The sequence below is a fragment of the Aptenodytes patagonicus genome, chromosome 3 (assembly GCF_965638725.1).
Source record: "Aptenodytes patagonicus chromosome 3, bAptPat1.pri.cur, whole genome shotgun sequence".
Taxonomy (NCBI): domain Eukaryota; kingdom Metazoa; phylum Chordata; class Aves; order Sphenisciformes; family Spheniscidae; genus Aptenodytes; species Aptenodytes patagonicus.
In genome coordinates, this window is record NC_134951.1 from 66,057,194 (window position 1) to 66,128,294 (window position 71,101).

The 71,101-nt window shown below is 43.6% G+C and overlaps 2 protein-coding genes across 5 annotated transcripts; one reads left to right on the plus strand and one right to left on the minus strand.

Moving 5' to 3' along the window:
- The first annotated feature begins 3,748 nt into the window (after positions 1-3,748).
- Positions 3,749-18,631, plus strand: TBPL1 (TATA-box binding protein like 1). 2 transcript variants are annotated; one of them, XM_076333652.1, is made up of 7 exons: positions 3,749-3,868; positions 10,524-10,710; positions 11,379-11,461; positions 12,387-12,450; positions 14,162-14,265; positions 14,367-14,461; positions 17,379-18,631. In XM_076333652.1, exons 2-7 carry the CDS (start codon positions 10,576-10,578, stop codon positions 17,447-17,449), a joined length of 552 nt encoding a protein of 183 aa, XP_076189767.1. In that variant the 5' UTR covers positions 3,749-3,868; positions 10,524-10,575; the 3' UTR covers positions 17,450-18,631. The 2 variants fall into 2 exon arrangements, with proteins under 2 accessions (XP_076189767.1, XP_076189768.1); XM_076333653.1 differs by lacking the exon at positions 3,749-3,868 and adding an exon at positions 4,331-4,655.
- On the minus strand, positions 14,379-57,462 carry SLC2A12 (solute carrier family 2 member 12). Of its 3 annotated transcripts, XM_076333649.1 has the most exons (7): positions 57,172-57,462; positions 48,120-49,442; positions 32,696-32,779; positions 30,187-30,309; positions 27,845-27,977; positions 22,353-24,888; positions 14,379-15,158 (listed from the first exon to the last, which is right to left on the minus strand). In XM_076333649.1, exons 1-6 carry the CDS (start codon positions 57,302-57,304, stop codon positions 24,792-24,794), a joined length of 1,893 nt encoding a protein of 630 aa, XP_076189764.1. In that variant the 5' UTR covers positions 57,305-57,462; the 3' UTR covers positions 14,379-15,158; positions 22,353-24,791. The 3 variants fall into 3 exon arrangements, with proteins under 3 accessions (XP_076189764.1, XP_076189766.1, XP_076189765.1); XM_076333651.1 differs by lacking the exon at positions 32,696-32,779; XM_076333650.1 differs by lacking the exon at positions 14,379-15,158 and having other exon boundaries at positions 21,790-24,888.
- Positions 57,463-71,101: the final 13,639 nt, after the last annotated feature.

Consider the following 71,101-nt stretch of genomic DNA (forward strand, 5'->3'; position numbering starts at 1 on the left):
CCAAAATTTGACATATGCCCTCAGAGTCTCTCTTTCTTGCCATCGCCAAGCAGCATCATGTTAACCTCATGCCAAGATCTGGAACTGAGATATTCCCCTACTTAAGTCCATGGGAAGGCTTCAGTCAGTCAGTGGGTGCTGTCTGTGCATGCTTAGCAGCTTTCTGCTGGGGTAGGAAGCAAGCTGGCAAGGTGAGCACCCCCAGATTGCTCGGCTACAGCTACACGTAGCGCAGCAGGGAGGCTGCTGAGGAGCCAATGTTACTATTTTCCCGTAAACTTTTCTCCCCGATTTCCCTCACACTCGGTCTTCTGATTCTACTACTTTCACCATGTTTCTCTATTAATGCCAACAAAGGTCGGTATGCATAGTCTGTAAATACCGTTCAGTTGTAGAGGCTGAAACTACAGATACGTATTAAATTATTTTAAAGTTTACTAAAGAAAAGCCTCATCCTGATCATTTGACTTTTATTTTGGGGTACTTCACTACCATTTTCTTCATATGCTTATATTATATTAAAAAGTATATCTAGCTATATGTATTACACAATATATACATACACACACTATGTAATATATACACACTATATAAAAACATGGCATAAATATTTACATACTATATAGTATCTATATTTTTTATATAAATACAAATATATAAAGTAATATATATTACAAAATTAAACAGAATGTTTGCATACTGTGGAGCTGCTTTAAGTGCCACTTACAGCAGGGAGGTAACAGTTTAACAGTGCTGGCATGAGTTATCATCCTGTACACCATCAGAGAAGTGTGAGAAGGCACAGTTGAGTTTACAGCTTCGCCTGATAAACTAAGCCCTGGAGCGAAGGATTCCCTCCCTGGCTGATCTCCTGCCGCAGGTTTAAGCTCGTTCCCTGCTGGCTGCCAGCCTGGGAGATGTCTCATAATTAACCTGCAGTATCATATGCGTGTAGCTGACGACCATTCCACACAATGCCATTTCTATGGAATGAACGTGCGAGATAACGGGTTGCTCCTAAGTACCTCCGCTGCAAACACAAATACTTCAACATAGTCTTCTTCACAGAGCCCATGGTAGTTAAGACGCAGCTGTACAAAACTCTTCATCTAGCCTTCACTGTGGGCTGCCTCAAGGGTCCATCCGGCTTTCTTCTCTCTGCCCTACACTTTCCCACAGTCTACCTTGCACTGGATCTTACCTGATTGAAAATTAATCCTGTAAAAATAGAAAAATCCAAATAACCAAGCATTTGCTTCAGTTTGATGAGTAATTTTTTTACGGAAACCTGCAGTGACAGCTGAATAACAACATAATGAAAGTGCATCTTCGTTCACTCTCACTGCTGTAATTACAGAACAAAAATACGTGCAGTGTCCTGAAGTTTGGTTCTCCTTATTTTTACTGCGCTAGTACTGATGGTCCCAAGCAGCCCACGATTCCACACTGCAGAATGTGCAAGCACAGGAAACAGCCTCCCCACGCCTCCATCTCCTCTTCACTTCCCAAACGAGTGATTGAGAAACAAAGGCATAGGAAAACGAAATCACATAGTAAGGAAGCGACAGTGTCAGAAATGGCCTCTGTGCCTTCCCTGTTTGATGTCAGTACAGCATCTCATAAGTTAGAACAAGCAATAGCAAGAGGCAGATGAGGACACAGTTCCTGCAGGTGGGTAATCCTTAGCATCTCAGTCATACTAGTGGAAGAAGCCACGGAGCCAAGTTAGAGTTGCACGGAGGGATGGAGACCAGAAGGGGGAGAACATAAGGACAGGATAACCAGTTTTGTAACTATTTCAGTGTGGAATAAAGTTGCAGGTACATGCACATCTTCACCCAGATGCGGTGGATCCGTTTCGGTAACAAGCCGCAGGGTGGCAGCGCTGCCGCACGCTGCTGTAAGGCCAGCCTGCTAACAGGGAAACAAAACCGGCATTAACGAGCAATACTGTCACTAATGTACTCGCAGCTGATTTGAAGTGAGAATCTGAAGTAATTATTCCTGACAAGTGAACCTAGTAATGCATTTCAAGGATTAAATTGAATCTAGCAGAGGAAAACATCCCAACTCTGAAGACTTCAAAATTTAAATTTCATACTGCTCCCTCTATCCTAATTAAAGCTATTCTGCTATCACTTCAGATGCGGAAAGTACATAATTACAGAACTTCAATTTAAAAAAATTGTCAATCCAGTGAATACTACACACACATAAATATACATATATACACTTGTCATATAAAGACCGATGTGTCTTTATAAACCTGAAGTCGACCTGACAACTTCATTTCATTTTTCAGTCTGGGTGCTGGGTCCTTAATTGGCCGCACTGCCGCCACACTCATTTGTTCCTGGCTTCCCAAGTGAAGCACAACAAACAGCTCTTCCGAGAGAAAATAGAAGTATAGCTGAAAGGCAGTTCATCACAGGCTCGGCTCCCGACAGACAGCATAGGTGGGACAGTGCCAAATTTGGAGGACCGTCCTGGACAGAGAGAAGCAGTGCCATCCCAGCCACCCCCCCAGTGTCCTCCTGTCCCCTTCCGTCTCTCCTCAAAGCGTGCACCATGCGCTCACTTTGCAAAGATTAAACAAGCTGCATATTGGAAGAGTGCAAAGCAGCAGTCTTACTTTAGTCATTTTAACATGAAAACCACAAAAAAATGCTGAGGGCCACACAGTCCTCAGGGGACTTGGGAATATTTGAGGCTTCCCAGTCACCTGCTCCTGTCTTTGTTTCACTTAGGGTCAGTAGCCTGCTCACACACCAAGGTACCACAGTTTACTGCCGTGGACTATCCCTTCAGTACCAAACAACGTTGCTTTAAATTTAAAAAAAATCTTTAAAGCATTTGTAAGACAAGAGGCAGTGACCAGAACCCTGCTGCAGCACAACATGCGTGTTTGCAGCAGCAATAGCGGCAGCATCTTGTTGCTGTGAGCCCTAACTAACGGTTGCTGGATTGCATCAAGATCAGCGCTGACCACTTGGTTCGGTCCGAGAGTGCACGTGGAGCAGCCAAGCCAGCGATGAAGACGCATGTAGCAAGCTAAAGAGGTCCGAGGTCGAGTAGCCTCACAGAAACACCAGATACGTGCCATGAGCGTTCACACCATCTGACCTGCAAACTGGATCTGATCTCCTGCCCGTTTGCTGGCAAAGGCGCTACCTCAAACGATGTGGTTGGGATCGAGCCTGCATCAGTTGGCCAAAAGCTGCTTACCACGGGCCCACCGGCACCCGGCGTGCAGGCAGGGGCTTCCAGGGCGGCCCACAGCCAGCCCTCCCGCTGCACGGCCGGAAAAGATTCACCAGAGAAACTCCCCGCCTGCTGCGCGGCCTCGGCAGCTCCCTAGGGAGCTCTGAAGCAACGCGGCTGCTCAGGGGGAGTCTGACGACGGGCGCCGTGGCGCAGCTGAGGGTGAAAGCCTCGCTGCGCCCGGCCGGGGGCGCTGAGCCGGCGCTACAACAGGCGGCGGGCACCAGCGGGCCCCAGCGCGGGTGAGCGGGGGCTGGCGCGGTAACTGCCCGATCAGGCCACGGCGGGGCGGCCCGGAGCCGCCCGCCCGCCTTCCCCGCCCCGGGCGGTGCCGCCGCCCTCAGCCCGCCGCGCCTCAGGGGGCGGCAGACGAAAGCGGAAGTGCGCTGCTAGCGCGGCCCCCTTCCTCCCCTCCCGCCGCTGTGACTTCCGGCGGCCGCTCTAGCCGGCGCCGCGTCTATGCCCGCGGCGCTGGGGGATGTTTATTGTCGCGGGGAGTCGGCCCAGGACCCGGAACGCCGCCGGGCGCCAGCGGCGGGGCGCCTAGCAACCGGCACCCCGCTCCGCCCCGCCCCGACCGCCGCCCGCCCAGCCGCCCGCCCGCACGGTAACGGCTGCCGCCCGCCGACGGGCCGCGCTCCTCCTCCTCCTCATCGCCGCTGCCTCGGGGGGCCGCGGCTCGGCGGGCCCGGCCCGGCGGGACCTGCAGCCCCTGCCCGGAGCGACGCGGCCCCGCCGCCCGCGCGCGCCGGGGCGGCCGTTAGGCCCCCGCGTGCCCGCTCCCTCCCCCCCCCCCCCCCCCGCTCCCCCCGTCCTTTCCCGGCTGAGGTGAGGGAGGCGGCGTGGGGCCTCACCCCGCTCCTCGCCGCGGCCCTGCCGGCTCCTCCCGCCGCGGTGCCGTTCCCCCCTGGGGCGGGCGGGCTTGCGGGGGGGGGGGGGGGGGGCGGTGCGTGGCTGGGGCCGCCGTGTCAGGGCGGGGAAGGGAGCAGAGCATCCTCCAGGGGAGGCGGCCCGTTCCCCGGCAACCGGCGAGGCTTCCCCAGGGGGCACCGGCTGCCCCGCGCCCGAGTCCCCGAAATAGCGTGCCCGGCCCCGGGGGCTTTGTAACAGCCCCAGCCCCCGCAGCGGCGGCCGGCGCCGCTCCAGGTAACGAAGCGCAGGCATAACCCAGCGCTGCCGAGCGGCGGAGACCGGCGTGGCTAGGCCGCCGTCTGCCTGCGCTTTGTTTCTGCTGGGCTTGCCGGAGAAGTTTTCGGCTGGGGTTGAAGGAGAAAAAAAATAATCGTTTGTTAACCCGCGTGTTGTGACGCTGGTACGTGGAGGGCTTTGCGTGAGATTCCCAGCTGTGTGAATAGGAAGAGTGCTTCTGTTTCCTCAGTCGAGACATGCAAATGGTAAATGTTTGACTGGGAGGGGGATGAGAGGCTTTCCTGTTGTGTTAAAATGTTTTGTAACAGCAAAACAGAGTTTTATTTTTCTTACAGTGTTTTATCAAATCGGAATGGCCACCTAACCTGTTGGTTCGGACTTTTGTCATACTTAAGACAATTTTCCACATACCATAAAGACCTAAAGGATTGTTCTTAGTGCTTGGCATTTGACTGTTACTGGATGTTATAAGGGAAAGGTGGCACAAAATTGGATGCAAGTGAACCTTGCTTTGAACATGAACGGACCTTTTTGATGAGAAAGATTTGAGGAAAATGGCCTGTTACGAATTATTTAAAAAGACGCTTCCTAGTCTTGTTCTATAAATTGTTTGGCTCTAGTCCTGCAGCTGGATTTGCGTTGGAAGACCCCAGGTCCATGGGGATGCAGTAGGCTTATCCAAGAGATTTGACAGCAGGGTTGGGCATTTGTGTCCTACTTGCTTATGGTATAGCTGCTATCATCATTCTCTGCATTGGTCTAATTGGACAAATCCCTACTTTGACACAGGTTTTAGGCATATTTGGAAGTTTTGTCCTCCAAAATACATTTGTTTCATTCTGTAGGAAATAGTCATGACTGTGCAGATCTTGAAAGGTGAGAGTATTAGCTTCAAGATGGCCTTTTGCTTGAGGGACAATTTAACTTGCCACTAGAGACAACAAAACATAACAGCGTGCCCCACTGTGTTACAGTGGGTAACAGTAGTTACAGTGGCTGTAACTAAGAAAGCTGTTTGGACCAGAGGATTTTCTACAGTAGCTATGTTGCTCTCAGTTCTGGAGAGTGATTCATCTGCCACCGTGACTGTATCGTATCTAAGAATTCAAGCAGATTTCAGAGGTCTGTTGCCTCCAGCGTTTCATATGGACCTGTTTCCTGAGGGGCTGAACACAAATCTTAAAAAATGCACCTTCATTGGAAGGATGTAATTGACTCCTCGTTCATGATGGGCTTTATTTTGTGCGTTCTCTGTTCTCATAAGGAAACCTCATATGGAGGTTCCTCTTAACTTCCAAAATGCTTTTCAAGCATGAGTTTGACGAATGCCTACTGGCGCAGTAGTAGTGACAGCTATCCCTTCAGCTGGGCTGTTGGAACCGTTTGTGGGGTTGGTCAGTTGGTGAACTGCTTTGGGGCAAGGTTAAAAATAACCAGTAGAAGTTGCTTATACTTAGGCTGCTGGTGAAAAAGGTGTTTATTAAACTGTTCTGACATTAATGTAACCATTGTTAGATACCCCCCATCTACCTTTATAGCTCCAAGTTTCTCGGATCAAAGGTAGCCAAAAGCTTAAAATAATACTTTGTTTATATACCCCATCCCAAATGCCTTTCCTCTCTCTTTGATGACGATGGTGTGGTTGGTTTGGAACTTTTTGAAGACGGAGAGCGCTGGCTTTTTTTAGATTGTAAGATTTCAATGCAGGGTGTTTGTCTTCATGTGTGTTTATATAGTATCTAAAATAGTATGGCTGTGGTCCTAACTGGGGGTGTATGGGTAATGCTTTGTTTAAGAACTTGAGTGCTCATTCCTTCCTCCAAAGTATTTCTTATTCTGGGAAGTTTCTCTAGTTTCAGTGTAGAATACATTACTTTACAGTGTCAAATACCCTTGAGTTAGCTTTTGTTGTTGTTTTTATTTTTATGTTCATTATCATGCTTTACCTATCTACTTTCTCTTTTTCCTTCCTCTTTTTTTCTTCTTAGCGTAATATTCCAGAGGTATCCCTGAAATCTATATTGAAAAGAAAGAACAAACTTTTAAAATTTCCTTGATAAAATAAAATAATACAAACTTCTACAGAGATTTATTTAAGCTTTCTTTTTCTCTGTCGGAGTAAATTGTGTTATGTTGGCACAAGAAATTTGAAATCAAAGTTGGCTAGTTTCTTGTGCTGGAGAAAGCCGAATGAAGTACACAATTTAAAAGAAGTGCTGCACATATAGACAAGTAAATGACTTTATTTTCAATTTTAGCCTATTATTAAATTAGCATTAACTGGCAAAACATAATTTTAGAAAAGAGATTTAAGCAGCCAAAATTCTAAGGTTCAGATGAGAGAACCTTTGGGCAAAATTAATCAAAAAAACCTAAGCTGAGCTCAATAAAATCAGCTTAGGCATTTGGAAATCCAGAACTGGAAAGAACCAGATGTTTGGTTTCTCCTCAGTCCCTCTGTCTGCAAGTGTAACTGCATAAATACGGAATAGTAACAGGCTTATATGTAAGGGTGTTGCTTGATCTCAAAATGTCTTTCTACAAGCATGGGAGCATTATTTTCCCCATTTTGCAGTAGGAGACAGAAATGCAGAAATTCAGGTTTTGGAAAATAACATGATGGGTCAGGGCTACGCAGCGGGGATGCAGTAGTGTGTATCAATAGCACAGAAGACAAGAGAAAACTGGGAAAGAGGAGTGTCAGGATGTTGTTCAGGACTCCTGTGTTCCAGCTAGTCATGCTACTGGAGATATGTATAAATAAGAACAACATCTTATTTCTTTCTTTTTTTTTTAAAAGTCCTGAATAAGCATGTGTCTTTTCTCCCCAGATCTGTTTAAGACATTTTAAAGAGAACATATCCTTTTTTATAAACATGTTCTTCAGATTTTTTTTTATATAGAGCATGTATTATTTTTTTAAAAAAACATTTAGCTTGCTTCCGTTCACGTGGTTCCTATGAATTCAGATTTCTTTGAGACTTCCCAAAGAAAGGTAGCAGGATGTCTTTTCTTTGGATTTTTTTCTTTGTTGTCAATACAGTGTGAAACATTAAAATGAACGCTTAAGGCAGAGATTGTAATAGGTTATGCTTGCTCACCGCTTGGACAGAAGTATCTGAGTCTAGAAACATTTTGGTTTACCCAATATTTCTAAACCATGCCTTGGAAGAGGTTAACATTGCATTTGTATACTAAATGGGAATGGGTGTATTCAAAAATTGTTGACACTTAGATTCCGGTTCTCAAAGAACACAGGTAGTATTTAGCAGCAGCAAACAAAGAGTTTTCTCAATACAAATGAGAAAAACTTGGTAATTAATATTTGAAATGTTCAGTGTTTGAATGAAAAGTTTAACAATGAAGTGCTCCTGTTAGATCAAGTAACATTAAAGTAGAATAAAGGCACTTTTCACTACTGTTATGCTGTATTCAGATACTGCTTCTATAACAAATAATGTTGCTTTTTAACTGAATGTCACAAAACATAGTCTAGGATATTAGCTGCAGCTCAAATTAAATTTCAAATTAGAAAGCTCCTCCCCAAATATCTGTTGTCTTGAACTTTCAGAACATGGCTAAAGAAAATGGGGGCACATTACTGTAATGTTGTGTAATTCTTCTCCCATTAAAATTTATGCAAGTAGATTGTATTTCTAACCAAGGTACACCATAATTGCTGAAAACATCCTTACTGACAGCTCCACAGCACATTAATGTTATTTTTTCCTGTAGATCCCCCTTTAATGATAGAGCTTTTCCTTTTAAATTGTAATTTTCCTCTCTTTCAAACACTTTTTCCTTTGTCCTGAATGAGCACGTGTCTTTTCTCCCCGGATCTGTTTAAGACAAGCCATTAAAGTTTTATGGGGACGTTACCGTACAGTATTATGGTTTGCTGAGAGGTTAGCAAACTTTCAAGGGTGTTATGCATGACGGTGTTATTCTTTCAGAATGTAGAGATTGAGGATGCCAGTAGAAACTTGCTGATAATTGGGAGACACTGTTTGGAGGTATCTTGTTTTCTTACACGGCAATCGTTCCTGGGTTCCAGTAAGTGAACTCGGCGAGAGCCAGGAGTTGGAGCCAGGGTGGAAAACAAATGTCGCTCTGAAGATGCCATGGGTTCCAGCTCCTTGCTCTGTGCTGGCCCTGCCTGCATGCCATTCAAAATCTGCACATGTGCTATCTTTGGATCCGGTGCCATAAATTGCTAACCCAATCTGTAGTAGTCCATCAAAACCAGATGGGATAAGTCATTTCTAACTTTGAGGATTCATATAATTTTTGGTTTAAAAAAAAAAAAAAAAGGATCCGGGAATACTAATTAGTTACTGTTTGTTCTCTTCTTCTTTGCCTGCTTCCCCCCCACCCCCACACATAGCCTTTGGTTTTTCTGGTTTTCTCTTGCTGTTTCTTCATCTCTTCTGTGTTATCACCCGTCTTGCCTTTTCTTATATCGGACAAGCCAACAATTACAGAATAATTCTTTCAGCCGGGAACAAGCTGCACAGTAGAAGCAGCAACCATCACAGCAGTTGACCCGGTACATTATGCACGTCTGCCTTGTAGTTTATTACTTCTGTATTGTGAGTGAGTTGTAGTCAAAAGATGCACCTTGAATGAGTTCTTGATTAGAGACTATGACATGACGTTTAGGAAGTCGTAGGCAGATGAAAATACTGATAATAACATTAATTTTGTATCTTGAAGATTTCTGATACAGAACGTAAGGCCAAAACATTTAAAGTGATAGAAATGCATTACAGTCGGTTATGTATATTGTTGTTCTTGATGCATAGTCTCCTGCTTCTTCCATGGCAGTGACCACACAGAGCATTTCATATATCTGACTATTTTTCTTTGATTTTGCTCTTTGCTTTCTGTTGTGTTCATTTTGGATGAAACCCTACTAAAATTTTAGAGGCAATATTATCTTGATCTATTAATCTATCTCTTAGGCTATGCTCTACTTAAGGTACTTCTCCTGGGGTAAAACTTAAGATTTTTACATTCTTCTACAAAGAAGAATTCCTTAATGAACTACAGTATTTTGATATAAGTCCTTTTCAATATATAGCAATGTTCTTGCTCTCTTTCCCTCTCCTTTCTCCAAATACTTCACCTGAGATTTATTTGAGATGTCCACTGTCTTGGCTTTGGTATGCTTAGAGAAGAGATGTCGGGCAGTCTCGGGCTGGACTGAGCGGTAGCCCAACTCCCTGTCTTATGATCCTCCTCCCCCGGTTGAGGTGTGTGTTAGGAGCGTCACCTTCAACGTGCACAGGCAGACTGGACGCTTCCTGGCTGCCTTAGGTTTGCATGCACTGGGCGGCTGTCCTGTGCCTTCACAGTTACTTATGCTTTTCCTCGGAAACACTTGATTTTACTCTGCACGTACAATACGTCCATTCTGTGTGGTTCCTGTGGGCAGTGCAGAACGGAGTAAGAGGCCACTGCAGCTCAGCCCAGGCTGTTGCTGCCACCAGGACATTTTGTATAGTTCGCATTATGCTATTATATTGGGAGAGACAGGCCAAGAGTGCTGGATGAAGATGGGAAAGCTGTGGTAGCAGGCTGTGTACAGGCTACAGTTTGTGCAACCCGTGTTAGTTCAAAGCTATTCAGCAGGCTTATCCATTCCAGCACAAATGTCAAACTGTTCAGAATTATCAACTTCAGCAGTCAGAGAAGTACATTTTCCTGAGGTGTCTAACGACATTCTCAAATCAGCTGAGGAAAGATTATCCACTGGAGCTATGGAAAAAGTTTCAGTAATCTTTACTGTGTCCTAACATAGCTGGTAAGAGTTGTAACATACTTAACCGACAGGTTTAAGTATTTTATATCTATCTATCTATATATATATATATATGTATGTATACACACTTTATTTCTGTAAAGTCTGGCAACATGGCTTCAAACAAGTAACCTCCTATTTTCTAGCATACCGGATGCAGACACACACACCCCCTCCCCACACACAGTTAACTTAAATGAGTCAGAGTGTAGTCACTTCTGCTTCTCGTCTCATTTAAGGGATGGATGTATACAATGGCATTAATAGGCAATTTTCTACTGGTATGTTTAATTTTATCATTTTCCTTTCTCAGGATGTGATCTTCATGGTGAGCTGGTGGGAAAACTGAGTTGTAAATCACCCCAATGGATGCGGACAGTGATGTTGCATTGGACATTTTAATCACAAATGTAGTGTGTGTTTTTAGAACAAGATGTCATTTAAACTTGAGAAAGATCGCATTAGAGGGAGCAAATGTGATATACAAGCGTGATGTTGGGGTAAGAGTTTCAACATACCTCAATTATCTGTTTTTACAAATGTTCCTTAAGCTAAACATTCTCGTGTCTGATATCTGTGTATGGTGGATAGAGAAAAACATAGTTTTATTTCCGTATTTCTGTCTTGATAGGCATTTAGGATAGGCATTTAGTCTGTCATACACTAAATGTACAGTAAGGGGAGGGGGTAAATATTGTCTCGGAAGACTGCAACTAGTGAGGTAAATATTGGGTATAAGGTATGTGAAGAGACCTCTTACACTTCAGGGAATAACATTGATGGTTTTGTCAAGAAAATATATCCTGATATGTCAGGAGTCAGCAATGTGGGAGTCACTGTAATAAGAAAAAAATTAGCACAATGCTTGTGGCTTTCAACTTTTTATTCAGAGGAAAATACCTTCATTTAACCTTTTTTGTGAACACTGAATCACTGGCTGAGATATTCCATGCTTATTTTGCTCTTCTCAGGAGCTGATTTTTTTTTTTAATTACTGAAAGAGATGAAGAAACAGTTCAAGGCTATCAAAAATAAAGGAAGTATTATTAGTGTAACAGTTGATTTGTCTAACAGTTGATTCCCGCCCCCCCCCCCCCCCCCCCCCCCCCCCGTATGAAATTGAACTAATACTAATTCCCAATTCTTCCACTTTTATTTTTCTTTTTAGAAAGTGTTAATGAAGCTTAGGAAACCTAGGATTACGGCCACAATTTGGTCCTCAGGAAAAGTTATTTGCACAGGAGCCACAAGGTGAGTTCATGAAGATTCTTTCTCTAGCTGTAAATTCTTGTGTATTTTAAAATATAATGTTGTAAATTAAGAAGATGGCAAGAGGCAGTACTTGCCACTGTTAAGATTCACTCACACTGCATCACACATTGATCCTTGCCAAGCTACGTATTTGGGAGGAAGTTTTCTATGTGCAGTGTCTGCCTCAGACTGAGTTGAAATCTTAAGCAACACCAGTTCAGCCTTCTGGGAGAGCAGCAGGGAAAACTACTTTATGAAGAAAATCCTAGAGATTTCATTTGAGAACTCTTTAAGAGTTCTATGTTTTTAGCCAGAACTTGAAACTTGGGAAGGGATGACCTTTTTGAGGGATATCTCTTACTATTTCATGAAAACCCACCTGAATTTAATCAAGTTATACAGTGTTGAGGGACTGGAAAGAAGCAAAAGCAAACTCTCGGTTCAGATACATCTGAGACTTGCTAAACTCTTAACAGCTGAATTCCTTTAAGGTATGTCTGCATTGTGGAGTAAGGATAAGGTGCAACAGTAGTTTAATAGTAAATTTGCATACTTTCTGTATATGCTCTCTGTCTCAAAATGGAAGATGATTGTTCAGGATGTTAACTCCAGACTACCCGTGATCATATTTGTCTCTTAAGAGTATGTAGTATCATGTATGATCAAAATACATCTCCAACTTCAGCTGGAGCCGAGTGCCAAGATATTCTTCAAACAGGGCATAAAGAACTCCATTTGAATATCTAGATAGTTAAAATGTAATACGTACAGTCGGATAAAACGAAGGCTGTCCATGTGATCATGGTTCATGCATTACATGATTTAATGGTTCATTTTGTAGTCTGAGTAGCCATTGTGGTATATGTGCACACAAATATATACTCTGTTTCTGTTAATGCTAGATTCTTTTCTTCCCTCTTTACAGTGAAGAAGAAGCTAAATTTGGTGCCAGACGATTAGCTCGTAGTCTACAGAAACTAGGTTTTCAGGTAATTCTAATGAAAAAGGACTTGTGTGACTCAAGCAACGCTGGTAGTCCATTTTTTAGAAAGAAACAAAAATGAGGGAGCATAACAATTTAGCAGTAAGCATGTTTTCACTCAGATGCCCCTTTTGTATCAGCATACTTTTTCGAGATCCTGGCTAAAGAGAAACTGTTTTATTTTGTGGATTTGAGTTTTGTTTGGCAGCTCAGAATAGTGCTGCTTCACTAGCTAATGAACAACAAAATTTGTTTAATAAATGAACCACTCACAGATGTTTCTTGGATAGAATTTACAATATCTTGAAAGGTTTATTTGGAAGAAGTGCTGAAGAGTATAAACCTAACTGTCATTTGAACATAATTTTCCCTCATTTCTGATGGAATATCAGATACGTGTCCATCTTGTTAAGGGCAAGTTTGAGCCTCTGAGTGGGGGGAAAAAAGTGCTTCTGCGCTGTCAGGTTGCACAGCGGGAATTAAGCCAAATAAAATACTTAGGACATGAAACCCCTCTTTTTTCTGGGTTTGGGTTAACGTTACCAGTCAAAAACACCACTTGCCATTTCATAGTAAAGGTTGAAAAACAGCAATGTGAATGACTTTTAAAATGACACGCTTTGGTACTCTAAAACTTCCTGGTAGTCAGTTGTGCTGTTTACCCACAGTTTCAGTTTACGGACAGGCAATTAAATAGACACAGTGTCTGTCCTTTGGCAGGGACAGGCTCCCTTTGATTGTAGTACATAAAAGGCAGCGGTGACAGGCTATCCTGGTAACTGCATCAGACCCAGGCAGAAGTTAGACGCTCTTACTGTTACGAATGCATACGTTAGACCCAGCCTCTTAAAGTTGGAATGGAACATTAAATCAGTGAGGTAAACAGCACTTCCAGGGTGGACGCATCAAGTTTTATAATAAAGTGAGCAGTTTAAGTGAAATATATTTTGAAGATTAAATGGATAGTTGACCTTTTATAAGGATAAGTTGCTTCTACTGGTAGTATACTTCTAAAAAGTTTTGACTGAGGAATGGTCACTTTAAGTTTTCTTCAGTGATATTGCCAACACTGACTTCTCAGCAGTGCATTTGTTTGTTTAGGAATTGTCTGTTGGCTATTTTATTGTCATCTGAAATGGCTGTGGTAAAGAATAACTGAAAGCCAGTAGTTTGAGCTGGGTTTCAGAAGGTAACGGAGTAGAAAAACAGCTTGCCGTACTGGCCACTGGAGACTTGAAACAAAACAATTTTCACCTTTTTTCTTATTCTTAGCTTTAATAAAAATGATGTATAGCAACAAGGCATTAAAGATGTTTTCAAATTGCGTAAGATTGTTGTAACAACAAATTTAAGCTTTTTCTCTGCTTATTTTGATGTTCCATGAGCTATTTAATTGAGTTTATTTTCAGTTTGGAGGTGTTTCATCCAGCAATATGAGTGGTTTCTGTGTCTCATTCTTAAACTGTACTATAACCATGTAATACAACTGTGAAGTATCTAGTTCAACAGTTACTGTACCACAGAAGGATAAAGTAAGCAATTTAAGTCCGTCAAGTATTCCTTAGATTCCTATTAGAAATGCATCAATCGCGAGGTTTTACTTTTGAAATCTCATCAAAATATTCTAATTAGTATTCTTCTAACTTTTTTTGCAACCCATACATCTGCCTCACTGTAAAATGAATTTCTAATGTCTTTTTTTCCTCTCTTTTGAAAAGGTAATTTTCACAGATTTTAAAGTTGTGAATGTTTTAGCAGTGTGCAACATGCCCTTTGAGATCAGATTGCCAGAATTTACGAAGAATAACAGACCTCATGCGAGGTACGGTAGGATTTTAAAGAATTATAGCCTTGGTATATTTCTTAAGCTTTTCTTTTTCAGTTCTAGATCTGTCTTTTTTTACCTTTTATTTTGTTTTCTAGTTATGAACCAGAACTTCATCCTGCCGTGTGTTACAGAATAAAAACTCTCAGAGCTACCTTACAGATTTTTTCCACAGGCAGTATCACAGTTACAGGTATTTTGATGTCAAAAATAAATATTTAACTTGTTGGGAATATTTAACTTTAGGACCAGTAGGTTTAGGAAAGGAAAACGTTTAAAACAGTCAAAAGATATGTGGAAGGGATTTTGTTTCCCAGTGCTAGCACCTAGTTTGTTTTGAGTGAAAGCGCCAGAAGAGTTGTAGAGAAAGTGTTGTTATTGGTAGGCTCAACAATTACTTTGATTGAATGTACATAGTCTGGTTTTTTATAAAAACAAAAGTGAGATAGGACTTGAGAATGCAGGTGTTTGTTGTTTGTTTAAATACTTGAATTTTCTTCCTTTTTTTTCATCTTCATAGTGCTGTAAACTACACTGCATGTAGCATTAACATCCCTTTCCTAGGTGCATGTTTCCAAACTGGAGATTTATGGAAACGTATAGGATACCATAGCATTTTGTCATAACTGAAGTTGACCAATATTTGCAGTTCTTCAGACTTGTGCTCTCTTCTGTTAAAGCTCAGCTGAGAGAGAAGCACCACCTGAATCACAGCCATCAGTGATTTCTCCCATGTGATCAGAGATGTGATTGTCCTGGGTCTTGAAGATGCCATGCCATGTTTTTTCCTCTCTCTTTCTAATTTTCATTTTCCATTCTTCGTTATGTTTGCTTGTGAGGTGTCCACCACAGGCTTCCAGATACAAGAAGTTAGTTTTTGTAGAGAATGCCTGTTAAAATGGTACAGAACCAAAACACATCACTTTACATCACTTCAGCGGGAATTCTGTCTTGCGGTTTTTAGAGCTCAGCTCCTGCTATCAGAAGTTGGGTAGGGATTTTTATTTTCATATCGTAATTCCTTAACGAATACCTGGGCTTTATGGGGAACACTTCTCAGAAGATATCGGGAGAAGTGTTTCTTAAAGAAGACAAACTCCATCAGATCTGGTAATCTGAAAATATAGGGCTAAAAAATATTTCAAGATTGCAGTGTATGTTCTGAACAGAGCAACTGGTCTAGCCAAAACTAGAAACTAAATTTGAAATAAATAAGAAGCTTGAGTATCACTGCAGTAATAAAAGGCTCTCAGCATGTCTTGTCAGCCTCCTAATGAGATTTAGCCTTTCTGTAAGGTTATTTTTACTCCATATATGCGACAAAATCACTTTCATATTTCCAGAATTGGCCTTTCAAATATGAAGGCAAATATGGTAAACATCAAAGTTTTACTTCCTTCTGGTTTACTTGTTACATTGAGTTTGAAATATCAAACCTCTGTTAGTTTTGAAGGCTTCTGTTTTGCCTAGGCCTTTCTTCTAGGGGAAAAAATGTCCGCAGTCTTACGCTTATTGTTCTAAAAATGTGTTAAATTACTTTTCAACCTTACTGTACTCCCTCTCTTCAGATGAGGTTCCTTTTGACCATTCATGTTTCTGTAGTACTAGTACTTGTCATGCCACTAACTCAAAGAATTTTATTTGAGGTACATAATTAGAAATGTTATAAAAAACCCCAGGAAGTTGGTGGGGTTTTTTTAATGGGACAAGTATAAAAAGATTTAGTTACATTGAGAAAAGAAAATAAAAAGAACTGATACGTAATAGGGAGAAGTATTAATTTTTCTTCTTCCAACAAGAGCGATGAGGGGGTTGTTTTGGGGGGTTTTGTTTTGTTTTGTTTTTTCGTCTCTTATACTCCCTGCAATGATGATCCAGTTTTTACATCTCTTCAACCCTACAGGGAGTAGCATTTTTTTACAAAAATTATTTGCCTACTCATACTCTTGCTTTCTGAAGGCTTTCTCTAGAAATTGCATTTCTGTAATAGCAGACAAATTGAAGGAAGGTGCAGTGTCTGCCTGGAAGGCAGGTATCTTTCACCAGGCTTGTTTTAGGTGAGTGCTTAACTCAACTTGACAAGTTTGAAAATACAGGAAGGATCCTATTCCATTCCATTTTCCTTTTGTTTGAGCATGTAAATTAAAACAATATTCCCAGAATTAAGTAAGTAATTTATGACTTAAGTTATTTATGATTTTTGGGAACCATTTTGAACAGTTCTCTATATTTGGAAGAAACTTTTGAAGTCTAAAGTGAGGTAAAAAAACCCTGAGTTCACAGGCATCAAAGCACATGAGAAATTGCTGTTTTCGTTTATCTGCATCACCAAACTTCTATCCAGGATTAATTTCTTCTGGCATGTTACTGCTCACTTATTTGCAATCTTAATTGTTCATTGCATAAAATGGTCTAGTACCATTAGGAAGCATCGTAGTTCATTCTTCCTTTTCTTTCCCCAAATGCACATAGATCGCGTTAGGTAACCTTCAGATGCTTGATCCCGAGACAATAACCGTTCCCTAGCTTGCAGGTTTTGTCCTGAGATCAATGGTGGAGCTATTTGCAAAATCCAGACTGGAAAGTAATAGTCTGTAATTTTCAAACATAAAATAATCTTGCTTGAAACATACTTGGGTTAAATCCAGCATTATTTAGCAGTAGTTTTTGTTGGTAGGTTTTTAAAAGAAGAGATTTGAGTAATGCAAATTCCTAGAAGATTAGCGTAAGTAAAAGTATTTCTTTTACCTCTGCCACTCAGCCTCTGTCTTCTTCTCTGGGCTGACTGTTTAAGGCAGTAAATCGAAGAGCACCCAAGTGGTTATGAAATTAAATGATAGTATTATTTATAGTCTAGCCCTTGACCAGTGTAGAACATCTTGCAGATTTCATGTGAGAGTCTTGTCTTGTAAGTAAAAGTGATCAGAGGAACACTCCTTAAGTTGGGAGACATGGGGAAGAAATTATTTTTGTCTACAGTATAAAGTTCTAGTAGCTAAAAATATTAAGGTTATTTTAAAGATACTATTGTTGTTTTAATTTCCGATTCCCTGATTTTTCTCTTCCTACTGCTTTTTTTTCTTTCTTTTTTTTATTTTAATATGTCTCAGGGCCAAACGTAAAGGCTGTTGCCAGTGCTGTGGAACAGATTTACCCATTCGTGTTTGAAAGCAGGAAATAAATTTTATAATTCACCACTTGATGGTTAGGTTCCCTAACCAAGCACCTTTAAAGACTGCTGCACATTGGACTAAAAGCAAAAAGGAAAACTGGACCAACCATAGCAGAGGAATACAGACTCTTTTACTTGCTCATGGCCACAGTATAAACTCCAGTTCTTTTGGATTTTACTCTTAACAGTGCTGTATTGTAAAAACGGAAGTTTACAAGATATGAAATTGCTGCTTTTAAAAAGACATTCTATTTATTTTTGCAGTAATTTCTGTGTATTCATAAGCAAAGCTGTCACGATGTGCACTACCTTTAAAACATTTTTTTTTTTGTTTGAGCTTGTGTTTTATTTGTGAATAGTCTTTTACATTTTTGTATGCTGAATATTGGGCACCAAAGAAGCTGTAAAAGTTATCTTTTTCACCTTATGAATGTGCACAAATAAAAGTTTGGAAAATATTTCTCTTCATACCTGTTCTGTTATATTCCTTTCCCTTTTTCTATTACAGTTAAAATTGTATAGTTGCAAATTAATTTGAAACAATGTAAGAATAGTCTTTTGCTGATACCTTCTGTTTCTATTTGTAGTACGTGTAAAACTTTGTGCGTGGGTTAGATTGAAATCTATAGTAGTTACGTATGTTTATCCAAGGATGAAATTTGGTTTGTTCCCAGTTCTCTTAACTACATGCCAGACTTCAAGTATTTTCTTGCTGTTACATGAAGAGAAGACATTTCTAAATATAAAGGTCTACAGCAAGTGTTTTCCTATAGATGAGGAGGAAATCTTATCGACTAAAGAAGCTGCTGTAGAAAAACCAACTGCCTTGTCCACCTGCTGGATGCAAAAGGAAAAAAGTTCCTATGTGAGCTTCGGTTTTCAGGAAAGTGGTGGTGTGCTTCAGCTCGGGAAGATGGCATGGTCATGCTAATCCAGCCCCAGCTTATTGCCGAATGATTAACACAGACCTTTTCTACGCTATTCTTACTGTATAATATTTTCATGACAGGAGCAGCCAACAAGCAATGAAGCTTGATTCTGGCATGTATTATTATTGGTATTAATCTTGGACTTGGAAGCCAGTAGATGTTTCTCTCAATAAGTGCACATTTGAAGCAGAAGAGAGGTGAATGCTTAAAAGTAACTGCAAATGCTACTTTTAAAAAGATACAATAAATATGTATAAATGTATGTATGTCTTTTTTCCCTATCTTGCTGAAGAGAAATGTAACTCTGCTATTGTGTGCTGCAGGTAATATACAGTCTTAGTGGGTGCTAAAAATAGTAAACCATGAGTTATTACTGCACGGGAAGTCACAGTTGTGAAAGAAGGGTGGAAGAACATCCTGAAGAAGCAAATGCCTAGCATAATGTATTTAATCTGTCTGAGGGGATGGTATAGAAGTTGGGGCTGTCCATAGTGACTTCACGCAGAAATTATGGAAAGGAAGAAATAGTACGGGAAATGCTCAACCAAACCCTTCAGAACAGAAAGAAAGAAGCAACAATTTGCCACAAGCCTACATGATACACTCATAAAAGCCCTTTTAAGCTCAGTCTGGGTAGGAGAGAGAGGACTTACAACCATGACGTTACTAAGTTTTGTTCAACGGTCACGGAATTCATGATAAAGAGCAGGGAAAGGGGTGCTTGCTGTGTGCAAGCTTTCCAGTTTGTGTAGAAGATAACGTGGACCTCAGCACTCCTGACACTAATGAGGATTTTGTGAAAAGTCATAGGGAGCAATGGACAAACCACCATTGGGGAACACTAGTGTATTATTATTACAATTTAAAAAAGAAAAAGCAGAAGGTACTTGAACAATGAACAAAATAGTAATGGCTTTTCCAGGAACAAAGTGTACTCCTAAACTGATGAATGAGGATTTTGCCGTTATAACTACAATAGCTGTCTTAGATTAGGCTTGCCTCTTTTCCTTTTGGATCAAATTACAAAGCACTTGAGTGCTGCCAGTGAAATTCTGGAGTTTTTATCAAGCATGTGTGTCTCCTAAATTTATGGAGAAAGAAGAATGTTTTGCTTTTTTGTTAGCACTGTCACGTAGTATGAAATCTGCCTGTTAGAACAAAAAAGAAAGGTAATTATAAGCTGCGATGTATTAAAATGGGAACTGTTTCTTTTGAAGTGCTGCTTAGATCCATGCTAGCAGTCTGAGGCCCTCCTAACGATCCATAAGGGAGCCGAAAAGCACACTACTAAACTGGCAGGGTAGTATTGAGAAAGAGAATAATAGCAAATACAAGATTCCTTGAAATGTGTGCTCGCCTATCCTTCTGGCTCCAAGGGAGCTTCAAACTGGTTGTGACAAACACGCTTTAAGACCTCTGATGATGAAGGGCATTTGGCAGTGTACGCTTATACTCGGGGATATCCCTCTATTTCCCATCACTGCTCTAAATCGGTAGGTCCCCGCCTCAGCCTGGAGTAAGCCTTGCTGCTCCTTATTTCTACATGCACGCGTATGCACGCACACCCCTTCCCCATCTTCATGAGTTAGTCTTTGGTTCCTTTGCCGCGTCACAATGTGGACCCTAGGCCAGACAGCATGCCTCTGCGCTAGCTCTCGCCTCCAGTGTGAGGAGCGGTGCTTTGGATTACACTTACCTGTCAATCAGTCAGCTCTTCCTCAATGGTCATGTTTTCTAGAGCACCGTTCATCTGTCCCTGGATCCTCCAGGTGGATCCCATGCAAAACTCCGCACGGTGCTCAGCTGCGGCACTAACAGCCCCATAAAAAGTTTATCTCACATTCCTTAGAGAGAAGGGTCGGTTCTATTTATACAGCCTACTAAGGGCTCCTTTTTGCAGTAGGATGGTAACTGACTCATTGCTAGCTTGTGAGTTGTCATAGCCACTAGATCTTTTCCTGCAGTTTCTAGCTCCATTTTATCATTCTCCGACTTGCAATTAGCGTTACCAGAGAAATTTGCACTTACGCTTTCAGAATTGTACCCTGCTTTTTTCAGACCCTTCTCACGGATTTGCGAAGCTCTGAATTCCAACCCAGTCTCTCCCAGTTTAGTACTGCCTGCAAATTTAATAAGCATAATCCAGTCTGTTAATGAAGATACTGAGTAATTTTAGATCCGGGACAAATTTTTTTGTGGAGTGCTTCGGAGATCCAGGGGTGTGATTTGTAAGACGTGTCCCTTTTTTCCCTTGTATTTTCATAGTCGATGAGGTCGTGACTGCCAGTTCTGTGTCATCAGATGTGCAGGCTTTGTTATGAAAGACCGGTACAATTAGGGTTACATGTATAGGGCTATATAGGGCTAGGTCTGTAGGACTACAATTAAGACTAGCTATCGTGATTTAAAAAGCCTTTGACTACAGCAGCATCACCTTGTGGAGGTATCTGAAGCTATTAGGGTAGGGCCTCTGCAGTTAAACCAGTGTTGGAACTATGCCTTCTTCAGAAAGACGGTATTTTTACTTACTTGTTGCTGCACTAAATAGGTGTGCATGGGGAAAGTTTAGAAGAGCTCGCAATGAACCCGAAACCTGTAAGGTGGGGAGACAAGTTCTGTGGTATTTTCTGAGTTAAATTTACTTCTGTAAGAACACTCACAAAATTTATTACAGCAGAGGTTTGTTTGGGAAGCTGCAATTCTGAGACAGATTTTGCAGAAGCCCCTTTCACTAAATGTGATGTAATAGAAATTGTGAGCCGGTATGGGCTTGGATTGCATGTGCAAAGGTCTGCTATCTAGAGGCAACTGTCAGAAAACGGTACCAACCAGAGCGAATGGGGATGCTATTGGAAATGCGGGTAACCCACTACCTGGGAAAGTCACAGATCAGGAAATGGATTAATTTCCTGCAATATAGTCTTACTAAAAATACATTCTAGTACTTGATTTAATCTCAGGCACTTGTTAGTGTAAGAATGATGTTGATAAACTAACAGCATATTTGGAAGACTACCCGGAGTCACCTTAATATTTCTTGTTCTGAAGCTGATTTAGTAGAACGCATGACGCTGATAACCGTCCTCCAGCCTAAACATGAAGCAGGTGGAGAGATTTCAGTAGACATCAATGCTAAAAGACTGAGGAAGGTACTAACATGCAGAAACCCAAAAAATGGAGGGTTCAGACTGTTTTTTTGACAAGATCATTTTACAAGTGTTCAGAACTGATAGTGGAATTTGTAGGTTTTATAAAAAGAAAATACCACTGTTGATCTAAGAAAAAAGCTTTACCATATTAGCAGGTCCAGCCTGCAGCCCTTTGCTGGCACTTGAGAAGTTCTTCTAGATCTTTTGCTTTTCTTCAACAAATGCTTGCCAGGCTTCCAGGCTTGACACATACTCATTAGGCAACACATGGCACCAACCATGTATCCCATATTTTATTATTCTTTCCATTTCAGTAATAGAATGTGTTGTTTTCTCTAGCAAGAAGGCATTGATATTTTTCAAAACTATTCTTTGCTTGAGCATACTATGGTTAAAAAAAACGAAATTCAGGCTGTGTATCACAATGTGAGCTGATCCCAAAAGTGCAAAAATCAGGATCCTGATTCCCCCCCAAAAAAACCCAAACCCCCACCAAATCTTGTAGGTTTTGGCCATGTTCTGGTTGTTGAATTCCTCACACCTCCAAGTGAAGTGTGGAAATTTAAGGTAAAAAATTCAACCTTCTATGCATGAAACATCTACGCTTAAAAACTTCAGCTGCCGCTTTCCCCCCACCGCCAGAGTCAATCTCTGACTTCACCTCCCCTTGTGTTTCGCATGCCCTCCTCATCCATGGCTTCTCCCCCGCTGCTCCAAATCCAGCTCTCCAGCTCTCCCCGTTTCACACTGCTGTGAAACTTTTACGTGGCTGAGCTCTAATGCATTTTGCATCCTTTTTCTGACTATTTGCAGAAGTTACAGGAGTATTCTTACCTTTGCCAATTCCTGCTGCTGCAGCGCGGAGTAAACTGTTACTGCTGAGGTCAGGGAAGCACAAGGAGACTCTTTGCTGTGGGCCTTCTCCCATGCAGGGGCAAAGGGACCTCTTCTCCTAGCCTCTTGTGGTCGATATTGGAACTGTAGACCTCAAACAAAATTCTAAGCAGGTCTTCAGTTTTTATTGGAAAATTCAAAGTAATAGAAACCAAAGTTTTCCACGTCTGGAGAAAAGGTGGAAGCACCTGAGATCCAGGGCGGAATTTTAGCTTGGGATGAGAACCTGCCGATTCCGCGTAGAGAATGAGAGCGAAAGGCTTTTGAGTTTACTGCTTCTGATGGGGCCTTTGGTCTGAGTCACCTACGTCTCAGGTGCACAGCCCCACTGTCTGTCCATGTGTCCTGAGTGTGCTTGGTCTCTCGTTGCTTATAGACTATGTCAAAAGGGCTCACATGGACCCTTATGAGAAGATTTTACTTAATCTTTGGTACGTTGTGTATGCCAAAAATTGCATCTTGCTGAGCCTTATGCATAGTATCATAAGCATCCCTGAAAGCAGCCCGGTCTCATGGCACCCATGAGGTTATTGTGAGGACTGCTGGCTCTAGGATCAGGACAGAAAAAAATAAGGCAGCCATAAGCTGACCAGCTAGCCAGTGGCCTAGCAATTCAGAGTTTCGCTCATTTTAGATGACACGGGATCTGCAGAGTTAAAAATCCTGCATTGTGATAACTATTTACCCGACCTTTGTACCAAAAGTCCAACAGGGTTTTGGTATCGGTTCAAATACCGTTCAAATTTCCTGCTTACAATGCAGGAAAGTTGTGGTACAGATTTGGCCAGTAGGTTCCCATCCAGAGGCAGCTAAATTTCCAGTGACTTCTAGCAAATCATGTCCTTGGCTTCAATAGTTTATTTTCAGGTTTTGAACACACGCTCACTGTCTGAACAGACATGCTCCTATAAATTTACGGTGTCAGTATTTAGAAGTGTGACCATGTGAGAATCTGATCAGAACTGATCTGCTCTGCTCAGACATAAAACTTTACCTAGCTCAGTAAGTTACTGTTCCTTCAGTGCAGGACACAGTCAGGTGGTTTTAATGCTATGAGACAGCAAATAAAGTGGGATCATGTGCTTAGTTCGAAGTAGTATCTGCACTCCAGCTGGCAGTGTCAGTCTTGCTTCCTCAATTAAATGCTGGAAGAAATGCCGCTGTGTGGCTGCTGAGACAGCCAGCATGCTTTTAAAGCATGCTTTTTTCTTTAAACAAAGAACCATTTATTATCTGCTAATAGGTATTTATCTACTGGTCATTCTAACAAAATCTATTAACCTTCTAAGAAAAAAAGACCTATGTTCTTTTATGGGAGCCATGTAGATAGCCCTTTGTAGAGACTTGTTCAGTACTTCAGGATACACTTGCTAAGCAATAACCAAGAATTTGACGTAATTTATGATTTGCAGTGATTACCATTTCTGAACTCCCTTCGTGCTGCCCTGTATCACACAATTCTCGCTTTCTGAATCCAAAAGTCAAAGTCTAGTGTGCCCTGTGTTGAGAAATAAAATTATTTTGGCATCAACTCTGGTACCTCCAGCTTCCAACTTTCCTGGGACTGGGAAGCCAAAGAAATCCTATCTCCTGTTCCGTAAGGCCATCCTCAATCTAGAGTAATTGATTATGCAGATGTCCCCCATTAAACAATTTGACTATGTTTTCTGAGGAGTATTTCCTAGGTCACTGAATCCTGGCCCTTCTAGGAAACTATGTAAAGTTCCTCTTCTAACCTGAGCATGCTTTGTGTTATAAATAATTAAGTTCTGATGAACAAGATCCTTTTCCAAGTCTTGTTAAGCTGAAGCCTAAATTAATTCGTAAATAGTTCATACCCAGTTGTTCTGCACTAACATCATCCTTTACGCTCCATAATTGTCCATTTTCGCTCCATAGTGTTGTCTTCCCTAATGTACTAACAGAGAGTTGTTAACCCTTTTCAGCCCCTTTTTTGCTAGGCTAAACAGACCTGTCTTTGGTGGGCTCCTCCCGTGAGACTCCTCCTTCTCCTTGGCACCCCAGTCATTCTTTGCACCTCTTCCAGGCTGAACTCTTGTTGAATATGGATACCTAGAATTGCGCACAGTATTCGAATTTCTATTCACCTCCTGTATGTAAGAGGTGAGTAGTCTTGGGGGAGGTGAGGGATGGTGGTTTGAAACAGACGGAGCCTAGATTTCCAGTAAGTTACAAACTACAACAATCTTTAACGTTGGCTGTAAACTGCCACTGAAAGAAGCTCTACTAAGAAATGAAAGAGAGAATATCTTGCGTATAATAAAGATACCATGTGTCCCATCAGAGAGTGAGCATTGCTGAACTTTTTTTTTTTTTTTAATCAGTCTTTTGGTGAAGGCTGCTTTGATTGACCCGGGTCTAGTAGAGCTGCTCTTTCTCTCTCTTGGCGAGTTCCACCGGCACCAGTTTCTCTCTGCGCTGGCTCACCCAGCACAAGGGGGTCTTCACATATTTCCTGGAGAAGCAAAAAAAAAACACCAAACCCACAAAGGTTTGCCATTGAATGCAGCTGGCAGAGCGCTCTCCCCGCTACACACGCCTGCCACGAAGGGCACGGGTGTCCGGCAGGACAGCCGTGCAGGCTGTCCGCACCTCGGCGGACCACCAGAACCCCGGGGACGCTCCGGCGGCCCGCGGCGCTCCCTCGCCTGCCCGCGCGGGGGCGGCCCCGCCGCACGCTCCTCCCGGGGCGGCCGCCGCCGGCTCCCCGCCGCCGGCGCCGGCTCCGGCTCCGGCTCCGGCTCCGGCTCCGGCTCCGGCTCCGGCTCCGGCTCCCGCGTGGATTTACGTCTGTCTTTAAAGAGGAGGGAGGAGAGGGCGCGCGGGGAGGGGCAGCGCAGGCTGGACCAGAAACGCCAACTTCTCAGTCCGTGAAGCAGCGATCGCTGCGAGGGAGAGCCCGGGGGCTCCGGCAGCACAACTAGCTCCGGGCTTTCTGCACTGGGATAATTGCTCTTTCCTAGCCCATAAACGAACTCCTTCAAGCCTGGCTGAGTTGCAGCGTACCCTTTAGAAAAAATATTCTCTGGTAATCTAAAAAACCCAAATACAGGATGACCCATCGCACTAGGCTGTTCACACGTTAATTATAGAATCATAGACTGGTTTGGGTTGGAAGGGACCTTAAAGATCATCTAGTTCCAACCCCCCTGCCATGGGCAGGGACACCTTCCACTAAACCAGGTTGCTCAAAGCCCCATCCAGCCTGGCCTTGAACACTTCCAGGGATGGGGCATCCACAGCTTCTCTGGGCAACCCGTTCCAGTGCCTCACCACCACCATAGTGAAGAATTTCTTCCTTTTATCTAATCTCAATCTACCCTCTTTCAGTTTAAAGCCATTAACCCTTGTCCTATCACTACAAGCCCTTGTAAAAAGTCCCTCTCCAGCTTTCTTGTAGGCCCCCTTCAGGTACTGGAAGGCTGCTATAAGGTATCCTCAGAGCCTTCTCTTCTCCAGGCTCAAAAACCCCAACTCTCTCAGCCTTTCTTCATAGGAGAGGTGCTCCAGCCCTCTGATGATCTTCGTGGCCCTCCTCTGGACTCGCTCCAACAGGGCCATGTCCTTCTTATGATGGGGGCCCCAGAGCTGAATGCAGTACTCCAGGTGGGGTCTCACGAGAGTGGAATAGAGGGGGAGAATCACCTCCCTTGACCTGCTGGCCACGCTTCTTTTGATGCGGCCCAGGATACAGTTGGCTCCCTGGGCTGCAAGCACACATTGCCGGGTCATGGTGAGCTTCTCATCAACCAACACTCCCAAATCCTTCTCCTCAGGGCTGCTCTCAATCCATTCTCCGCCCAGCCTGTATTTGTGCTTGGGATTGTCCCGACCCATGTGCAGGACCTTGCACTTGGCCTTGTTGAACTTCATGAGGTTTGCATGGGCCCACCTCTCAAGCCTGTCAAGGTCCCTCTGGATGGCATCCCTTCCCTCCCGTGTTGACCGCACCACACAGCTTGGTGTCATCAGCAAACTTGCTGAGGGTGAGCTCGATCCCACTGTCCATGTCACCGACAAGGATGTTAAACAGCGCCGGTCCCCATACCGACTCCTGAGGAACACAACTCATCACTGGTCTCCACTTGGACATTGAGCCATTGACTGCAACTCTTTGAGTGCGACCATCCAGCCAATTCCTTACCCACCGAGTGGTCGATCCATCAATCCATGTCTCTCCAATTTAGCGACAAGTGTGTCATGCGGGACTGTCAAATGCTTTGCACAAGTCCAGGCAGCAACCTGCTGGCAGGCTGTCAGCAGAAAGAGAGTGAAGGAGTCTGCATTGCCCCATAAAGCCTGGGTGTGCGGATGAACTGGGGGATGCTGCCTTGCCTGTAGCAGCATGCCACCAGCTGCGGTGAGGCCTGACTCTCACCCCAAGCCATCAGCCCTGCAAAAATTTCGTCCACTAAATTTTTTCCCTATAATTTCTTTATCCTTTCATTCATTATGCTGATAACTTCTGAGATGAGTCCAAAAAAGCAAGTAGCTGCTGTAGAGCAGCTCTTTGAACAGATCAGGAGAGTGCTGCATTTTAAAAACCAGGGCTGCTTAGTTTTTTCTGTAATTTTTTATGGCCAAAAACAACTTAAAAGAATGGGGGCAGTAGCAAATTGATAGTAAAAATTGCCAGTTAATTTACGGTCAATGACACCTGCATTTGGAGATTGTAAGTAAACAGCATGTGTATCAGCAGACCATTTAATTCTGTTCTCCAAACTGATGTGCTACTTTTGTTGAATGTCTGTAATTCCAAGGGCCACTCTACTTCTGAGGGATGAGAAAAGGCAGGTAGAGTCAAAAGACACAAAACCAGTCAGAATGGGTCATATTAAAGGAGCAGGCACATGGCATTCACGTCACCAACACCCTCCCTCTCACTGCTCTTCTACCCTTTTCATGTGGTGAGATGGGGACACAAAACTCATGCTGGCAGAACCTTTTTTGGATATGAGCTCATAGAGTCTACAGAGCCACAGGACACAGTAAATGCACAAAAAAATGCCCATCTAGAAGAGCTAGCAAAACTCACATGGAGCCTTGAAGTATTTGAGATAGGGCCTCTCTCCTTCCCTTTTTATGCATGCAAGCCAAGACACACAGCCCTAAATGTGAGAACACAGTTGCCCTCCTTTCCAGGAACGCCAGTCAGCAAAGTGCTGGGGAGCCAGGTCTGGCTGCAGGCACTCCTCACAGGGGTGCAGGAAACCACCATCCCTCCAGGGCCGGTCCTTCAGCACCAACAAAATGTTTGCTTGGCCACTGAGATCAACATGTACAAGTTCAAGCCTTGAGAGAATCTGATTTTTCCAGAAAAAAACAATGCAGTTTCCTTTTTTTAGCATGCGGCATTGAAAGGCTTTGTCCCTCTGGCACCTGGGGGATGCGGTCATATGCTCGGTACTTACTGTTTAGCTAGTTCCATGGATATTTGCTCCAAAGAGCATCCTTTCGTCTCTGGTATAAACACAATAACAAAAGCCAGGGATGCTAGGCTCATTATTGTGTAAATGAAGCATACCCAGGACAAGCCAATGAGCTCTACAAAAGAAGAAAACATGTTTTTTTTAATTTTCAAATATTATAACTTTTTTTCCGTTGCTGTATTTTTATAGGATACAGTCCCTAATGCACAGGAGAAGTTAGAAAGAAGCTGGGCTGTTATTCTTGGCTCACTTATTTGTGCCTGGCCACAATTTGAAAAAGAAGAGTGGTTTTGCTTTTTCTAATACTCCTTATGAAAGAAAATAGATGAGCCCGTATTGACCCATTTAGCGTGAACCTATTGATTTATTTTGCTTGTGGTCACTCTGGATGAAAACAGCGAGTAGCTGTTGTTACTGGTTTGTGCAAAGGCACTGGGGGTCACAAGCGCCTCGAATTTCCACCCATGTCTGGTTTTGTTGCACATTCTTTCATGGAGCAAAACCAAGCATTTTTCACACTGTTGCAGTTGTCTCCAGCTAATCCTCCCTGCCTGTCAGTTCCCAGCATTTCCACTGCGTCATGGGCCCTGCGCCAGAAAGGGATCCAAGAGTGAACTCCTAATGGGGCCAGCCAAGAACTAGTGCTTTTCTGAGCCTACAGTCCAGGGGCAGGTAGGTCCTCAGGCTAAGGGATGCACTGTGCAGCCCCTGGAAAGTAAAGTATATACAAACCCAACAGGCTGCTGCAGCCCCCTTAGCCCTTTTCCCTGCTAAAACTAAGGCAGACAGTTGACACGTTTGTCAGTTGTGTTGTGAGCTAAAAATTGCAGCTGAAGCTGCTAATCCAGCTGCTGTCTTCTGCATTAGGTACCTAAGTGCAGGTGCCGCTGGCCACTGTGACCTCCACATGTATTCATTTGAAGACAGAATTTCCCATTCTGCCTTTCTGCCGTAGACTAGGAACGCATATTTGCTTGTAGTCACACTTTGATAAATCCAGATTAGACCCACCTAAGCCAATAGAGTTATTGTGGCTTTGCATTCATTGAAACTGAGACCAGAATAACGGCTAGGTGTGCATTAACAAGTAATGCTGCACAAAAGGAGGGGGTCTTCAGGTGAAACAGTTGATGCTGAGGACCAGAGGTCTGCGCTACCTGTTTTCAGTGACATTTCCTTAGGAATAGCTCTAGTCTGATCCAAGGACTGAGCAGGGGTTGGCAGCTGGAGTGCATTCACTGTGCATTGTCTGGTTTGGTTTTGTCCAAAAGCTTGTGCAGTTCAGGACTGCCCTGTGATGCAAACCAAAGTGCAGTGAGCGGAGGCAACTGGATGATTTGCTTCCGAAGAGGACCCTTGATCTCACTAAAGTGCTACTGTGGACACAATGAGTTTGGCCTGGTATACTTTTCCTAGTTTTAATCAAGATAGTACTCAGGGTTTTTTCTCTCTCTCTCTCTTTTTTTTTTTTTAGAAAACACCAATGTGAAACCCATTTTAGTCACAGATCACACTTGTTTTCAAATCCGTCTCAAAATGCATCTAACAGGATGAAAACCACCTCAACTTTTTGTGGGTTGATTGCCTGCCTCCGGTGGAGACTAATGTAGTGTTAAAGGAAACCTGGAATTTCTGTTCCCTTATGTATTTTGATTTTCAGCACATATTTTCCTCAGAATAAGACTGAAAACTAAAATTTGCAAAACTTCTTATGAAATAAAATTAGAAAAAAATATTTGCCAATCAATGAATTTCAACACCAGCATTTAACCTTTTCCCTTGTTTATCATCACATTATAAGTTACTATATGGTAGTCTACTTTCTCGCATTAAAACATGAAACATTTTTACCTTACAAAGACACCTTTTTCTAAAGGAAATTTTCTCGAAGCCAGGACATTCCTGTGAAAAGGAATGATTTCAATGGGATTGTCTTTAAAAATGTTTGACCAGAAAAGCTGTGGTCTGATCTAGAGCAGAACTTCCTTTGACTTCAGAAGATGCAGGACTAAATCCTAAATATTATGGATTTTCAACCTACTAAGGCAATGGCGTTTTTAAGAGCTGGGGTTCACAGCCTATGGAGTTGATGTGCAAGGTGCTCTGATAGCCAGCACCGTGAGGCTGTAATTTCTAGCACAAACTAGCACTAGAAAGATGTGGTGGAAATGGTGAAGTTACACTAACAAAAAGCACCTAAACAGAGATCTGAATTTGGCTCCTGGGGCATCACAGCTGCAATTTTAGCAATGTTGTTTGTATAGGAAAGATTAATTTTGCCCACTAGGAGAATATCAATTTGGAAGGACACAGAGAAATCTTACCAGTTACAGTCAAAAATGTCAAGGAGATGAGGAGATTTATACCCCAGTTCATGCTAGATGTCAAAGCCATGGCCCGTCCTCTGATCCCACCAGGGAAAATTTCGCTCAGGACCAGCCAGGACACTGAAATAGAAGTAAAAAAAAAAGATGTTGTCTTCGAAAGGACGGCTTTCCTTGCTGTAAATTTAGGTAGTCCATGAATTCAGGTGAGGCCACCTGAAATAAGAAGGTGATTTTCAGGGACGTTAGGTTTGTGTGGGCCCAAGCCCGGGCGGACCACCCATGGTCTGCAAGCAGCGTGCCCAGCAGTCAGCGTCACCCCAGGGCATCACCCCTGCCCGGCGCCCGGCGAGCGAGCAGCGGGTGGCACCGAGGGGCAGCGCCAGCGCACACACGGAACCGGGGAAGTGAGCTCTGACTGCACATCTGTGTATGAAAGGGAGCTCTGACTAAATAACTCTCAAGTGATGTAACGCTAATGGAACTGGGGCAGCAAACCAAAGCAATCTTCAGCCTCGGAGCGGCACTGTGTGTTTATGCCACCTTATAAATCAACCTGCCACACTGAAGCAGGTTTGCTATTCCAGCTCTCCGCTCCATATAAATGAGATTGCTGAGGTATAAATGAAGAGAGAGAGCTTGATTTTTGGCTCCTTCATATCACACCACACCACACCACAGGTGATCCAAATGCTGGTGTTGCTAGCCCACAAAACCAAATTCAGACATGAAGAGCTGGCTGTGTAACTACCTTGATAGCAAGAGGAAAAAAAAAAAAGAAAAAAAAGACATCACATTTCTGCACCATTCCTGGTTATTAGAAAACAAAAAAACCCAAAAAAAACCCTCCACCTTCCTTTTGTTCATAAGCAGGATGCATTATCAAGAGGTTGCTGCATGGAGAGCTTGTGGGTTAGCAAACGACCAGCACAAGATCAGAGAGGTACACGTGGATGAACTGTGTCTTCAGACCCTTGGACATGGCAATTATAAATTGCTCCTCTGTGATGTTGCTTCTGCAAAATGACAGATGGGAGTTTCCTCAGGACACTTGCACTGGGCAGTCTTGAAGTTACATTTAAAAAATAGGCTCCTGTACATGCGAGTGTGTGTCACGCTGCAATATCCCTTCGGATGCTTGTCGAATTCCTGTGTGACAGTACTGGTAAAGGTAGAAAAGAAAAAAGTGCTGTGGAAGGAGACTAGAAAGGACCAACTGAAAGGGGAAAAAAAACCCCTGAGCCTTGAGTCAACAGAGCAGATTCGAGCAAACTCTAGATTTCTTTGTACCACAGATTTGAATTCAATAATGTTTTCTGGAGCTGGCCCAGATTTTTTTTTTTTTTTTTTTTTTTAAGGAAAAATATAAAGAGCTTCACTCCCACAGTGGGAGTGACCTGGCAGAGTGGTGATTTTATTCCGGAGAATCAAGACCACACTGCGTAATGGCCTAACACTGTTATGCATCGTCAAGTGGCATTCAGTCATAACACAGCCGCCGCGTCTAACAGCAGCCGTAGAGAGCCTTTTTTTCTTTTTTTTTCTGACTTGGATCACAGCAAAGATTAATACACTCGCTGCTGACAAGACAAACGTTGCTCTAAAGAAATGCCCTGGGCATGTTCTGTGGGGTGTCTACACATGAGCGGGGAGCAAAGGAGAGAACTGGCTTCTCAAGCAGGTGTTTTTCCCTGTCAGGCCAGCTAGCCCTGCGCCTGAGCAAAACCAGGCCCTGGCAATGCATGGGGATCTCATGATTGTATTTTGCCCCTCCTCAGCATCAGGGCTGTTGAAACCAGTATCGTTAGTCACAGCCAATACAACGTGTCACGACAGGGAGTGCTAGCTGAAATGCAAGGCAGCAAGTAAGCGAGACGCAAAGGAGCCCTTCTGAGCAGTGCGTGCACAGCCCATGGAGTTCGTCTCCATAGGATGGCCTGGCAGCCAGCAGCCAAGCTCGGCTCGAAAAATGGTTATATGCCAAGCCTGGCAAAGGAGATATTCATAGTCACGTTAGACAGGATTGAAATAAAGTTTGAAAGAATTCAAACCCACTTTCTGCTGGGCATAAACCAACCTCCAGGAATAAACTTTTTCTGTGGGTACTTTGGTCTGTATTTGCTTCTTCTAGAATCTTTTTGCATTCAAGCAACTCACAGTGGCTGCTCAGAGAGGCACCGAGCGAGGAGGATCAAGTCCCATGCACTGACACGGCAGCCCCGCCAGGCTGGGCGAGCCCTGAGCTAGTTGAGCTTCAGCAGCGTTACGGGCACTGGGGGACGGCTCATGCCACAGCTGAAATGTGTGGCCCTGCGGCAGCTCCAATACCATGCATTTTTCCAAGGACAGATTGGCCCTTTCAGGCTAACTACAATTTGTCTAGAGGTTTGAAACAGGTTGTTTTCCTGTTAAGAAACCAAAATACTTGAGGATCTGCATCAGCCGCGATAGTGGTTAGCTGCTCTTATTTCAACCAGTTATTTAGTTCAGACAGATCCCACCGACACACCAGATCTGTTCTTCATGTCTGCTAACTTCCTCTGGCATGGCCCTGACCTCTGCTTAGCTGGCGAGGAGTCGATAGGCTTATTCCCTGCGGAGAAAGAGCAGTTGTAGAAATCTGACACTTATTACAGTCTGTTTATCCCTTTCCCCAAGCTGAGGCAGCGATAACTATCGATTCTTTGCTTTTAGCACCTCTCGGTGATTGTTTTTACTATTTGTACCTTTGCCAAAAAGCAGCAGCTGCTGTAGGTACGGCAGGGATGTGGCTTTCTCTTGGGGAGCCAGTAACCAGGTTTGGGCTCCCATTCACAATGACTGCTCCTACCTTGTGCGCTGTGTGCAGGCAGCGCTGCAGAAATTTAATCTACAAGTCACTGCAAAATCAGCTGTGTGCTCTGCCTTCACCAGCCTAAGCAGTGGCATTTTACAGGGGAAATCAGCCTATCCTTGAAAAGAGGATCCAAATAACCCCACCACCACCTCTCCATCTGCTGCATAATCTAACATTATTTTAAAAGGATGCTGTGATAGTAACCACATCGCACACACTCAATAGTTTTTAGTGTCTGCTCTGGCCACCCTTGGTTGGTGTTCGTGGAACAGATGGGAAAAGAGCTGGTGCTCTCCAGGTCAGATGTGGGTGAGAGATGAGGTTAAGGGCTCAGCATGAGTCTCTGTGCTAGATTCAACAACTGCGGGATTTGTTTATGCAGTGGCTGCAGGTAATAACTCACCTTTGCTGACCTGCAGGGCGTTGTATGTTGACAGCAGTTAAGAAAAATTGTACAGTTGAACGGTCTTTTACTATGGTACAATCTAGAGAAAAGAACACCCACTGCAAATGCAGAAGAAAATATTGCATTGGATCAGAAAGCTTAACTGTTTCATTAAATATCACAGAAACTCGATCCTGACATTCCTTGCCCAAGTAGGAAGAGCAGAGGATTCAGGTATATAAACGACCCCTTGACCAAATGGTGACATTCACCTCTGAACAAAGTCACAGGGGCTGTAAATGCAGAAAACAGAATAATAATGGAAGATTTCAGCTGCTCCCATTAAGGCTGAATAAACTGCATAATGGAGCACAGTGCTGGGACTACATTTTAGATACCATAGATGACGGTTTCTTTTAGCACTTGCCTGATACTTAATGAGAGAAAAAAAAGCAAATCTTGCTTCAGTGCTGAGCAGGGGTAGTTCAAGATGTAACTGTCACAAAGATGCTCTGTTATATTGGTTATAACATCTCAAATTCAATATTCTTGTAGAAATGGAAGAGCCAAGAGCCTACCACATTTTGTTGCAAAAGGAGAACAATATTACAATAAGCCTGCTTTCTATAAAGAAATTAAAAGGACAATCAGGGTAAATGCTTCAGTGTGTTATGGAGAATGTTTAAATTACCTGATTAGAGGTTTAAAATACACATACAACCAAATAAAAGAAAAAGAAATAGCTCAGCACAGATAAACAACTGAATGAAGAAAGCTGTTAGAAATAGAAATATGCTTTCCGTAAAGGTGTATACTGTGTCCAAACAAAGAAAAGACAGTATAACTGCTGAAAAGTTACTTGCAATACCATCATCAGGCAGCCAAGTATTTTGAGAGTCTGCTGGCTGAGAGGATGAGAGGCCAGGGACGGAGGAGGTGACACATGCCAGCATTGAAGAAAATGTTCTGTGGGGATGCAGGAAGGGGTCACCCTGGTAGATTTCTGTACCGAGCTGCTGGCTGGAGCTAGGATAAAGCTAAGTAATCTCAACTGGAAGAAGGAAAGGAGGGTATGTACAGTGTCTTGAGGAAGAGTTGTCTAGTTTTTGCTAAGGAAAGCCATGTCTCTTTGAAAGAGTTAAGGAACATGGGGATCGAAAAGAATAAGCCGCTGTGCTTTTCAGTTTCAAAGAGCTTTGGTGAAGTGTCATGGGATAGAAGAGAAGATATTAATACAAATCAATAACTGTTTACAGTAGGAAACAAAGGACAAGTCCAGTTTTCACAGTGGAAGGAGATTACTAGATCTGCTCAGTATATTTCCAGATCTCTCAGGAAAGGGAGGTGAATGCATGTGCAAAAATTACTGATGGTACAAATTATTTGGGGTAATAAAAATGAAGAAGGATTATAAAGAATTGTAAAAGGTTCTCAAAGTATTGAGTACTTTGAAAAAATGATCCATAAAATTCCTTATCAACACATGCAAAGTAACACGTAGGGAGAAAACCAGCCACCAGTACCCACACCAGCGTGCCAGCGCTGCTCAGGGCAGAAGTGCTGGAGCCTCTGTGGGCAGTTCAGGGACAGCATCAGCAGAGGTCGTGGATGTAAACAGAGGCTTGGCAATTATTAGGAAGGGAACGCTGAATGTGCCACTGAGCATGCCTGTTGTGCCTCTGTATTTGTCACGTTGCATGTAAATTTGGTTAACTCAGAACTAGATGAGCCATGGAGAAAGGTGTATAATGGGCTCTGCAAAGAGCAATTAAACAGACGAGGACTCTTCAGTTTAGATAATGTACAGTGGAGGGAAACAGAGTTGAAGTGGAGATGAACAGAAGAGCGGTTTTCATTACATTTTTAAAGACACAAACCAAGATAATCCAAGCAAAGTTACCAGGGACAGCAGTGAGGCGAGGCGGGAGGATGTGCTTTTTCAGACAATGCGCATTTCAACTATGAAACTCACTTTCACAAGATGCTTCAGATGTGAAAAATATTAGGGGGTTAAAATGCTTAAATACTGGGTGTTAAAACATTATTTCTCTGTATGTGTGGAAAAAGATCCATCAAGAACTGTTGGTCACAATAGTAAAAATAAATCCCCAACATTTTTCTTGAAGTTCCCTAAACTACAGAGAGGCAGAAGGACACGCTGTGCATGCTGCATGGGCCTTTTCTTACGTATTTTCCCTCAGCATCTGCTACTGGCTATTGTTGGAGGCAGGGTAACTGATTGATTGAGTGGCCCTTTTGTTTGAGCCAACATGGCCAACTTAATGAGCTTTATATTTGGGCCATAAGCAAAGACATGTCTCAAACCCTTGTGTGATTTCTTCCTTACTTCCTTACTTCCCAGCTATGCAGTAAATAAAAAATTATTTATAAAAATTAACAGACTTACATCAGAGAGTGGAAAAATCTGAGACTATCTGAGAAATACTGTGAGCTTGAGGGTACTCAACATTCAAGTGAGGTACATGAATGAAAAATGTCCTTGTTTTGACCTTATTCCTGCCAGGAGGCAGAAGCAAATTGGAAGCTGCTCAGCAGCTCTCATTAATGAAATATTAGATTCCCTTGGTATTCATTTGCTGCTTAGCATTTTTTCCTTTCCTATACCTGTACTGTGTGAGATCAAGTTCTTTATGGTGAGATTTAAAAAGCGGCCGTTGCAATACTTGAAAGAATTCAAGTTTCTGAGGTATAAACTCTGGAAAGAGATTAAGTGGACTTACAGCTTGGGAGGGAAGTAGGCAGAAGTATGTAAGACTTTGAAAGGGAGAACTGGGTTGTTAGCAACGCGAGGTCCAAGGGAAGATAAGGAAGGGATTATCCCACCAGTAGTGCAGGCAGACCATCTAAGAATGTGTAACAAATGATCAATGTTGGGAAGGATGCAAGCAAAGACCAGATTTTTTTCCAGGCTTATGAAACCCTACAGGTTTTTCATTTACTTGGTTTCTGGCTCTGCTAGGTATTAACACAAATAGCCAGATGGCCAACTACTTCTCACAAAAGGCCAGCTTCAGCGCTGGTTTGCCTTGATTTCAAAGGGCACGTTGCAGGGGATGGCACAAGCCTTTGCGGCATGCATGGTGATGAGGTGTGTACCCATGAGGGCACGCAGCACTGGGGCAGAGCTGGGATTTGGGGGAGGGGGGACCTGCTGCTGTAACACACCAGCACTGTCCCGGCACTGCTCCCAGCACCCACGCAATGCAACCCCTGCAAAGGCTTTCGCAGCAGGAGAAGTGAAGGAGATTTGGGAAGCTAGCAGAAGTGAGGGATGCTTAGACTGGAAAGAAGAGAAGGTGAGACTTTATTACTACTGGTTGTAAGATACCTGATACCATTGATGATCCAAAAGGAGCTGATGTGGTGTGGCAAACATTAAATTATTTTTCTTTTCTTCTGGTACACTACCTTTCTGTTTCTAATGGTTAATCCTTTAGGCTGACTCCTTGAAGTAACATATGTTAGGACAAGTGGGATTTAATCTTTTTATGTCTGAGGCTGTATCAGAGTACATTGTTGTCTGGTGTTTGTACTATTTGCATCATTATCTAATAGGCTGAACACTCACATCTGCTTTTTTAAGGAACCTTGCAGTGAACCATGGAAATCACCCTTCACTCACGCCTCCTCCAGTTTACGTTAGAGCAGCAGGAGGGTTTTGGGGGAAGAGACTGTGAGACCAACGCATTACTTACTTCCCCTGTTTTCTGGGCCACTTGAAAAGGACCGCAGTGAGATGTACTTCACCTCTGATTTTCCCCAGCCATCCTTCCTGCCCTAACCTTCTCACCACTGTGAGGCTGCATTTTAACACTTTTTTTTTTACTATTGGAATTTTCATCTGCATGAACTTGAAAAAAATGTAATGCCTGGTGTGGGTTTTCCTGTTTCATGCAGCTGTTCAATAAATTCTTACATCTGTTTTCAGTGATCTTCAATTACTGTCCATTTTCAGCTTGAAAGAATAGTTACAAAGGAGAAGAACTTTCTTATAGACAGTGATTCCCATCTGAAGGATTACTGGGCAAGAAGTGATAGATGTATAAGGGTCTAGGAATGGTAGAATTGTCTTAGTTAATGTCATTTGTGGCCCATCTTGCCCAATAACAGTACTCAGCAGCAAATATATCAGTAGGATGCATCACAGCTTTACGGTAGGCAGGTATGTAATAATCTGTACCTCTTTTCAGGTCCCCTAATAGAAGTTGATTTGAACTGATGTATGAAATGACAATTCTGTTTGCAACTGGATTTCACAGCCACTGTCTCCCTCTCTCATCCTTTGTTATGTAGACAATCAAACTGTCCCATCAAGACAGAACAACTTGCAGGGCAAGCAGAAAGGAAAAAAGAGAGAGAGAAAGAAAAAATTAAAACAAGCTTTCAAGGGAGAATGTACTTATTATAATAAATCACATACTGCCGTCTAAAAAAAGGTCTTTTAATTAAAATCTGAAATGTGTATTCCTGTTTGTAGGTATTTATTTGTTCAGAATATTGAATCCAGGATAATCCTCTGAGGCATTTGCATAGGAATGACTCCAGAAGCCAGAGGCTCTAATTCACGAGGAAGTTGTGCATGAATTAGTTCAGATTATCACACATTTCACTTCTAAAAAGTATGGAGAGGACAAATCACCCAGCTGGGTGGGGTAAGTGAACCTGTTTTTCCAGTATCCAAGGGCTAATGTTGGTCCTTGAGGGGGTGCACAACAGAAAAGAGCTGTTGGGACACAGCAATTGGGGGCAATTTAAGCCTTTGCTCTTGCAAAATAGAGATTTGTGCGTATGCTTTACAAAACTCCTAGTGGAAAGGATAAGCAACCTTTTACAGCAGTGACTTACTTAGTGAAAGGCCTGCAGTGATCCATTTTTTTAAGTCCCTCACTGGTCACTGTCGCTCATGCGTTGCTTTGGTTGCTGCTGGAGGGAAGCAGCCAGGAGGAAGGTGTGAAGGCTCTGGGTCTGCCCGCCACAAAGTGTCTTTTAGTTCTCCTTCTTTCATAAGAGTTTTCTGCACTTAGGGTTGATTTTCAAAGGCAACAGAAGCTGGGTGCCCTCCTGTGTCCCCTTTCCCTTTGAGAAAATCTTCCTGGCTTTCCTCCCAGAGCTCACTGTGACACAGAAACTCAGATGCCACGGGGAGAAACAGTCTCCCGACTTCATGCACTGACTTACCATTGGGCCATGCTCTCTGCACTTTGGCTGCCAGTCTACACCTTCCTCAGCAGTGCCAGTAAGTTACGTGATTGCACATGTTTACCTTTCTGGCATAATTGTTTTCTCATACTTTATAATGCATGTTTTAGTTTGATGATCTTTACGAGTGAAATAAAATAGTCTTTGCACTTGAAGTCCTACTGACAGTTCTAGTTTTTGCACAAAGCTGGCCCAAGATCAGCTTCCCTCTGAAAAATTCCTCCTAGCCCTCTCTCCCAAAGGAAATGGGATTTTATGAAGCTTGACATATGCCCTATAATCTTTTTCACAGATTTCAGTGTCACAATGATCTTCTCTCCCAGCACATGGTCAAGGAAATGAATGTAAACTCTTTCAATGTCTTTGATATGATTATCAAAGGCCACTATTATTTACTGAATGCTTAAATGCAACACTTGACCTACAAAGTAAGAAGGGCAAATTTGGCTAATGATAGGCAGCCTTGATTATCATATGAAAGCTTGTAGGAGATGGTATGCTAGACTCACTTGACAGTGCACCACTTTACAGAAGATAATGTCCCTGTGGAACAAAAGAGGATTGTTAGGCCCAATTACTAGTTAGAATCGCAGCAATATTTCATTCTCTGGATTTTTTTATAAAGTGGGTCTGGAGGTAAAATGCTTCATTTTGGCCAGCGGCTACTAACTAACCTGGGTCAAACTTTGAAACTGTGCCTGATTTTAAGCACAGGAGCTATTCTTCTTAAGCAGTGCCTTTGTGTCAATAGATTTATTAACATACAACTATTAGTAGAAATATATTTATATAACACAGAGCACCAAGATCAGCATGTTGACTCAAATCGCTGTTTAGTCGCTGAAAACTACCTTTTCTAGGTGGCTCTTGGAGGGCCAAATTTTGTGCTCAGCAACAGCAGATTGAACCACGGTCATTGCAGAGACACAGGAATATTGTCTGGGGCATGGTGTTGTCACTCCCTCTTTTCACAGCACCAAGGGCTCTGTCTTTCAGATCTGCCAAGACTTTCCCTCGTTCACATACTTAAAAGTAAAGGTATGAAAAGGAACACAGTTGTCAGTGAAAACGACATCCCAGATTTCAGGTGTGCACCTCAGTATATAGTTTAAGTTCAGTCTCGGGCTTGAACAAGGCTGTTCTCTTTGCAAAATGGGGTCCTAAAATAATTAAGGAGAAGCTCCCACTGACATTGCTATGTCTCATTACTGCAAAAGCATTTTTTTCCTTATTGTGACCTTTTTCACACCTAAAAAAGCCTCCCAAACTTGTAGATTCTATCAAGTTAGATAAGATTAACCTGTTTGGCTGGTATTTTAGAGAACACCTCCTGCAATTTCAAATCCTGTAATTCAGCATCCGACTATGCAAAAATATCTTAAATTGGCTTGCACTTCACTACTACCAATCAGCCTGTGAAAAGGCAAACCGATTCCTGGGTTAGCTGACATGTTAACAAGGGGCTTCAGATAAACCTTGTCTGGGGCAAGGAAACAGGGAGAAGCAGGCAATTCACAATCCGTGCTTTATTTTTCATTTTGGCATGCCTCGTCTTTCTGCTGCAGCTTGGTAGTACAGACACAGTGTGAAATAAAGGCCACGTGAGGCACCATTTGAATAGCACAGGAATAATGAACTAGATAAATACTAGGAGTGTCATATTCAAACCACATGGATGCATGCACTAAAAGATGATTCAGTACAAATGAACAGTACCAGGAATCTTGTCACAAAATAAAGAATCCAAGATCATTTTTTAATTAACTAAAATAGGACTTTCTGTACTGATCCTCGGTAAAACATGCACATTTCCAAGGTTTATTATCCTGGTTCAGATCCAACAAAGCATTTACGCACTTGCTTATTTTTGAGCACTTAATTTAATCCCCACCACTATCTCCTTTTCCAGAGCAAACCACAAAACAACATAAAATTGATGCTGCTCATTTCTGTGAAATTTAAGGCCAGGCCACAGCTGCTCTGCAAAACGCAGAAGCTCAAAAATAAAACATTGCAAACAAATGTCCTGCAAGGCAATGGTGAGCGTGAATGCCTGTTAACGTCAAATTCATGTGCACTATAAATTAATACAATAATCACATGCTTTGTAAAAGCCTGAAATATTGCTCTAACGTCAAAGATATTGATGTGAATTCTAGACACCCCTATCTTTTACCAGTGTTTTCCAAGCTAGTGCAAGGCCATACAACTTACAGTATTTCAAAACACAGGAACAACCAACAACATGGAGGGTCAGAATTTCCACACTGACAGTTCTCTTTCCCACAAGATTTTCCAGTTTATGGTAGAGCATTTGGTGTCCAAGATTAAGTCCAAGAGCATTTTGGGGCAGAGTAAAAGCAGTCCTATGCAATCTGGATCATAAGGGTGGCAAGAGACACAACCTCTGTGATCGAGCCCCTGGACTGTTCAGTGTCATGTGAAACCAGCTGTTCTGGGTTTTGTGGCAGATGCATTTAATGACTGAGGTAAAAGACACAGAAAAGGTTCTGCATTTAACCATGCTAATGAATCATACTTTAACTCAGGTAGCAGTTAATCTAAGAATCACAGGAACAAAGTCAAGGGGACTAAATTTGTCTCCAGTGTAATTCTCTGGGCTTTAGGGGAATGTTCCAGCTCTGGGTTTTGGCTTGCTTAATCCAATAAAATACATAAAGAAAGACTGCCACAGACCACATAAGATTGCATAAGAAGGACAGTGATGGATTGAAAGAGGGAATTATTTCCTTCCTCATCTCCGTGGATTTCACTTTTCTTGTGAACCCTTGAGCTTTCTTCCATCCTCCTTGATCCTTCTTGCCTGATCCTCCTTCCATCTTCCCCACTGTCCCCAACATGGGTTTAAAACTGCATTTGAATGACTTCAACAACTCACAATGAGATGTAGACAAAACAAGTGGGTTTTTACATGGGAATAGAATAGAATAGAATAGAATAGAACAGAACAGAACAGAATAGAATAGAGTAGTTCAGTTGGAAGGGACCTACAACAATCATCTAGTCCAAATGTCTGACCACTTCAGGGCTGATCAAAAGTTAAAGCATGTTATATGTGGAATGCTATCACACAGTCTAATTTAGCTTCCTGATCACCCTAAACTCCCTCAATAGCCAGTAAGGAAAGGAGGGCTGTGCCAAAGGAGAGGTCAGAGAGCAAGGGTCTGAAAGCCCCCCTTAGTTGGGGAGAATATTTCCCTTTGTCGATTATCTGGGGAATCTGACTCCCACATCAGTTAAATTTCCAAACATGTTGAAACATCTGTTCCATTTTAGGTATAAATTAGTTCAGTTTTAAAGCATCCATTCAAGCTGATATAAATTTAACTCTGATATATTCAATATGGAAAATCTGCCCAGGTTTAAACTAGAAACGGACATGTCTCATCCCAAACTAGTCTTTCATCAGTAAAAATTTGCTTCTAAGATTTGCTCTCACTAGGGGCTCACCTTCACTGACTTCCCTGCATGGGTTTTGTTCCTCACAGGGCCCACAACCCACACAGAGAGCTCCCACAGCAGTGAGATGGTGCATCGCAGCAGGGCTTGCTGGAGAGCATAGTCACTGCCCCTTCTTGGGGGGACCCAGGCTGGGGGACACGAAGCCACAATCTCAGTCCCTCATGTGGGAGGAATTTCATCAGTGTGAAACTAGTCACCCAAGGACGGCTTGGTGGCCTGCCACCATTTCCTGCGCTAGGATCATATGCGTGCTCAAACCTGGGGCCCAAGCATCCAGGTTAAAGCTGAATGAAAAGCAGAGACAAAAAAGTCTTTGGCAACAGGTAACTCAGAAGGGCAGCCTTTTTCCTTCTGAGCCTTGGCTGTGAGATCAGGTTTCCTGATGAAGAAAGTGACTGTAGTGACCACAAGCTGCTGGTTTGTTAACCTGTGTGGACGCAGGCGGGGGTTTGTCCGTCCTTCTCTTGTGCTTGCCCCAACAGCTTTGACTCTGCCTGTTAACTTCAGCCAGGCAGTTGTATGTGCCTCTGCACCCACACACAGAGAGCAGGGAGATGTTAGGGGTCCCCAAATGCAGGAGGAGCTTCAGTCTGAGGTGGCTGTGAGTCAGCGGCTGAGAGTCCATCAGGGAGACATCCTGGGGGGAACCGCTGTCCCCAAAACTGCCCCTCATTTTGTGGGTCCTGTGCTCGCCCTCCCATAGTACACGGTCCTCAGACATGCTTCGCATTCACTGTAGGTCTGGACTTCACAGCCCTGGGCACTGGTGAGGTGCTCCCACAGCCAGCTGGTCCCCTGGGTTGCGGGTAATGTGCTCACTTCAGAAGTTAAAAGGAAACACTGCTGTGAATGGAGCGATGAGCATGCAATTTTTTTTCCAGTTTTCCAATCAGAAGTATTCACCTGACGGCTGAGGCTAGCAGGTGGCAACAGAGGGCATAATATCCCAGTCTAAGAAGGCTTCCCATGAGTATTTAATTCCACTATTTAACAGGTTTTAATCAATACCAAAGTACTGACAGTCCTACAAGCACCAACTCAAAGGAGTTGTGCTTCCATGGGACTGTAACAGCTATGTGGAAAAGCAAGGTTTGCAGTAAGTTCTAAATCCCTCCTCCAAGACCCTGTTATGCACTTACTTGTCGACCACAAATATGTTAAAAATAATTTTTAGATTTTATATCTACGTGGATGGGTATATGTGGTATTTTTTGTGCCAAGCCCTGAAACCCAGAAGACGTTTCTCCAGCTGCAGACACTGATCTGCCTCAGGTGTGTTGTGGCCACAGCTGTGTGTGTGCCAAGTGGGCTCTGAGCGCTTGGGGCTGGGGCATCACTACAGCTCCGAGAAGTCCCCTGGAAGAGGAGCCTGTGATGGCCTCCAAGAGAAGAGCTCTGAGAGTTCGGCCCTTGGCTTTGGAGCACCACACAAAGCTGGCGGCTGTTCTAGGACATGCAGTAATAGAACATCTTCAGTCCTGGATTGGCAGAGACATAAATACCTTCAGACTTTATACATCTAAATGGTTTTGAGGATGATTCACGTCATGAAACTGCCCCTCAATCCCACTTGTAGGTGGGATTGATTTGCATCTGCACGTTCAGCATGAAATGCCATGATGTCAGCGGAGCTGATGTGATTTGCACCAGCAGATTATCCCAAAGTTCATTGGCCAACTGCCTAAACACCATTGCAGTTATACAGAAATGTGTTTAAAGGACTGACAGAGGAGGAAGAGCTCTTTTGTGCAAGGCACCAATGTCATACATGCAGTTCAAATGCACGCATTCGACATCCCCCTCTCAATAAAAGTGTTCCCCACCCCACAACAAAAAATCCCTGTGATGTGCATGGATCCCCTTGAACTGCACTCCCACAATATGTGTAAAGAGGTACTGCCCAAGTCCTGTTTTGTTCACTTGCTTTTTATTTGCTAGAACAAATTCAGACTGGGAAAACAGATGCTCTGTTGGGTCCAGACTGAGTTTGCATTACCTCCTTCTCAGCCTAGGATTTGTTGGAGCCCCTCTGATTTTTGTTCGATAAAGAGAATTGCCTCCAGACGAAACTGCATCCCTGTATTAATGTGTATGGTGCTACTGTCTCTCTTTTGGCTACTTATGTAGGTGAGATCACCTAGTGAGACCTCCTCATTCAAGGGATATATAGGAAAATATGGAGGGAAGTTGTCCCTATTTAGTCTTTGATCCTAAATGATGCAAAAGGAGATGATCAGGGCAGAGAAGCAGATCTTTGGTAACGGGTGCCATCTGACACCTGAATCTGAATCTTGTTCATCAGGTCTGTGAGGAAAGCAGCAGGGCTCTGGGCAGTCACTCCGTTTCAGAAAGGCTAGAGCTGCCCTACAGTTGTTAATCAAGAGAACTCTCTTGCACATGCTCCATCCAACCCCGAGTCCCACATTTACAGCCTTATTTTGGAAAATAAGTCTGATACTCCAGGAGTTTGGCTTTCCTGGTTCCTGCATCTCAACACGTTGTACCACACAACAGCGATGAGTGAGGTGACACCTCTTTATAAGAAAGGATCACTATTTTTTGCCCCTCAAGTGGTTTGGACAGAGCATCTGGCAAATGAGATGCTCTGCAACTATTTCAATTAACTCTGTGTCATTTAGTAAGTGGTCATGTGTGGTCGTGGCCCTGACTAGAATGTCTCTGTGTCCTTTGTGTTAAATTAATTTCCAGGGTCACATTGAGCTTTTAGCTGGGGTGATGAATTGGTGATCTACCTCCACACCCCACTCATTTCATTAGCCTGCACTCACTGCTCCCTGTGCAAGGCATAGCAGCATTTCTGCGAGGCTCAGATTTCTCCTGTCCCTCCCTCCACATAGAGTCGCAGGTTCGAATGCCTCTCCTTGCAAACGTGCGCTGAAAACAATGAAGAGCCCCTCTCGCACTCCTCACCCTTCAGGTGGCAGCCAGAAAGAGGTTTCTTTTGGGCTCTGCAGGCATCTTTCCCTGGTGAGAACAGTTGATCCTCGTTTGACCTTTCTGATACCTCTGACAAAGGTAACTCAAGACAAAGATTGGTGTCAGGCAGGTCCCCTTAGCTAATAACTGCCTTGAAATGCCTCTGCAAGCTCCCCTGGAGAGACGGCATGTGCTGTTCTGTGATGTGATGCAATACTGATTTGTTGCACCTACAAAACATCCTCATAATTGTGTGAAATTGAGTGTGAACAAGCAGTTGAATCACAGTTCCTCAAACATAATTAATTCGAAACAGAGCAGCAGAAATACTCCTTTTATCTTGCCTAAGCATTGATGATATAAATACAGAGCACCCCAGAATCAAAAACGTGACTAAGCAGATGCTTGCTAGTCTGTGAATTCTTTTATAATGCAAAAATGGCTTTTATCGCTCACTGTCTATTTTTGAGAGCTCATCACTGTGCTGCCTGGATGTTCTGATAGATGGCAATAAATATATTTAGCATATGTTTAGTTCATTAAAAATCCATCTACTTCATGTAATTTGGAGACAAAAGAGAAATCATGGAAAAATACAACGTTTATAAATGTCTGCTATGCAAATCTGGACTGTAACTAATTCTTTGACTAGAATCCCAAAAAAGGAAGGGAAAAAAAAAGGGCAAAGTAATTAAGAAAAAGATGATAGAGCTCATGTTGCGTGATCTGCCCTATGAAGAGTGTGCCATTTTCCTAATGGTGCTACATAGACTCTCCTTTATCCCCACAGAACATAATGCAGCATGGACTCAAAATAAAGTGGGTGAATTTGTTCCAGAAATGGCCTTGCGGGGTGAAGGGAAAAGAGCAAGATCCTCTCTGCTTTTTGTCCAAAAGAGGCTGATTTGATCTGTAGGTTACAAACAGACACATCCCCGGCACCGCCTTCACCTTAGCCAGCAGGATGGGCAGAGGTCGCACGGAGTATGAGATTTTTGCATTGAAAATATAGTGGTGCGGGGGGTTACAGTGCTTCTGTCCCCAGGCACCCGCGCATCGCCTGGCCACAGCAGCCAGCGAGTGCAGCCTCAATGCATCCCTCCTGTTGCAGAGTAGACAATGGCTAACAGTCTGGTCCAGACCACAGACCAGATTTAGAGATCAGTAACATAAACACGTTAAAACTGTTTACTTTATATAAGCAGAGTGGCTCGTTTTTTTTCTTTACACTAAGAAAGGCACACTGAGAATAAGAAAGCTGGGCTTTTAAAATACATTCAAGGATTTGGACTCCAAGCAGCAGATGTTGAAAGCTGCATATGAGACACAAATCATAACCTCATGTCCCAACCCAGACTATTTAACCACAATAGATCCTTTGCAGATTCCAACAATCTCTTGATTCTCTGACCCTTGCATTTTCTATACATTGTCAATTTTAACTGAATAGTGTACTTTTAAAGGCATGGAAATGTCTTGAAAGTACTTATCTGCAATTTGAAATACCTGTATCTCTCCTAGACCTGGCCTTCACTTGCTATGCAACGCATCTGTCAGTTTAAATTGCCTCACCGTGGCTTTATTATACATAATTTCAGCATGCTGGAGCTGAGACAGTGCCTGATCTTTCCCACTTGCTGTTTGAGAGCATTCGTGCTCTTAGTCAAGAAGGAGGTCAGAAAGCAAGCACGGGCCTCAAAGACTTCTCAGATTAGCCTGGCAGACACACCTCAGTTTCTGTAGCCCTCACGGAAGTAGACGTCATTATCATTAACTTCACATTAGGCCAACTCAAATAACCAGGAACCCATTTACAGCCAGGTCAACAGGAGAGCAGCTTTCAACAGGAGGCCAAGCCTGAACGCATGCCCCTGCCTTGAGGGTCATTAAATGTGTGTTTGAAACACCCAAGTAAAAGCTCAGGTAACATTTTGTTTTCAGGGCTGCAACCCTGGTTTTGAACCTATGTCATCAAAAGCAGAATCCAGCCCCAAGATGCTCTGCAAGGGAGAGAATAATGCAATAACACAGTCAAGCTCACTGCCCTGGCAATGAATGCTTATCTCACGCTGCTCTCCCAGTGAGTAATGTTTAAAATAAATAAATACTGCAGGGGAGTTGCTGTTAGTGCAATTGTTGGGTTGTATTCTTGTGGCAAGCTTTTTATCATAATAGTGCAGCAGGAGTACAGTGTGTTTGCAAGGCAAGTTTGAGCCAGGGCACAAAAGCACATAAAGTCTGTTAATAAATAATAGACTCTGTGCATGTGGGTTTTGCAGCGTGGCTTAAAAAATCAACCCTTTCAAAGTACAATAATATGCCAGTGCTATTGAAACAAAACAAAACAAAACAAAACAAAATGGAGAGATTTAATTGCTAGTCCCTGGGAATGGCAGACATGTTCTCCTCTGGAGAGAGTGGGAATCATGCAAGTGTGGTGGCAGCTGCTGCAGTACCTCAGTTGTACAGTGGCGTGCCTTTGTGTTCTTCCACTTGTGCTGTTCAGCAGAGGTAGTGGCAATGATACTATGGTTTGCTCATGAACTATGATACCTTGAATGTCTTTCCTATATCTGAAAACTATTATATAGTCAGGGGGCCTCCTCAGCGGGACTCAGGCATGCTGGCATTTCATGGATTTGATGGTGTCATACCATACAGAGGTCTAGAGCTTATCATTATCTTGGGTTTATGAGTAAGCAGCAGCAAATGCCCACATCTTAACCTTCCCGATGTAAGGATGCAATAGACTAGGAAGAAGAAAGATAGCCAGGGGCCCCATAATTTTGCTGTACAAAGGTCACAGCAGTTCTTAACTTCACTGAAGAGGAGCAGTTAATTTCACTGAACTGAAGGGAGATTAGGCCATTGACCTTAATGGGCAGGACCTCTTCCTAAAAAGTACACCCCAGGCCCACCAGGATGCTCTGTGACAATACCAGCGCATATTAGCAGAAAACACTGCTTTACCCAACTTGGGAACCGCCTGATGCCAAGCTGGGCATGTCATCCCAGCACTTAATCCACTTGTAAGTAAATCGTTACAAAGAGTTAGAAAAAGGAAACACTTACTTGGTCCAAGACCTATGGAAAATGCAGCAACATAAACAAGCAGGCTGGCCAGCGAGAGCCATTTCAGGACAACAGGAACCTCCCCACTTTCCATCTGAGACCCTGTTGTGCTTTTGCCTCCTGCCAGGGCAGTCCTGTTCAGTTCTCCTGTCTTGGCAACATCTGGGCTTCTCTGTGCGTCAAATGACAATCTTTCTGGTGAAGCCATGCTAGCAAAGAGGTCCTTGAGACTCCCATTGGTGACACCAGTGAGGTTTCTCGGTCTCTGGAGAAAGAAATCCTCTGGAGACTGGCTTCTACAGACGTTGGTGAAATTCACAGGTATGTTACGGTTCACTAAGCCCATAGTGACCAACGATACTGCCATAACAGAAGAGCCAATACACAGAAAAGTTTTACTTCCAACTTGATCCACAAAAACCGTGGCTGGGACTGTGCTGACCACTTTAATCACTCCAACTCCAGTAGAAGCCAAGCTGGCAGCTTCGTTGCTCTGGAACCCAACTGACTTCAAAACAGTCGATGCGTAAAATAAAATGTTGGGTTGCCCAGTTGTTTGCACAAAAAAGACTAGAGTGAGTCCTACCAACATTCGGGTCCTCATGTTGTTTTTTGAACAAAACAGGTCCAAGAAACTATACTGATGTTCATCTTTCAGGGAAGACTTGATCACAGTAAGTTCTTTAGTAGCATCTGATGTTTCCCGTAGCCTCTCCAGTACTTTTCTTGCAGCTTCATCGTTATTTTTCATGACAAGAAACCGAGGACTTGGAGGAAGGAAATACATGGCAATAGCCTGCAAAGCACCTAACGGAATCACAAGGCCAAACATGTACTTCCAGCCATGAGATACGCTGGCAAATGCATAATTTGAAATATAGGCAAAGAGAATGCCTATCACAATCATGAGTTCATTTAATGATACGAGGAGCCCTCTTCTGTGCTGTGGGGCGATCTCAGCAATATACACACACGTTGCAATTGATGATAATGATATGGAAATACCTATGGCAATCCGTCCCACAATAAGTATCCCATATGATTCATAGGGGACTAAAATCAGACTTCCCAACACAAGTAAAGAAGATGCAATAATTATAGCAAGTCTCCTTCCAAATCGGTCTATCAGGAATCCACCAGTAAGGGATGCAAATAAGGCCCCAAAAAGCAGGGAACTTACAACGATTTCCTGCTCTTTGCAAGAGAGTGCTAATATGCTGCTCATCTGAAGAAGAGCTCCAGAGATAAGGCCCAACTCATAACCCATCAGAAGTCCACTTACAGCAGCAACAGCAGAAGATAGAAAAGTAAATGTTCCACAGCCTGAAATAAGAGAAAAAACACAAAAACTTAAAAGTGTGACTTCTGCAACGTTCTGACAACTAATAACTTTTTGTGATATACCAATCAAAAAAATCTTTTTGTAACTTTTAGGCAAAGCAGCTAGGTTCATACAAACCCAGCAGCAGTGGTGACATAAAAGGCTATTTTTGAAAAGAAAAAAAAAAAATTAAATTCGTATAAATTCCTCTTTAATTTTAATGCTTTTGGATTCTTTATCTTCCTGATCAGAAGTCAATAAGGTTTTGATCAGGCCCTGAGTCATTAAACCTTCTGCCTCAGAATATCATTGCAAAAGGCAACACAGACGATGCAACCTTTTGGTAAGAAAGCAATTTTTACCTTGAGACGTTCTCAGTGTTTTTCCTGCACTGAACTGAGGAAGTCTTGTCCACCCAACTAGTGTAACGTGGGCAAGGAAAGCAGTAATTTCCCAGCCAAATTGCTTCAACCTTGACTTGAATAAGTAACAAGTTAAGTTTTCCCTCACCACTTACTAATTCCTTTGCTTCACCTGAGGATGCCATGAAGGCTGCTGGTACCAGTGTTTTTATTTTGCCAAATGGAAACTTATCCACTGAGCACCAGGCTGATCTAGATAGCTGGCATATTCTAGGGAAACCAATCTTTAGGTACAAATTCATTAACTTTCTGGGCTTTGCTCATCACTAATCTGATTCTTCAGAGTATCAGGATCAAATATTTTGCATAGTTTATGACAGCCACAATGTCAGGAATAAAAAACAGATGGTGAAAACATAAACCAAATGGAGATTATATGCCTTTGAATGCCCACTTTAAAACAAACTCATTTTATACAGCTGCGATTCATTGTTTATTGTTACAAGATAGATTTGACTGATTGTATTCTACTAACTGTGAAGCCTTTTGCACCCCAAACCTTGAAGAATATATCAGTTTGTTGTTGTTGGTCTTGTTCTTTCTCCCAGCATGATTTTCCTCTCATCATGATGTTGGCTGCCACACAACTAGGAAAAGAGTAAATTGACATCTGATTTTCCAGTTAGTTGGAGACATAGGACGTGTCTGAGGAGAGGTAGCTTTTGCAGCATAACAGAGTCCGTATTTCAGTTAACTCTCCTGGAACAAGTACTTTCCAGCTTGGCTGGAAAATGATACATAGACCTTGTTTATTTTTAGCTTATTTTTCTAAGGCATTAAGGCTCTTTGATCACGCTGACTGCCTGGAGTTCCTTGCCAATAACTTTTGAGCACATTGGTGAGGATCAGTCCCATTTGACAGAGGATATTACATTTCTAAGCAAAACGTGAAAACACAGGAGGAGGGCAGCCCTAGCAGTATGTCTGCACTACTAAAATAAACAGTGCCAGCGCCCAGGCCTGGACCCTGGCACGTGGCCACATATCCTACTAAATTGCTGGCATGGTCCCTGGCATGGTGGCCCCCACCTCGCGCTCTCCAAACAATTCCTGGAGGCAGTTTGGCTCACGGCGTGAGCCCACCATCACACCCTGCAGCCCCTCCACAGGAGGCTGGGTTATTTTGGAGGGTAGCAGAGTACGACGGTGTGAATATAAGCTGTGCCTCCAGGGTCAGGGGAGATATATAAGCCCATTAAGTTTATTAAGATAAGTATCGCCTATTAGCTCTCCTACCTGGCTCTTGGTTCGCTCCCTTTGAGCCAAGCAGAAGCCAAGCGGCAGCAGCCCCGAGCTATTGAGTGCACCCAGCATGCCTCAGCCCACTCTGCCTCTGGGCTCGGGTGGCTGGTGAACCAGAGACAGGCAAGAGACAGGCAAAAACCACATGGTTTTGTTATGATGGGCCGTAAGGGCATGGGGAAGATGGGAGTATTGTGAGAAGTCTTTCAGAAGGTGGGGGTGGATGGTAGATTTATTGTGATGGAGGTGGGACACCTTGAAGAAAATGTCAGAAACAAATTTTCAAAATGCTCCGGTGATGGAACAATCTTTTTTTATATTGTTGTTGTCCATGTCTGTATTACGTCTAAAGCTTTTTCTTCCTTTATGTCTGCAGTATCCGAGATCATTGCACTTATTTTAAACAGAGGTTAGTGCATGGATTAGGGCAAGGTCCTACTGTACTTCCTTCACACACTGAACAGCACTTAAGTAGAAGTACTACTGACTCCAGTTAAGCTGCTTTGTGCTATATGTGCTCCATCCTCCAATGCATGCATGCAATACACGTTTTACCATTGCAAAACCTAATTTCTCCATCCCCTTTATACTTTTGACTTGCCTGCTTGCTGTATATTACTAGAACTGGAAAAAATACCCTTCCAATGAATCCTGGCTGGAAATCAGGGCTGGCAACAACACAGTGTTGTGCTGAATGAATGAGCTTGGGTATCAGAAACTACACTGCTAATTTGATCACAGTGCTCTGCCCACACTACTGCTCAGTGCTGTTATTTGTGCTCTCTTGGATATCTCTGTATTTTACGTCATTGAGCCATGTAGATTTAACCTAAGATTTTGCTTTAATTTCTGTATTATGAAGCCAAAAGAGACCATTGTGGTCATCCAGTCTGACACTCATGAACAGCACAAAATAACCCTTCAGACACGTTTAAATGACATTTTATTTGAGCTGGACCATTTAAAATATTCAGCTTTCATTTAAAAATTGCTAGTGGTTGAAAGGCAATGACTTTAAGTCATAAGCTGTCCCAATGGTTAATTGCTTTCACTGTAAATTATCTCTGAATTATTTCTAGACTTAATTTCTGCAACTTCAGCTTCCAGCCATCAGATCCCATTCTCCATTTGCCTGCACTTAGCTGTGTTCACTAAGTACAAAATTATAGCCTGTCATCAAGTCATCCCACAGACCTCTCCTTGATAAGCTACTTAGCCTGTGAGGCTTTACAAGTTTACCAGTCCCTTAAGTATTCAAAGCCGTGTTGTCTGAATTCTATCCAGATTATCAACTTCTTCAAAAAATTGTGAGCTGGACCCAGTGCTCCTGCAGTGGTTGCACAGTGCCAGATAGGAACTTGACATAATTATCCCGCTCCCGGTGGACATTTCCCCCTCTACTCATCTAAGGATTGTCACAGCTGTGTACAGGAGCTCATCTTTTGCTGGTTATCCTCCAGGACAACCAACTTCTTTTCTGACTGGGTTCTTTCCAAGGCACTGCCTTTCCTTTAAATATGGCCTGTCTTCTTGCATCCTAGCTAGGAATGCTAGCTTTATGTTTGTCTGTATTAAAACACATAGGATGGGTTCAACTTACCTAACTGTGAGAGATCTACAGCATCTCTAGATTTCTTCTGTAACCACTTGCAAAAAATAGGCACTTCTAAATGTCTGAAGTCGGTCAGATGCCTATTTCTTTCCATTGCCTATAAAAGGAATCTGTGTGGCTTGCTTAGATGCAGATGTCTAAAATTAGCAGAGAGGAACCCCAGACAGCGCATTCACTCACAGTCAGCAGGCCAAACCATCCGAATTGCATTCAGCCAGTAACATATCCCATTTATTAATCACCCGTCACCTCTATCACCCGCAAATAATCCATTATTATCTTATTCCAGGCAGTTGAGAAAAAATGCTGAGTGACAGAGGGACAAAAGCCGAGTTTAAGGCTCTCCAGCAGAAACACAGCAACGTGGGCAGTGTCTCCTATTGATACTTTGAGATCTGTGTCCTGCATGGCTTTTAATTCTTTAAATGTGCAACCACCAGTTTTGTATGGTTCCAGTTTCTGATTCAAAATGACAGTGCCAAGTCAAATATCTTGATGGAGTGCACCATCAGCACTGTTCTTTACAATCCAGACTGTGCTCCCCTCAGCCTGTGGTCCTCAGATCAGAGCAACTGAGGTGATTATTTATTTTTAATCCGAGAGGCTGTACAAACTGGAGCTTGGACACCTGGGAAGTTGGTAGGGAAGCACTCAAGCCCATATGTTTCTTGCTGCTCCAAGTACAGCAGCTTGACCAATGTCTTAATGTTTCTTTGGTTTGTTTTTACTGGGTCAACTGGTATCCTTGTTCATGCGTCCAGTGACACAACGCCCACAGTCATATAGAAATAGCAAAGGGCTGTAACTAAAGCAGACCCCTGAATGAAAAGCAGATTCTGATGTGATGCAGAGGGAGACACGTTGTCTTTCTGCATTAGTAGCAGCAAACTCAGCAGTTAACTCGGTGTCTCTTGTCCCCAGGCACTATTCTGCTGAGAAACATCCTTATATCACTATGAGGTTTTGTTGTAACTGGTGTATGTAAGACTCGCCTGCTCAGAACTGCCTGATGAGTTAAACCCTGAAATCTCTGCTTGGTTTTCCTTCATGGTCTTCCTCCAGACAAAATTCCCTCTGACTTCAGCATATGTTTTGCTTTAACATCTCCAGATCAAGCATGTTGCAGTAGTTGTACTCACAATCCTTTTAAGTGTCACTTTTAATGATGTTGCTGGCAGTTCTTAGGCATTCCTTTTTTTAAAAAAAAGCTTCTTAAAATGTATATTCCTCTTATTTTTATGAGATGCCTGCAAAATACATGGCAGTGTGCAGCCCAGGGGAATAAAATATTTTAATGATGGCTTCCAGAGAAATTTCTCCTTCTGCCTGCAACAAACACCATGGCTAACGAGTGTGTGGCTGGTATGTGACAAGTGATTGGAAAGTCTATTCTCTAGTTTCCCCATGTAAACAAAATGGTTTCTCACAACTGTTACTCAGGTCAAAAGCAGCACTACTTGGCAAACGAACTTATCTTTAAGAACATTTGCTGGAAATGTTTATGCTTGGTTCCTGAAAAGGACACCAAGCACAGCTGTAGTATAGCACAGTGTACTGCTGATGAGACTGGATCAAGTAGTAAGGGTGTGCCCCTTTACTTATTTTCAAGCACATATTTGGGAAAATACAGTCCTTCCAAAGGCAAAATATTTGGTCTGTTGCATCTATTTTATGGGCATTACGGATAAATGATCTGTGCCAGGGAAGATCTGCAAGCAGGCTGAGCTGGGAAACACCACTCTTCCCCCCCTTCACGTGCAGGAGAGCTATGGAGAAGGTGCCTGGGAGCCTTTTCCAGCTCACCTTGGCAGTACCACACTCCACATTACTCAGATACTGAGACTTTTGTGATGTAGATTTCTTTCCTTTTTCCCAAGAGAACATGCAGTATGCGTACAGAAAACTAGTGGGATGGGGGGGGGAGATTACTTCTTTGTGACCTGTGCAAATACCATCTATTTTGATAGGAGGGCACTCAACAGTCTCTTCCAACATGGTGCTTTCTTCTGTTGACTTTGATTTAATCTGAGGTGAGAAATGTCTCATTTTGGGAGGGAAAGAAAGTATTTTACTGGAAGGTCAAATATATGTTCTTTAAATCCTTGGAGATTCTTTGGTCTATTTAGACATTTGGAAGGTGAAATCAAGCTCTGTCAACCCCTGGTTAATAAGCACAGGTTAGAATATCGTGATGAGTTGAGTGCATTGCATAGATACGAATCCACAGCATGGAATCTTCCTTTTTCAATAGAACAAGGCATCTACTTTTATCCATGATAAATCTTAAAACTAGAGCATCTGTATCTGAAAATTTTAAGCTATCTTTAACAACATATTTCTTCTCCATCTGAGTGCTGTCTGACATACAAAAAGTTTGCATTTACAGGGAAATAGTGTTTAAAATTCCCCAAATTGTCTTTAGAGGAGCATTTTGGTAAAGTGTATAGTGTGTAGATCACAAGGTTTTGTAGGATAAATATTTAATGGCATGTGTTGGGAATTGCTGCGTAATTAAATCATGGTTTTGCTTCTCATAAAAGGTGATTATCCCATTTTTATGCCATCATTATCTTTGCTGCACTGTCACAGTCATCTTCTCTGTCTCATCCAGTTGTCCGGTGTAAAGAGATACATGTTACCCTGTTGATCTATTCTAATGCCCGAGGTTTCTTTACATCCAGTAGCTGCTCAATATGTGCATTTCTCCTATTAGCAAGGATACATCTGATCTAACTGTCCATCTAGAAGTCTGGCATGGGATCTAAAACGGTTACCCAACAAGACCCTATGGGATGAAACAAATGGTGGCTTTGAGACAAAGTTATGTTGCAAGCAGAGCTGGAAAATCTCAGAAAATATTAGATTTACCCAAAAATAGTGTCAGGGCCATGTGGGATCATGACCATTTGACAAATGTGACTCCTCCCAGCCAAGTGTGAAAGGCAAAACCAAAACAAATATTTTGTAAATAGAACTAAAAAAGAAGGCAGAAGGAAGCTAATGTATCACACATTTTCACACATCTAAATTCCTGCGATGGTGGGAAGCATTGTATACTTTGTACAGCGTAAGCCCAGTGAATGTATTGTGTGAGTAATACTCAAATTTCATGAACAAAAGCCCCCCGGGGCTGATGGAAAGACAGGGAACGCAGATCCTGGGCAGACCCACCCTGGCCATCTCTCCATCCCTCTTAGTGCTCTGCCATGCATTTTCATTATGTCAACAGGCAGCCTGGCCCTCCATTACATTAAATGGGATTTGGATTTTGTTTTGTTATTTTCCAGTAAGAATCAACAAGTTCTTTTAATTCCTAGCTAGGTAATTATAAATTCCTCAGGTTACTCCTTTAATTTCTGAGGGTAAGGCCAAGTGTGTAATTTGCGCATACTCTTCTAACCGTAGCCCTTGTGCTGCAGTAACTTTGCTGTCTGTTTATTGTAATGGCTGTGCTTCCCTTTGATAACGCTATCCTATAACCATCTGCATTGCTCCCCCCATACCCTAAGGTAATGTTAAATATGTCTGCACACCAACTGGCTTTCTGTTCCTGATTAACCTCTGCTTCCTCTGCTTCCAGGTATCAGTAGATGTTGCTGGACTGATCACTATTACACTCCAACAAAGCATTTGTGCCTGTGGTATCTGAACATACATGGGTTAGTCAGTTCATTCATTTATAAGTGAACAAAACCTGCTCAGGACATAGTCATTTCTGGCTTACAATCATGTTTTCCTGTGTGGGTAAAGCTGTCTTGCGGGTGAGAAATGTCACAATCGTGGGTCATTTTCCCCTTGATCTTATCATCGGTGAAAGACACTCAAGATGCAAAACCATGCTGTATCTTAGAAAAACTGGCTGGGTAGGACAGCAAAAGTGAGGAGCTACGAAATTCAGCTTCAGCACTCAAATATCTTTGCATAAGAAATTATACAGTTGATTTTTCAGGGTGTCAGCACAGAAACCCTGTTTCTTCATGAAATGCTAGGGGACAAAAAACAGGAGGGAGTCCCTGTCCCCCCACCCTGTACTTTCCCCCTGCATGAGCAGGTGCAATGCTTGCCTGGCCTCCCTCCACTTCAGTGAAAAGGGCTGAATTGCTCCCGAGCGTGCAAGGACCGGAGCACCGTTGTTATGTTAGATGTCAGCGGGTTCTCCGATTTTTCAGGTGACTGATTGTCATAAAGGAAAGGGATTTACACAACAGACAGCACATGCACGAACGGTAGGACCGAGGCCTTTTGGGAAAAGTATCACATAAACCTTCATTCAAAATTCAAGCCGGCATTTCCCTTCCTTTCTCACATTTTCCCCTCTCGCGCTTTTAGACATCGAGACAGCATGCCCCGAGAGTCCCTTGGCTTTGCGGGGCTGTTTTCCCCCAGCCCTGAGCATTAGCTACACGGGCACGCTGCTGCTGGCTAACAGCTGGCATTCAGCTCCTGCCGCTTTACCTGCTGCAGCCGGGAGCTTGCGGAGGTGGCGGCGGCTGCTGCGGCGGCTGCCCCGGCTGCTCTCCTCATCCTCCCCTGCTCTCATCGTCTGGCTCTGCTGGCCGAGGTCCTCCGTGCTCTGCCCAGGTACCATTGCCACCCTCTTTGCACCTTGGGGCAGGAGCACTTCACAGGGCAGCGGTCCTTCCCCGGCCGGCGAGGAAAGCGCAGGTTATTTTCCTCATGGCAACAAGTTGCTGAAGCTGGCTGAAACCAAATGCAAACCACAAAGTGGTTTGTGAACAACTTTGTTGCTATTTCAGAAGGCTTTGCCCTTTGCAGTGACACAGGCTGTTGCTATTCTTGGGAGCCTATTGCAGGCGAGGGGAGGGCCGTCTGTCGGAAGTATTGCTTTTGCCTTTTAACAAATAGTTGGAGACATCAGAAGTCCACGCACAGCTCAATGCACATTCCTTACCCATTAACTTAAAGGGTCTTTCTCTCTCTTTCCCTCCTCTCTCTCATGTTCATCCGCACAGGTTTTTAACAGAGAAGGCGCACGGAAAGGGAGGATTTGAAGTGTTTGCTGTGTCAGCTAAAGTTAGGGCACCAAGCACACACACACGCGGCATCGCTTCGTTCTTGTAAATTGTGACCAAGTTGTGGTGAGAAATAGCAGAGAGGAAAAAAAGCCATGGCAGCCCTTTGCACTCTGTGACAGTAGGAGTCAGGATTTTTCACGGCATAGATGCACGTGCTATTTTCCAAGCAAATGAAAGGGAAGCCACCCTCTCTCCCATGACAATTATTTGTGGGAAAACTGAGACTGTCTCAGTTATATTGAGACAAAGGCTTGATTTTGAGAGCTGCTAGGAGTCACTCCATCCCTACTAGCTTCAGTGGAAGCAGTGGCCAGAGGCTAGACCGCAGCAGCAGGGAAGGCTACAGCGGGTGCAAGCGAGCTGCCTACAGGGGCTGCCTGCCCCGTCCTGGTCCTGGTCCTGGTCCTGGTCCTGGTTCTGGTCCTGGTCCTGGTGCGGGAGCCTCCGAGTGCTCTCAGCGGACCCACTGGCCTCAGTGAGGCAAGTTGTCCGAGCTATCCCCAGTGGGAATTGCTGTTGTATAATTTGGCAGTGCTGCAGGCTTCTCGTTTGTGCTCTTTTTCTCTTTCATTACTTGCTGTTTTGTCTTGGTTGTTTTTGGTTTAATACACTAATGCCTGCAGATAGCGTGGGAGGGCAGGCAGAGGTGGAAAGTTGGTAGCTTTTGCAATACTTCCAGGAAGAATTCTTAAACATTTTTTTCCTTACGTAGAGCAGGCATGATGCACCCTTTATTGGTGTTTTCTTAACAAGAAAATTTGACAAAAGACACTGCAACTGCCCTGACTGACAGCTGCATCACTGTCAGCTTCAGAAGCTGGAGCGTCGGGGATACCACGGGGGCACTAGTTCCAGCGAGGAGCTTAGTTGTGGCAGTGCCTTTGGCATGGAGTTAAATGAGTCAGACTAGCTCTGCTCTCGTGTGTAACATATTTTCCATGTAAAATGTCCACCTGTCAGGCAGTACGGGACACTATCAGGGCTGTTAACAATTTCTTGCCACATCCAGAGAGGTGTCGTTTCCTCATGGGGTATGTGCAAAAAGTAGTATCAACTTTTAAAGATATTATTCTGGTGTTTTGGGAAAAAATGAGAAACTGTTTAGGCTGGGGAAGGAGAGGAAATCTTTTCAAAGATTAAACTCAGCCGTGACAAAATTCCTCTGTTATAATGTGGTGTGTAACCGACCTCCTTTAACAGCCCACACCTCATATAACCCACAGCTCTGCTCAAGTGCCGGCTCTCTGGAAACTCAGCTAACTCCATAGCTACACACTTGTTCCCACCTCCCAAATGCCTTTCTATGTAATGGTCCTGGAGAAGTCAGAGAACTGCTGGGACACCCGCGGCAGCTCGCCAGGGAGCAAAGCCATCCTCCCAAACGTGTGGCCCTGGAGGATGCTCTGGGGTTGATTCCTCCTGCCCAGAGCTGCTGCCTGGGGAGGGCTGGCCCCGAGGCAGTGATCCCCATTGCCGGCTGAGGAGACGAGATAAAAAGAGAGTTCAGTTCAGCGTTCAATTGAAGGGCAGGTTCAGCTTCACAGAGAATTGATGAGAGGCTCTCCAGGCTCCTGGCAAGGTCTGGCAGAAAGGGAGGACGTTTTTATGGGAGAATGCCCAGTGGGAAGTGAGGCATCCTGAACAGTCTGAACAGATGATGGGCTTGCCCCATCGCATGCTCTCTTTGCACCAGGGTTATTCAGATATTCTCAATTTTTAAGTTTGTACATGTGGAGTTACAGAAGGTTTCACAGAGAAAATCTGTCCCATCCTTAGGTAACCAGGTATGCAAGAATTGACTACTTAATTTTACTATTAGCTTTTGCCATCCCCCTGACAGGAGGCTGCTTTGCTGAAACAGGGACTGCTGTGTGAAATTATCAAGACAAGCTTGCAGCACAGCATTGGTGGGAGTGGAAGTATCCATCACTCCTTCTTGCATTTGTGAAGAACTTCTGCGGCCTGCCTTTGTCCCCTCATTCCTCCAGTTCCACCCAAAACTGATTCTGCAGATCTCTATGAAGACAGCCTGGGCAGGCATCTCCACTCCCATCACACTTGTAGAGTGTCCTTCTTCAGCTGCGAGCTGAATTGGACTCATCAGCTATAGGGTACTACTAATTTTGACAGAAGTGAGAGGTGTAATGCGACTGCAGCCCTTTCTGTTCAAAACCTTCCCTCTAAATGTAGTCCTTCAACTAAATATACTGATTACGTATAGCTGCTGGCACCTGTATACTTTGGGAGAATTTAAAAGCTTGTCAGGAACTGCATCCTTCCCCTGAACAAGAAGCATACTACCCTCAGGAGTAAGTAATAAAAAGTAAAGGCTGCTTTTCACCAAGTTCCCAAATCTTGTGATGAACAGATTTTAAGTGATGAATGTTAACCGAATACACCAGTGAATTCCATTCTTCTTTGTTTAATAGAAAAAAAAAATTTTTTTGACAAACAGTGGGATTTCTTTTAACTATGTTTAAACCTGGAGTTCAGTGCTACCCGCATTCCCCTCAGAAGCCAGAGCCCAGCCTGATTTTAAAACATTTACCTACTTGTTTACTCAGAAATCCAGCAGACTAATCTCCTGAAAATAAAGGCCAAATAACCCATTTTTCCTTCCTAGTTCTGCCTTTATTTCACAGTATCTATGCCAGCTGCAACACAGCAATGGCTTAACTTTGCCCCCTGTGGTAACCTCAGGAGGTGCCTAGCTTTCATGCATGGTAAAGCAGCCAGTAGACAGCACAAAGCATAATGGCCAGACAAAAAATAAAGGAAGACGTTGTTATTCTGAGGACTTGGGTCTGGGCTACCCAGAGGGCAGTGCACCCTTGCCGTGCTGAGCTGTGTGTCTGCAGAGGTACCAGGGAGCTTCCTGGGCTTTGACCTGCTCCCTAAGTTACACCCCATGCCAAAAACACTGTATCAGGGTGATAAATCTTTCTGTACATAAGGTCTTGGGGAAAAATTTCCCCATAAGTAAAAATGTGAAATATTTTAACCTGAGATCTGCTGCTTGGAATGGCATTGGTATGAGGGATGTTTTGCGGCGTCATCGATAGCCAGCTGATAGTGAAAAACCACAGCTCAGCAGGTGCAAGAATCTGTTTTCACAATTGTGGCTGAAAAGCCGAGGCATTGATGTTATTGGTGTTAACCAGCATTAACTGGCATCCCAGAAAAGGAAGGAACTGGAAAAGGGCCAGTTCCAGCCAATGAAAGCAAACAGAGGGAGGGAAAGCAAACAGCCTGTGCTGGTTCTGCAGCCAAGGCGATCGTAAAGGGATCTCGTGAAACGCAGCAGCTGTGAAACACTTGCCGGTGGCCACAGGGTCCTGGTCCCAGAGCCCTGTATCTGTTTCCCAGCAGAAATAAACAGGCAAGCAAACAAGCAAAACTCCAGTACAACAGACATGAAGGGGATAAGGAGGGAAAAAGGGAATGTACTTCGCTACTTTTGAATTCTCTATTCTTTTCCTGTTACTGCCTTGCCTGTGTGTGCTGTTAAAACAATCGCTTGGCTCGTGCTGTGTGCCCGAGAGCGAGAGGTGTCAGTCCGAGCAGGGGCAGGGGGGCTGCCGGAGGGTTTGCAGGGTGGGAAAGGATTGCACCCGCTCTGCCCCTCTCACTGCCGCCTGGGAAGGGAGTCCTGCTGAAACCGGGGGGTGGGGAGAGGTGTTCCAGAAAGCAAAAAAATCCCAAACACCACGATAGGCAAATAACTTAATGGCGCCCCGAAAAGTACAAGCCCCAGCTCCACAACTGTGCTGTTTGAGCCTGGGCAGAAGGTCTCACACTTCAGGAGAAAGAAGAGTGGAAAAGATAAAAAAGCCAAAAGCAGAAGAGGGTCAGGAGACAAGCCAGGGGTATGAGTGTAACACCGTCATGAGATGACAAACCCCTGTCCGTTTTGTCCACGTGCGGTTGGCAAGAAATCTCTTTTCTGATATTTTCTCAATTCCTTGCTTTCAAAACTGACCAGTTTATAATTAGAGGCATGATTAGGCTAGAAACAGAAGATAAGATAAAATAAGATAAGATAAGATAAGATAAGATAAGATAAGATAAGATACTCATTAAATTGCTGAATAATCTGCCTGGAAAATCTGTGAGGCTGAGGTGGGCACTTCTTCTAAAATCTCTGGTCATGATTTGTATTTGTCTGCATTTCCAGCGATCTAATAACTCAAATCTGGGACTCCGGAGAGACAGGAAAGTTGACATTAAGCCAATAGGAATGAATCAAGAACCGAAGGGCTTTCTGAATCAGTTTTCTTTGGCCATTTTTATCAGTGTTGGAGTAAAGAAGGCCGTCTTATTTCCCTGTAGATTTTTTGACTCTCAGAAAGAAGATAGCGGAACTCTCCCAATTCATTTATTCTAAAGTATGGAAACAAAGCTTTTCAGCAAAACTATGGAGAGGATTTTCTTGATATATCAGCTGAAGTTATGTTGCCTACATCTGTGATCGCTGAGCTTTGCTCTCAGAACTAATAGTTCACCGTTTGCAAAAGAGGTTCATAAGATAGCCAGCACGGGACAGCATGTGGGAGGCTGGGAGGACAAGAGAAGGAAAAATACATGGAAAGAAAAGAAAGAAATGGAGCAAAAACTCCAGGAAAAATGTACCATTTATTCCAGAAAAAAAGTACCAATCTAAAAAAGCACAAGTAGCCTTTCCCATTAGTGTTGACGCATTGACACCCACACACAAGGGGGAAAATGTGCCAAAATTCCAGCCACAGAGAAATGAAAACTAGATGAAAAAGGCAGAGAGCGCTGTCTCAAGAAAGTGAAATGATCCATCCATGAGAAACTGCGAATATAGAGAAGATAATTGTTATTACTGTTGTGCAGCAAATGAATTGCAATTCAGGAGTCAGCTTTGCAAAGAAGCTTTTTATAAATATAAGATAAATTTCATAAATGCAATATTTAGGCTGTGCCATTTGCCTCATTTTGCAAATGAATAAGCTTTAAATACATCAATAAATGGATAATACTAAGTAGGTAAATAAATACTATGGTCTGATGTCATATAGCAAGTACATGACAGAACAGAGAACACAAGTTTCTTCATTCTGAGTCCTGTGGTTTACTTACTAAGTCATTCTCTTTGCATTTTGTTCTTACTCTTTAAGAGGCACTGATTGATACCAATGTATTTTTATCTGACTTTAAAAAAGGCTTTTAGAAAAGTTCTTGACCTCTTTTGATAGAACAAATAATAGATACAGTCCAGAGCTCAATGCACTTCACATCTCCCTCCAGGGCCTGAAAAACACCTGCTGACTCACTGCACAACTATTTATTCCTGCTGCTCTTCTGTTAGCATCTTCTTTAAAAGTACTCTTTAAAAGTTCAATGTGGCCAGGGTCAGCAACTTTAAGAGTTATGTTTTGGCAAAAACTTAAAATCAAACTGAAGTTAAGAATGGGAGGTTGGAAAGCACAATGCAAAAATAATTGAGCTCAGAAAATGCAATGAAAACTGAATTTTACTTCAGATTTTTACTTTCGTGGCAGTGTAGCCTTTCCATCAAATAAAGGGAAAGATCTTCTAGCTTCTGGGTAACCTGAAGTGTCACTTGTAATAGTTACTGAATAACATGTCTGTGTTTTGCCATTGCACACTGTTCTTTCCTGTTTGCTTCAGATATTTCACACGCATCTTTTTTTACCAAACCATAGAAACAGCAGCCCCATATATTTGAAAGAAAGTTGTCCATCCGAAATAAAATCAGGAGGCAGTGATAAATGAAAGCTGGAAAGTTTAGTAAAAATGCCTGCACAAATTTTATCCAGTTCGTTATCTTGTGGGAAATGGCAAACCGGTTTCTCTACTCAGATGGAAATTTTTATGGGCTTGATTTCTTTCTTACCTGCTTTTGATATAATTTTCTGGAATCAGTGGAGAAAATCCAGTATGAACCAGTAAGAGGTGTACCAGAGCTACATTTCAAATGTCTTTATTAGTATCCAGTACACTGCTTTGTGTGATCGGAGTAATTTCAACCGGCTACTTCACTGGCAGAGGCTGAACTTGAGCCTGAACTCGGAGGAAAAGTCTCAGAAAGGTGGCGGGGGAGGAACAGCGAGTGCGTGGCCCTGATTTCTCGCTTTGCTTCCACCACAAGTGTGCTGTCACCAATGTTGTGCAGCACCTGCCGGTGCACAGTCCCAGGGCAAGGGCTGGGCCTGGAGCAGCCAATTAGTAACGTCACCCACTGTGTGAAATCAGGTGGTTTTTAGGAATTTCCAAACAAGGTGCCAAAAATGGAAGCCCTTTAGATCACTGCGCAGTGGAAAAAGGGTTTTGATCTTTCCTCATGTGATGAATTGTGAAAAATGTGTAAGGTGAGATTCCCTTTGCCTGTTCCAATTAAGGAAAGGGATGTATATTGCTAAGAAAAATGTGAACTGCTGAAATGTTTTTTTTTTTTGCTGTTGCTGGGAAACATTTTCTCCTGCGTGGAATATGACAGTCACACAGGAAATGCAGTCATTTTCATGGTTTTAATTATTTCCACTGAGAAAGTGTTTTGTTTTTTCCTGAAAATCTTGTTGTTGCAAAAAAACCCCAACTAAATGTCATTAATGCTGTGCTTTGACTTCTTACTGGTTTTTGACCACAGTTGGCAACCTGAAAGGAGTTTTACATGCATTCATTAATACCAAATGTCTGGGTAGAGCTTTCCAAAGTCCATCAAAATTTTCAAATCATTGCAGGCAAGCAGGAAACGAAACCAGCCCCCAATGCACAGGTCATTTCGTGTTCACCCAGCGGGCGCGAAGAAATAAGCAGCATACAGTCCTGCGATGTGATGAAAGCATTAAGTCACCCATTCCCCAGAACGCTCCTCACCTTGGTTTGTTAACAAGTAGCAAAGATGGTCTTCAATGAACAGTATGCATCTGGAGGTGTCCAGGGAAAATTCAGTTTGAGACCATCATTCCCCTTCACAGCAGGAGACATTGAAAGCTCAGCAGATGGAGTGATGGGTCTGATATCACCCAGGACAACATACAAGAGGCCATTTGGAAGAAACGGAGGATTTCTGCCGCAGAATCCTTCCCTGCCTAGGACTCACCAAAATCCTGTCTTTTGAAATACAGGTAAGGAAAATAATACATTGGCAGCGCTTCGACAGGGAGGTGCCAGCAAGGTTTCCTTTCCGCACTGCGCCAGCCCCACAGGCCAGGTAGGCACTTTGCTGGCAGAAACCAGGGAGGAAACTGTTTGCTTCCCACTTTAAAAAAAAGGATGTTTTCTCCCAGTCGCTATGAGGAGGGAGTGAAGGCCATTTGGCCGCCAGCTCTCCAGCCCCTCGCACTGTCTGATGTAGATCCCAAAGGCAGGTTGTGCCTGTGTGAGCAGTAGCCGCTTTGTGATCCGACATGGATTGGTTGGGTGTGTGCCCGTGGTACCGCCTGGGACCTCCTCCAGGAGGAAACCCTCGGTGGGGCTGTGGCCTCAGAGCGGATCCCCAACATGCATCCTCTGAAAGCACTTAGTGCTGGTTGCAGCCCGCTGCAGTTCAGGGGCTGGCATTTGCTCTTCAGTCGTTTGCATTTTTATTTGCTTTTTTAAAAGCCGAAGGTACATATCACCTCTGGCAAAGCTGATTTAGTGATCTCCAGGGTGGAAGCAAACCCTCTCCTGTACCTTTCTGTGTAGTTTACCAGAGTGATTTTTACAAAGGACTTCCCCGAGCCGCTGAGGGCTGCAGCCTAGGGGCTGACGCCACCTCCCTCCCGGCCGCTGGCACAGGCAGGCACAGCCTTGCAAGAAGGCAGCTGCTGCCTGGCACCAAGATCCCTGCCATCCCAGCGTGGCTGCTTGGCTGAGTTACTTCTGTGAAACAAGTGATGTTAGCATCAGGGCTTGGACCTCTCTGAAGATTACAAAAGTCCCGGTGCGCTCATTTGGCTTCTCTATGGCTTGGGCTGCCAGCCTATGAGCAACTCTATTCAGCAGACACCCTTCTCCCTCAATTCTCATTCAGATTCAGACTCCGTGCTGCTCAGTTTGGCTTAAACCTCTCTGTTTCAGACTAACCACTGAAGTATTACTTGTTTAAATTCACACTGATGAAATGAGCATTGGCAAAGGCCAAGGGGCTGCCAGTGGTACAGCGTGTGCTGTGTGGGAGACTCACAGTGCCCTGAAGAGCTGCCGTGCTGCCTCTGAGCAGGAATGCCCCCGAGGAAGGGATGTCTGAGATTGGGTTCACAGCAAACAGGGTGCACACAACACTTTAGCCTTCCAATACAGCTTCTAACTTCAGCAAGTCTTGTCAAAGAGATGTTTTGTATTTAGCTGTCATAAAGTTTAGCTCTCGGTAAGGACTTTCCTACTGTGGACATAGTGCACGAGAAAGCTTTTTGCGCATGTGGAGTCAATAGGCAGGAGTTACTGACTCGGCTGAAGGTTGTTTTCATACCACAAAAAGTTATCAGAAACTCCAGCACTAGGGCGGATGCTTAGTTGCAACTACTTTTATGAGAGCAAAGGAACTTGCTAGTCTCTTCCTGGCTTCTCTGGGATAGTGAAAGACCCGTTTTCCTTCTCCACCCTCATGACAGAGAGATCACACCAATCTCGCTGACTTTCGGGGAAGCTGGTGAGGCATTTTGGCACTGCCTTCAACTTCTCCCCCCCAGACAGGGAACTTCGAACATTTCCCTCATGCTCCACCTTCTTCACCAAATCTTACCCTTTCCTATGTAGTGACCAATACGCACTCCACCTCCCCCAAAAAAGTCTCTTCTTCCCTGTCTGTGACTCTCCTGAATTGCTCGTTGTCTTTTTGCAGTGGGTGTCTGCCCTCTCCTGATGGACAGCTCTGAAATTTCAATTGTACTCAGTGAACATGCCTTCGCACCCCCCACCACATACACACTCATGTTTTCTTACTCCCAGCTCTCTGACCGTGTCTTCTCCTCTCCCTCAGCCCACCCAAGGGGGCAGAGCAGCTACAGCAGCGAGGAGGGAAACTCAGACCTTCTGTTCCCTTCTGAAGAAAGTCCCAGTTTGCTGCAAGACGTCTGACTTTTAAACAGCTCTCCCTGTGGTTTAAAGTTTTTTGTGACTAACCACATACTTAGACATGTATATCCATATTTATCGTTGTAGGGTTTGGCTCCCTTGCAAATTCTAAAAGTGAATACACTTGGGCCAGCTCTCAAACTCTTGGACATGTGCCACTGAAATCAGAGGCAGCACGTTAAAGTGCCTCATTCCTGGAGTCTTACGATTATCACATCTACACAACCCACCCTCTTAGTTGTGAAAACTTGAAAGCCTGAGTTAGTTGAGCTTCATTCATAGAAACTCAAGAATGAGAACATGAATGTAAATAACTCAGCATTTTTTATTTTTAAAAGCCGTGTTTTCTAAGCCAGTCATCTGATTTTGATTTTCCAAAAGGCATATGAAGTGTTTAACATTTCATCTTCAGCTTGAACATACATGACGTTAAAATTGAGGAGGAGAAGCAATTTTATGGATAGAAGAGATTTAATCCTTCAGGATTATGACCGCAGGATAGTTGGACCGCAGTCCAGCCCTTGCACCATTGACATGGATGGGGCAGCGGTGGGCACACACCCCAGGGACAGTGCTCAGATGTGCAGCACCTTTGTGACACTCCTCTGACACTCCAGTTTTCAATTTGCCAGTGAGAAGGGAGGGCCTGGGCACAGCCTGAAACCACTTCATTCATCTGAAATCCTCCCTGCCAAGTGACACCTGTGCCGGTGGCAAGCAGAGCGGTGAGGGCTGGGGGACACAGCTGCAACAGTGTCCCCCTGAGCTGATCTGCTGCCTGTGTCAGTTTGGAGGCATTGCGAGCTTGGGGCAAGAGCAGAGCCACCTTCCTCATCAAAGTCTCAGTCTCTTCTTTGTCAGATCCTGTTTCCTCCCAGATAACAAGTGACATGGAGCAAGTGGGATTTGGAGGGAGAAAAAGTAGTGGAGCTGCACTGCACTGCGTTGCTCTGCACGGTAACTGCAGTTGGCCTGGTGCAATGCATGGGCTTGCACCCAACGCATGGGCTCTGCAGTCTGCTGGAGCTGCACAGGCTGCAATCGCAGCAGTACAGTGGCGATTTACTCTTAGATTTGGCGTGACTGCTTTCAGAGACTTCCCACATCATTCCATCCCTCCAGCTTCGTTTCCAAGTGACTGCTGGATCAAATTGAAGTTTCATCGCTGTAGGTTGCCATGAGTTCAGAGAGGAGAGACCTCTGGGCAGCCCGCCGGACTAGGGGCCACCCTGGCTCCCTGCGGACATGGTTCCTGCCAGGGCTGCATCGCTCTGGGAAAGATGAAGGTGGGGAACAACTCACAGCTGTCTCGGCAACAGCTTATGTTGTGCCCCCCTCTTCGGCCCCCTTAACTGAGCAGGGAAAGGAAACAAACAGCTTCTGTTTAGGCTGAGTCTCCTGCTGGTAAGACAGATTTGTCTCGATGAATCTTATACATATGTTCTTCATGTTTGAGTACCGCATAGGTTTATTTCATGCACAAGGGCACCTAGAAACACTGCTACAAAAGGCAGTTACACGGATGTTGGGAAATCCCAGAAATGGCGAGTATTCATGCCTCTGTAACTCAGCTCTTTTGTACATATGGACAATACACTGTTTAATACCTTTATTGCATACAGTTTCTTTCGCACGCCCTCACCTTCTTCAGTACACAGAGCAGATAATGTTTAGTTAATAATCATTTGGAGGTCTGTGTCACATCACAGCTCAGACTGCAAAACCACAGCCATTGCTGCTGCCCTTATAACCTACAGTGCTAGTCAGTATTTTGATTTTGTTTGGTTTGTTCCAGCCTATGGTCCTAACCTTGGAAATGGAGATAATCCGTCATGGGGATACAGTTAACAGTTTCCCTATAAAATGCTAGATGGTACTGTACTATATAAAAAATTCATAAGCCTGAATTACTCCACCTTCACAACATGACAATAAAATGAGTGGATACCATTATCTCTGCATTGGAGTTGAGGACCTGGGATTTTAAGTCCAAAAACATCCCTTAAATTCGGATGCCAGTTTGAGAAACCCAGGATCTGTCCTTGTCATTTAGTACTAAACAAGTCTTAATACATATAAAGGCAGTTACCATTGACTTTGTTCGCACTTGGGAGTCTTGAACACAGGTGAAAGTAAAGCTTCAGGATCTCAGAACATGCAAAGAGAAAAAATAAGTCTGACAGCATCCTCTGTAGGACATCTAGTCGATCTTCCTGCCCTAAGAGAAGGTCAGCTATATCAGTCTTCTCTGGGTATCCCTATTGCTGAATTGTTGCTGTCTAACCTGTTCTTAAAATCCCTAAAAACAAAGATTTCACTGTCTTCTGAGGCAGCTCTCTTCCAGTGTCTAATTATGCTTGTTGTTAGACTGGTGTTTAGACTAAAACCTCTCTACTACAACTAGTACATCTTTCCTTGCTTTGACCACGGTGGACATGAAGAACTGTATATTCCTCTGCTCTTTGAAGACATTGGATATCTGCTGCTGACCCCTGGAGTCCTTGCTGGCTCACACCTCTCTTTGGGGAACCCTGCTCAGAATGGGACATGAAACACCAGCAGAGGCCTCAGGGGTGCTGAGTAAGGCAGAAAAATTTCTTCATGCCTCTTATGTGTTACTTTTTCTGCTTATATGTCCCAGATGTGATCCTCACATTTCTTCACAACAATGTCAATGTTATTGCTCATTAATAACTTGGGGTAGGCAGCAACCCCAGTTCCTTTTCTGCAGAACTATTATCCATCCCGTCCGGTCCCATTTTGTAATTTTGTAATAAATTACTCTTCCTTAAATGTAGACCTTTGCGGTCTTCCTAACTGAATTATTTCCCACTTTTTTTCAACTCACTATACTGATTTGTTAGTCTTCTGCCCTCCCGTGTGCCTGCAGCTCCCCTCCCAGCTGCGTGTTGTTTGTGGTCTCCCACACAAATTTAATACACACATCTGCTAATGACATGAGTGATCGAGCAGAAAGCACAAAAGAGAGGCAGACCCAGGACAGACCACTGTGGAAGCGACAGCAGATTTTCTTCCAACTTGACAATTATTTGTTAATAATTCTTAGTTAATAAAAGTAGAGTTCCTACTGTAATTATTTTCCATGCATTTCAGAAACAAGGCATCTACAAATGAACAAACTAGCGTGGAAATTCCGGTGTAAGTGACTTCCCCAGCATCAGGTACCAACTCTGTGTCACAGGCTGGGGCTGGAGCTCGACTTTCATCTACCTCCAGGATGGGGCACATTTTTGGCCCCTGTTAAGTTCAGAGCTGCCTGGGGTGGCTGGATGGGGCCAGCTCTGCCGGAGAAGGGCAAGGTGCAGCCTTTTGGGCACCAGGAGCTGGGAAGGAAGGACACGCTTGCTAAGGATAGCACCTTTAGAGACTTCAGCTTTTAAGCTCTAGCATGCCTGTACATGTCCTAACTCCTGATTTAACCAAACCTAGACAGGTTTTTGCAGGAAGAGGAAAGCATACATTCTTGGCACAAAGGTTACCCGTGCTAAATTTAAAGCAATTGATACGAGGCAGAGTGGGGGAATAATTACGACAGTAATGTTTTTGAAAGTAAATATGGTTTTGGGCACTGGCAAAAGCATATTTTTCTCCTCGAATTGTTTGTGGAAGGAACACTGCACTGAGCTTTGCTGCAAGCAGATCTTAAATGCAGTGGACCTGCTGATCACAACGGCTGTGGCTGAAGCGAGGTTTTCAAAGCCAGGGCAAAGGGAGGTCAGGGACTGGACAAGTCGGGTGTTGTACCAGGATGCTGTTCTGTCCAGGAAACATGAAAAGGACCTGGGCAGGCAACCAGAGAGCCCAAGACAGGATGCTTACCTAGAAGGAAAGATGACAGGAGTTAGTCAGTGCTCAAAGTGCCTCAAAAGGCAAGGCACAGTTGTACAGTTAGGGCCAAGTAGCATTTTTTATAGCCATGGGCAGCTACTGAGATTGCTTCATACATTTATGAATGGAGGGAAAAAGGCAATCCCTAACTCTTCAGTTAAGTATGTTAACCAGGTTGGTATGTATTTAGTCAAAAGGAGCCCTGCCCATTGCCAGCGGCAGCGTGGGTACTCGCAGCAGCTATTGACGTTCACCTCAGGACAGCTCTTCCTTTTCACAGCTTTCACTTTTTTTTCCCCCTTAATTTCAACCAAAGCTGTTGAAATTTAGTAAGATGACAAGCACCCCGAAACAAAATACCTAGCACAAAGCAGTGGGCAACTTTATGAACACCTAGTGCCCCTTATTGGGTGTTCATTGAGGGTCTGTCTTTGAGAGACGAACTGCCCTCA

Excerpts from the sequence above, each read along its gene's own strand:
- TBPL1 (XM_076333652.1), top strand. The coding sequence starts at position 10,576 with ATGGATGCGGACAGTGATGTTGCATTGGACATTTTAATCACAAATGTA. Across the intron at positions 12,451-14,161 it reads TACAGAAACTAGGTTTTCAG|GTAATTTTCACAGATTTTAA; the intron begins GTAATTCTAATG and ends TCTTTTGAAAAG. Across the intron at positions 14,462-17,378 it reads AGGCAGTATCACAGTTACAG|GGCCAAACGTAAAGGCTGTT; the intron begins GTATTTTGATGT and ends AATATGTCTCAG.
- SLC2A12 (XM_076333649.1), bottom strand. The coding sequence starts at position 57,304 with ATGGTACCTGGGCAGAGCACGGAGGACCTCGGCCAGCAGAGCCAGACG. Across the intron at positions 32,780-48,119 it reads TTCCATAGGTCTTGGACCAA|GGAATAAGCCTATCGACTCC; the intron begins GTAAGTGTTTCC and ends CTTTCTCCGCAG. Across the intron at positions 24,889-27,844 it reads TCCATGGAACTAGCTAAACA|GAAATATGTGAAGACCCCCT; the intron begins GTAAGTACCGAG and ends TTGCTTCTCCAG.